At 37.2% G+C, this 69123-nt stretch overlaps 9 protein-coding genes across 13 annotated transcripts in view; 6 read left to right on the top strand and 3 right to left on the bottom strand.

Annotated features, from left to right (window-relative positions):
* LOC108995962 (ABC transporter C family member 5) overlaps positions 1-9262 on the top strand; it is a 10808-nt gene extending 1546 nt beyond the window's left edge. Inside the window, exons 3-13 of one of the 2 annotated variants that reach the window (XM_018971645.2) lie at positions 1-1388; positions 1512-1832; positions 1935-2021; positions 3117-3812; positions 3948-4112; positions 5198-5492; positions 6134-6348; positions 6535-6840; positions 7350-7413; positions 7524-7763; positions 8689-9262. The exon at positions 1-1388 is cut by the window's left edge and continues 874 nt beyond it. In XM_018971645.2, coding sequence (XP_018827190.1) covers positions 1-1388; positions 1512-1832; positions 1935-2021; positions 3117-3812; positions 3948-4112; positions 5198-5492; positions 6134-6348; positions 6535-6840; positions 7350-7413; positions 7524-7763; positions 8689-8801 — 3890 coding nt within the window. In that variant the 3' untranslated portion in view covers positions 8802-9262. Of the gene's footprint in view, positions 1389-1511; positions 1833-1934; positions 2022-3116; positions 3813-3947; positions 4113-5197; positions 5493-6133; positions 6349-6534; positions 6841-7349; positions 7414-7523; positions 7764-8688 lie in introns of those variants that run through there. The other variant, XM_018971646.2, reaches the window with a different exon arrangement.
* A 2752-nt stretch (positions 9263-12014) lies between these two features.
* Positions 12015-26194, top strand: LOC108996031 (NADH dehydrogenase [ubiquinone] 1 alpha subcomplex subunit 9, mitochondrial). Its single transcript, XM_018971758.2, has 12 exons — positions 12015-12303; positions 12399-12495; positions 12867-12931; positions 13142-13227; positions 13426-13510; positions 13619-13689; positions 17484-17615; positions 18245-18360; positions 18501-18624; positions 18752-18820; positions 25483-25603; positions 25783-26194. The coding sequence occupies exons 1-12, from the start codon at positions 12207-12209 to the stop codon at positions 25920-25922; spliced, it is 1203 nt and encodes a 400-aa protein (XP_018827303.1). The 5' UTR covers positions 12015-12206; the 3' UTR covers positions 25923-26194.
* Positions 26195-30980: 4786 nt separating this feature from the next.
* Positions 30981-33680, top strand: LOC108995998 (xyloglucan galactosyltransferase MUR3). 2 transcript variants are annotated; one of them, XM_018971708.2, is made up of 2 exons: positions 30981-31139; positions 31336-33680. In XM_018971708.2, the coding sequence occupies exon 2, from the start codon at positions 31546-31548 to the stop codon at positions 33343-33345; it is 1800 nt and encodes a 599-aa protein (XP_018827253.1). In that variant the 5' UTR covers positions 30981-31139; positions 31336-31545; the 3' UTR covers positions 33346-33680. The 2 variants fall into 2 exon arrangements, with proteins under 2 accessions (XP_018827253.1, XP_018827252.1); XM_018971707.2 differs by having other exon boundaries at positions 31043-31139; positions 31244-33680.
* An 872-nt stretch (positions 33681-34552) lies between these two features.
* Positions 34553-36663, top strand: LOC108995940 (subtilisin-like protease SBT1.2). Its single transcript, XM_035691444.1, is given in 12 exon segments — positions 34553-34885; positions 35085-35117; positions 35119-35181; positions 35183-35507; positions 35510-35689; positions 35691-35827; positions 35829-35922; positions 35924-35990; positions 35993-36126; positions 36128-36289; positions 36291-36502; positions 36504-36663. Coding segments are annotated over 12 exon segments (1740 nt in total). The 5' UTR covers positions 34553-34712.
* Positions 36664-37419: 756 nt separating this feature from the next.
* LOC108996055 (photosystem II reaction center PSB28 protein, chloroplastic) lies at positions 37420-39138 on the bottom strand. The gene is made up of 2 exons (XM_018971806.2): positions 38971-39138; positions 37420-38208 (listed from the first exon to the last, which is right to left on the bottom strand). The coding sequence occupies exons 1-2, from the start codon at positions 39041-39043 to the stop codon at positions 37745-37747; spliced, it is 537 nt and encodes a 178-aa protein (XP_018827351.1). The 5' UTR covers positions 39044-39138; the 3' UTR covers positions 37420-37744.
* A 3645-nt stretch (positions 39139-42783) lies between these two features.
* On the top strand, positions 42784-46969 carry LOC108995904 (bifunctional TH2 protein, mitochondrial-like). 2 transcript variants are annotated; one of them, XM_018971575.2, is made up of 6 exons: positions 42784-43199; positions 43293-43401; positions 44739-45029; positions 45139-45553; positions 45663-45929; positions 46196-46969. In XM_018971575.2, exons 1-6 carry the CDS (start codon positions 42991-42993, stop codon positions 46606-46608), a joined length of 1704 nt encoding a protein of 567 aa, XP_018827120.1. In that variant the 5' UTR covers positions 42784-42990; the 3' UTR covers positions 46609-46969. The 2 variants fall into 2 exon arrangements, with proteins under 2 accessions (XP_018827120.1, XP_018827119.1); XM_018971574.2 differs by having other exon boundaries at positions 46193-46969.
* Positions 46970-49820: 2851 nt separating this feature from the next.
* Positions 49821-53473, top strand: LOC108995985 (MDIS1-interacting receptor like kinase 1). Its single transcript, XM_018971686.2, has 2 exons — positions 49821-52659; positions 52895-53473. Exons 1-2 carry the CDS (start codon positions 49986-49988, stop codon positions 53299-53301), a joined length of 3081 nt encoding a protein of 1026 aa, XP_018827231.1. The 5' UTR covers positions 49821-49985; the 3' UTR covers positions 53302-53473.
* A 120-nt stretch (positions 53474-53593) lies between these two features.
* On the bottom strand, positions 53594-60896 carry LOC108995986 (auxin-responsive protein IAA11-like). 2 transcript variants are annotated; one of them, XM_018971689.2, is made up of 5 exons: positions 60273-60896; positions 55891-56225; positions 55184-55319; positions 54002-54063; positions 53594-53910 (listed from the first exon to the last, which is right to left on the bottom strand). In XM_018971689.2, exons 1-5 carry the CDS (start codon positions 60644-60646, stop codon positions 53861-53863), a joined length of 957 nt encoding a protein of 318 aa, XP_018827234.1. In that variant the 5' UTR covers positions 60647-60896; the 3' UTR covers positions 53594-53860. The 2 variants fall into 2 exon arrangements, with proteins under 2 accessions (XP_018827234.1, XP_018827232.1); XM_018971687.2 differs by having other exon boundaries at positions 53619-53910; positions 55891-56228.
* A 3142-nt stretch (positions 60897-64038) lies between these two features.
* Positions 64039-67922, bottom strand: LOC108995901. The gene is made up of 4 exons (XM_018971569.2): positions 67784-67922; positions 67102-67236; positions 64978-65165; positions 64039-64630 (listed from the first exon to the last, which is right to left on the bottom strand). The coding sequence occupies exons 1-4, from the start codon at positions 67840-67842 to the stop codon at positions 64410-64412; spliced, it is 603 nt and encodes a 200-aa protein (XP_018827114.1). The 5' UTR covers positions 67843-67922; the 3' UTR covers positions 64039-64409.
* Positions 67923-69123: the final 1201 nt, after the last annotated feature.

Genomic DNA, 69123 nt, shown 5'->3' with positions numbered 1-69123 from the left:
TCGAAGAAGAAGCAGGGTGTCTTAAGGTTACCCCTTATAGTGATGCGGGGCTTTTTACCTTGGTCACACTCTCTTGGCTGAACCCACTTCTTTCAATTGGTGCAAAGAGACCCCTTGAGCTTAAGGATATTCCCCTTCTTGCACCAAAAGATAGAGCCAAGACCAATTATAAGGTTTTGAAGTCGAATTGGGAGAAATTGAAGGCTGAAACCCCATCAAAGCAGCCTTCTTTAGCTTGGGCACTTCTCAAGTCATTTTGGAAAGAAGCAGCTTGTAATGGTATATTTGCCGGTTTGAGTACTCTTGTTTCATATGTGGGGCCGTACATGATTAGCTACTTTGTCGATTACTTGGGGGGGAAAAAGACTTTCCCCCATGAGGGGTATATTCTTGCCGGAATATTCTTTTCAGCAAAGCTCGTGGAGACATTAACAACCAGGCAGTGGTATGTTGGGGTAGACATTTTGGGTATGCATGTGAGATCTGCTTTAACAGCAATGGTGTATCAAAAGGGGCTCAAGCTCTCGAGCTTGGCGAAGCAAAGTCACACCAGTGGAGAAATTGTTAACTACATGGCACTTGATGTACAGAGAGTGGGGGACTACTCTTGGTACCTCCACGATATATGGATGCTTCCTCTGCAAATAATTCTTGCCCTTGCAATTTTGTATAAGAATGTTGGAATTGCTTCAGTTGCAACATTGGTTGCCACAATTATCTCCATTGTCGTTACTGTTCCTGTGGCAAAGATACAAGAAGATTTTCAGGACAAGTTAATGGCTGCGAAGGATGAAAGAATGAGGAAAACGTCCGAATGTCTAAGGAACATGAGGATTCTCAAATTGCAAGCTTGGGAAGACAGGTATCGAGTTAAGTTGGAGGATATGCGTGGTGTGGAGTTCAAGTGGCTACAGAAAGCCCTTTATTCTCAAGCTTTTATTACATTCATTTTCTGGAGCTCCCCCATATTTGTTTCAGCTGTCACTTTCGGTACTTCTATTTTGTTGGGAGGTCAGCTCACTGCAGGGAGTGTTCTTTCTGCTCTTGCCACTTTCAGGATCCTCCAAGAACCACTCAGGAATTTTCCTGATTTGGTGTCTATGATGGCTCAGACAAAAGTTTCTCTTGATCGAATTTCCGGATTCCTGCAAGAGGAAGAGTTGCAGGAAGAGGCCACCATTGTCCTGCCGCGAGGCATTACTAATGTGACCATAGAAATTACAGACGGTGGGTTCAGCTGGGACCCTTCCTCTCCAGCACCAACATTATTGGGAATCGAAATGAAAGTTGAGAGAGGTATGCGAGTTGCTGTTTGCGGTATGGTTGGTTCTGGAAAATCAAGCTTGCTTTCTTGCATCCTTGGCGAGATTCCCAAAATCTCTGGTGAAGTAAGTTGATTTATTAAAAGTTTCTGTTTCCTGCCTCAAGTTTTCTTGGCTGTTGGTTTTGTAAATTCTATCAGTAGTAGCAGTTGAAGATTTATAATTCTTGTTTGGTTGATGTTTTCTCAGGTAAAAGTATGTGGTACTGCTGCTTATGTATCTCAGTCAGCATGGATACAGTCCGGAAATATAGAAGAGAACATTCTTTTTGGCAGCCCTATGGATAAAGCAAAGTATAAAAATGTTTTACATGCTTGTTCACTGAAAAAGGATTTGGAACTTTTTTCACATGGAGATCAGACTATTATTGGTGATAGAGGTATAAATTTGAGTGGTGGCCAGAAACAAAGAGTGCAGCTTGCCAGAGCACTGTATCAAGATGCTGATATTTATTTACTGGATGACCCTTTCAGTGCACTTGATGCACACACTAGTTCTGAATTATTTAAGGTTAGGCTTCTAATTTATTCATATGTACTGCAGTTCATATGAATGAACCATGCATTGGGAAAATAAGCAGAATGGATGATAATATGTGATATGAAACTGCAGGAATACATATTGGCAGCACTAGCTAGTAAGACCGTGATTTTTGTGACCCATCAAGTTGAATTACTCCCTGCTGCAGATCTGATTCTGGTATGGAATTTGTCTTCCCACTTCATTTAAATATTTTGCTTATGTAGTCAGAGTTCTATGTTGCCATATAGGCCTTTTGGGGTCTTTTGAACTCAATTTTACATAGTTTTCATTCATGTCAAGCCACACCGGTAGAACATGAATTGGTTGATTTTAATGCATCATGGCCAAGTTGCTTCTTCTGCCAATTGCTATCCTTGTTTCTTTCTTTGATTTACTTTTATGGTGATGACTAGCACTCCTTTCTTTTGAGGTTTATGTGATGTGGTAAGTTTTGAACCCATGGATATTTATCTTTGAAAGAAATCTAAGTAATTCATTACTTCAGGAAGCTGAAGTTTTCTGAACTGATGGTTGTTTTGTCTGTTTAAAACTTTCATTATTCCAATGAATGGTGATGTGAATGGAGTTTATTAGAAATCTTGGCAGGTAATAATAATTCAATTTGAACTAAATGACTAAAGAAAAAAATGAGTCACATTACAATCGGTCACAAACTTGTGAGAAGATTGCTGGCTGGATGTTTGTTATAAAATAGTGTTTCTATATTTATTAGAATAAAATAATACATTCATAAAACAGTGACTATGTCTTCTGGTGTATAGATTCAATGTCAAGTTGGAGTTGATTAATTATACTTATTACAGATACAATTTTATTAGTAATTTTTTCTGCAATAGATGTTTTTTTTTTTTTGATCGGTAAACTTTTTCTGCAATAGATGTTAGTAAAGCATGTAAACTAATTGGGCATTCCAACAGTCATATGATAGAAATTCCAAGTGTTCTCTGCTTATTTGATTCTTTGACTGAAAACTCCAGTGCTCGGTTAAAGTTGAAATTTTAGTATTTTGCTAATAATATCAGACTATGGTCTAGCTCAAAGACTTAAATTATTATCGGCAAGTAGTCTACCTTTGCGAGTCACCTGGTCTTTGGGGTGCTTGACTAATTAGTGAAAGTATTTTTGTTTTTGATGTGTAAATTAACCCATTCGCAATTTCATTTATATTGTAAATTTAGAAAGCCACATCAGCGACTGAGAATGTGGTGCTGTAGTCCTGAAAGGCTAACAAATGTATTTTCATATTTGTAGGTTCTTAAAGCAGGCCGAATAATACAAGCAGGAAAATATGATGATCTTTTACAAGCTGGAACTGATTTTAAAACTTTGGTCTCAGCTCACCATGACGCAATTGAAGCTATGGATATTCCTTGTCACTCATCAGAAGATTCAGATGAAAGTTCGTCCCTTGATGGAACACTTATGCCTAGTAAAACATGCATGGCCACTGGAAGTGGTATTGACAGTTTGGGAAAGGAAGTACAAGAAGTTGTATCGCCTTCATGCCAGAAAGCAATTAAAGAGAAAAAGAAAGCAAAACGCTCAAGGAAAAAGCAGCTTGTTCAGGAAGAGGAAAGGGTAAGAGGAAGGGTCAGCATGAAAGTGTACTTGTCATATATGGCTGCGGCATATAAGGGCTTATTGATTCCACTAATAATTGTTGCCCAAGCACTGTTTCAGTTCCTTCAAATTGCTAGTAATTGGTGGATGGCTTGGGCTAATCCCCAAACAGAAGGAGATCAACCTAAAGTGAGTCCTATGGTCCTTCTGGGTGTTTATATGGCCTTTGCTTTTGGAAGTTCTTGGTTCGTCTTTGTTAGGGCTGCTTTGGTTGCTACATTTGGTCTAGCAGCTGCACAGAAATTGTTTCTGAATATGCTTAGAAGTGTGTTTCGGGCACCGATGTCATTCTTTGATTCTACGCCAGCTGGACGGATCTTGAATCGTGTAGGTTCTTTTATTGCAAGGGAAAAATATATGTGCAACTTCCATTTCTTTTGCTATATACATATATAGTTTTGTTTTGTTTTCCTATTCCTTTTTTTTCATGATCTAATGTCATGGATGACTATGACCTTCCAGGTGTCAGTTGATCAAAGTGTTGTGGATCTTGATATTCCTTTCAGACTTGGTGGGTTTGCTTCAACAACAATTCAACTTATTGGCATTGTTGGTGTAATGACTACAGTTACATGGCAAGTGTTGCTTCTTGTTGTTCCTATGGCCATTGCCTGCTTGTGGATGCAGGTGAATTGTCAATTTTTTGCTCAGATTTTGTAATGTACGGATCTCTAACTTTTTTGTCAAAATGAATCAGAAGGAAACTGCTAAATTTTTGCTGCCTTCTCAAGAACTGACCCCTTCTTAGTATTTTTGGTGAACAGAGTGTAATTGAACTCATTGTTAAACTTTAAACACTCAATTGTTTTACAAAGATATTATAAGCTGATTCATATGGGATTCCTTGTGCCTACATCAATGCCTATCAAATATCATAAGCATGCTATTGCTGCAGTATGTTTTTTCCAACTATATACTTCTCTGATGAATTCGATCACTTTGAACTATGTTTTTGTCCTCGTTTACATGTGTATATTGTTTCTATCGTCCTCAATTACATACAATATTTACCCGGTTCATGCCTTGTTTCTGCTTTAGTTTTCCCCTGCCTGGTTAATAATATTTATCAGTTGAACTTTGAGTCTTGAAGGATGGCTATTAAGCCCTCTGGCAAAAAAATAAAAAATAAAAACCAAAAAAAGCACATTTGGAATAAGGCAAGTTTATACATCACCTATAAAAAAAGAAAAAGATATAGACGTAACCCCTTCAAGCATTTTGTTTCTTTATTTGTACTTTTTATATGAAACACTGTAAGGTTTGACTTCATAGCTATGCTTTTTGCTATTGTACAGAAACTGGAAACAAGTTTTGTCCTATGTGTTGCCTTCTGAACACACTACTTGCATCTTCCCAGCATTTGAAAAAATACTAAATTTCTAGCGATTTTTCAAAACTTTCATTCCTTTTTTGGGTGTGATCCCATGAAAACAAAAAATCAAATATCACTTGCAAAAGAAAGATTTCCACTTCACTGTTAGATAAGAGCATCTACAATTTAAATTTTCTGCCAATATGAACAGTGATTTCTTTTGACTTGAAGTTCTCATTAAAAGATTATATATTTTTAACTGCCATTGCTAGAAGAGTTTGAAGGATATCTCCGTGTACTTAGGCTGTGCCTATTTCTATTAAGAAAATTTATTGTTTACTGATAAAAAGAAAAGAAAGGTTTGAAGGATATCACTTAAATTTATCATACCCTCTTGCAGAAATACTACATGGCTTCATCAAGGGAATTGGTTCGCATTGTCAGCATCCAGAAATCTCCAATTATCAATCTTTTTGGTGAATCTATTGCTGGAGCAGCAACGATAAGAGGCTTTGGACAAGAAAAAAGATTCATCAAGAGGAATCTTTACCTTCTTGATTGTTTTGCTCGCCCATTCTTCTGCAGTCTCGCAGCCATTGAATGGCTGTGTCTACGCATGGAGTTAATCTCAACCTTTGTATTTGCTTTCTGCATGATTTTGCTCGTTAGCTTTCCACATGGGACTATCGATCCAAGTAAGTTCTCCAATTCCTGAATTTCTCCACCTATTCCCAGGAGAAATTGTATATGAGCAATGGGGTGATGTGTTTTGTGAAACGATAAGGCAAACATGTTTTGATGTGCCATTTTCTTAGAAGTGGTTACTGGAGCTGACCCTTTTGAATGAATGAATTGGTGCCCTGACCTGCATTAAGGAATATACTCACAGAAAAATAGAAAAAAGAAATCCTTGATAAATGCTGTAATGGGACTATTAATTTTTGCACTGCGGTATCTGTACCATGTGGAATTTACTCTGTTATCCTCATAGTGGAGCCCTCAATTATTAGCAACTTTATTCATCACATCATATTACACTCATTTAGTTATGCATTCAGTTTATGTCAGCATTCATTCGGCATACCGTTTCAAATGAGTTTTAGAGCATAAATGTTCTTTTGTGCACGTCTATGGTGTCGTAAGAGAACCAATTTGTCTTCACCATGTTCAACTTCAGCCTTTGGATGAGGCTTAAGTGATGAATAACTTCTTTGATATGTAAATAATATTTGAAGAATAACATTCATGAAGTGGAAGTTCCAAGGTAGGCTTCTGATCATTTTTCTTAGTTTTTGATAATATAAGTTGCTAATCGTGGTTGCTTCTTTCTATCTAGGCATGGCAGGCCTAGCTGTGACATATGGCCTTAATTTGAATGCACGCCTATCGCGGTGGATACTTAGCTTTTGCAAGCTTGAAAACAAAATAATTTCCATAGAGAGGATGTACCAGTATAGCCAAATTCCAGGAGAAGCCCCGCCCATTGTTGAGGAATCTCGCCCTCCATCTTCATGGCCTGAGAATGGAACAATTGAAATGATTGATTTAAAGGTATGCAGTTCAGTTTAACAATACCATGTGTGTGTTTTTTTCTGATTGAAGATAAAGAGTTTAATTGGCTTTGGAATTTTGTTTGTATATAGTTTGGTTAATTTATACTTATAAAAAAAAAATAGTTTGGTTAATTTATTGTTGAAGCCATCTTCTAATTTTCATTATCCGTCTCTAACCTTCAAGGTTCGTTACAAAGAGAATCTTCCTACTGTGCTTCATGGGATAACCTGCACATTTCCAGGTGGGAAGAATATTGGAATTGTTGGGCGAACCGGAAGTGGTAAATCCACTTTGATCCAGGCTTTGTTTCGACTAATTGAACCAGCAGGTGGGAGGATCCTGATAGACAATGTTGATATTTCAAAAATTGGCCTTCATGACCTTCGCAGCCGTCTTAGTATCATACCTCAGGATCCTACCCTATTTGAAGGGACCATCAGAGGCAATCTTGATCCCCTTGAAGAGCATTCAGATCATGAAATTTGGCAGGTTTGTATCAGCAAATATAATAATGGTCATATTTTTCGACACTCAAAAGTCAAAATCACCTTTGTTACTTTTTTCAAGTGCTTGATGGATATTGAATGACAATGGAATTGTTTATTGTAGAAACTTTTTTTGGTTCAAAGGGAAGTTTATTCAGTGTACCTCCTCTGTAACTTGTGGGTGTCGTACTAACCATTTTATTTATTAAAAAAAATGTAAATCTACACAACTCAGTAAAATTACTGCAATGATGCATTTTAATAAACTTAGCGATTAATGCCTGGCTTTCCAGCATTTTCAACAACATTTTGCTGATTCATTCGTTAAAAAAGAAATCTTACTGAATCCCTATGGTTTTTGAATGTTGAAATTATTTGTATTTCATATATGTGATGATAGGCCTCTATTCTTTATTGGGTTTTTCCTGTGTACCTGAGCTATGCTTTTTGCATTTTTAATAAAACCTTGACTACTTTTAAAAAAATTAATTATTGGGTTTTAATCTGGTACAGGCACTTGATAAGTCTCAGCTTGGACAGATAATTCGTGAGAAAGAGCTAAAGCTTGATACACCTGGTATGTAGCTAATACATCACCCACTATAATTCGACTACCATTTCTCCCATTTCACTGCACACCTTTGTATTGTGGCTAACTAATTGATTGTACTTCTTATCATATTGCAGTGCTTGAAAATGGAGATAATTGGAGTGTGGGTCAACGGCAACTTGTTTCCTTAGGTCGGGCTTTGCTTAAGCAGGCAAGAATACTAGTGCTTGATGAAGCAACAGCATCAGTTGATTCAACCACTGATAATATCATCCAGAAAATTATTCGAACTGAGTTTAAGGGCTGTACTGTATGCACAATTGCACATCGTATTCCAACTGTTATTGACAGCGACGCGGTTCTGGTCCTCAGTGATGGTATGTAAAGTTACACTCATAATTCATTATTTAATTGCAACCTATAGATCTGGCATAAATTTGGTACGGGCAATCCACACTCAAGAGCTTGTAGTATATCATTTGGGAAATGCCATGATATCTAAAATCCGAGTTTCCATCTTGGGTTATGGACAATTCCCTTTTTTTTAATAGGTAAAACAAATTTTTATTAATGCGGAAAATAGGTATAGCCCGAGTACACACTTGGTAATTTAATTTGTAGAGGTATCCCGTATCTATTAAGGAAGGGTTATGAATGTTACACGGAAAATGAGGCTGGAAACGTGTAATGTAGTCCTGCCAGTTTCAGTCATGAGAACATAATTGGAAATGTTTCAAAATCATGGAAAGTTGAAACCATAACCATTGCATTTGTTTCATTTTACTATGATATTCCCATTTTGGTACGTGTTTTTCTTTTCTTATGAGCTGTCTATACGTACATTCTTTTTTTTATAAGTCTGTCTACACGTACAAATGAAAATGATTTTTAGTCAGATGAGTATGGATTACACCCCAAGAAGTCCCCCTCCCCTGATCGTGTCTGATGGTCGCACTATCCACTATGATCAATTAGGGTCAACTATAGTTCACATAGATCAAGTGACTAAGATTTTATTCAGCTATCTATAAGAATCTAGAATCATCTACATTTGGTAGGAGCTCGATTGTCAGCAAGTTGTTCACGTGTTTATGGTCTTTCGAAGATTTGGCTGTCCTGTGCACTGGACGTAGTTGGTTGCTCCTATTACTCTAGATTAAAAGAGGCATGACTATATTGTTTGTTTGCCAAACTCATACAGGAAAGTGAAAGTAATTTGCACCCCTTGTTACTCCTCAGAATAAAACTGTAGGGAAATGTACATGTGCTGTGCTCATGAGACTTGGTTTGATATTTTTGCAGGTAGAGTTGCAGAGTTTGATACTCCAGCTCGACTATTAGAGGATAAGTCATCCATGTTCCTAAAGTTGGTAATTGAGTATTCATCACGGTCAAGCGGCATACCAGATTTTTGAATTGGATGCCAGGCTTGTGAAACACCTAGTGAAGGCAGCAAGAGCAGAGGACTACCCAAGCTGAACCAGCCAAGGCTGTTTCAGCTTATTGCTGCTGCATCCGGCAAACTGAAAGTCAAACGGGAGGAGCAAAGGTGCGTGTTATGTTATTAAACCAGAACCCATTGAAGGAAATTAGCTAGCGGTTCAAAGTGACCATGAGTTAATTCACTCCCTTAAGCAGGGCTGGGGAATTTATGCACAGTTGGCATATTTTGTAACCGAGAATAAGTTGAGTTGGTAGAGGTAATAATAATTACACACAGGAAAAAATGGGCGGGTAATTTGTATTTAAGGAGGTGCAGCGAAGTAGTGTTTAGACTGAAGCGCGAGTTTCTGATTTTGTTAGGGACTTTTTAGAGCTGAACTAGGCAAAATCTATCCCACAAAATTTCTAGTGGCAAAAAATGCAGCTTAGACTATGGTTTTAGACTCCATATTCAATTTCATTTTTTTTTTAATAATGTAATCGTTTTTTTAGTTTCTTATTTAAGGAGGGGATTCACACGTAATCCTCTCTAGATGGTATCATGTACAAGTGGGGCGATGCTCATTGTGTTGGGAGTTCAACAGAGTGAATCCCCTTATCATATTTGTAATGATTCATATGGTGCACTCTGAGGCACTTTGGCCAACAAACTCCCAGTACCTCCTCCCTCTCCTGCTCGCCACTTTTTATGAGCTTGTAATTTCTGGTTGTGCTTTAGAGGCAACCGTAGAACCTTTTTTTTTTTTCTGTTAAATGGTCAGAGAGATATTGTACTGACCTCTAAGTGTTAACGTGAATCTCATTCTTCTATTTCATGGAAGCTGCAGAAGCTTTCAGGAATCACTTCCAAGGATGACTTCTTGTAAGAGTGATTCATGAAAGCCTATGCAGCTTCCTTTTAATAGAAGATTGGACCTCCAGTGCCTTACTTTTATATATAAATATATATATATATATATAAATATATATTATTATTAATGCATTTTCGTGATTACATTCTTGTATTTTTTTTGTTATTTTCTCAAAAATAATGGAAAGATGGTGAACAATTTTAAATGTGTACGTGGAATATGGAACTCATTGTTGGTTGGTAATCCAGAGCCAATTTTGATAGCTAACATTCTACTAGGATGTTCCTTCTATAAAGTTATAAACTATGGCTTACTATTTTCTGCCTTCCAACAACTTATGAGTACCTATCTCAAATATGAGGTGCCTATACTTTCAGTTTGAGGTTGCGATATGTTTGAGATTATGCTTAAATTAAGTTTCATGCTGGAGCATAACAATTAGAAGTTCTGCTATGACTTGCTTGTATTTCTCACCTTTGTCCGGAGAGCATCACTTAAGTCTCAGAATTATTTAGATTGTTTGAGGAATAGAGAGCTCAAGACCTCCTTTAGAGTATTAGTAGTGGATTCAATCCAAAATTTGGCTAGAGAATTCACTTTTATAAATTTAGCTAGCCATTTTTCAATAACATTATCTAAATCTATCACTATTCTATTAAAATATTAATTTTGACATTTTTATTTATTTTAATTTTAATTGTAATTTGAATATTTATTCGTTATTAAAGAAGTACACATTAATTTTCTAATGTTCATATTATATCCTAACGGATATAATTTTCTAACGGTATTTTTTTTTACAATAGTCATAATCTTTTAACTAATATATTTTTTCAACGGTCATATATTTAGAACGAATATATTTTTTCTACAGTATTTTTTCTCCATTAAAAAAAAACAAATCCCAAACTTTCTAAAATTTTCAAATCATTTATTAAAAAGCATCTCAAATCATATAAGCACATGTTTTTAACATTTGAGAAGCACGACCAGAAAAATGGAGTTCGGTGTGACTTAAGGTGGCGACTGTGGGAGTTGACGACATTCAGCAATTGTAGCTGCTGGAGTTCAACAGCTATCCTTCGGTGGCGCTTGGGTTTTGTTCAACTGAAAGAGAGGAAAGCAGCATGCAATAGGCAGTGTTTGCATAATTTTTCTTCACTTTTTCTTCTTGCGCAGGAGAGTAGTAGGCAGTGAAAAGATGAATTATTTAGTCTGAAAATAATATTTGGCCAATGAAATGATCTTGGACTATAGTTACTGTTTATTTGTTGAGTCTATTATAGTAGATTATTGTACAACCTAGCTAAACATTGGCTAAAATTTGGCTTTGTTGAGTTCACTATTAGTGCAGTTTCAGAATTCTTTTCTGCAACAGTATTTCACATTCCAAGCATTTGAAATTGAATTTAAAAACTACACAATCAATATCAAGCACAAATAGATGTAAAAAAAAAAAAATTTACAAGTTTTAGCATTGAAGTTGAAAGAAAGGACAAATCTTGTGGATACTGATCTTAAAGCATGATCTGCTTGATGTAGTGGCTACAGAAAATCATGCTCTAGTTATTGAAGTTTTCCAAGAAAATATGTCATGACAGAAACTAAAATTCAAGCATACATTGATGGGGGGAAGCATAAACAGCAAAGCTACCATTTTCCAATGACTCAAATGTGGGGGTATTACTCACAGGAACTTTGAGCAGAGAAGTTGGTCCCTTGGCTTCCATCATTGTAGAGTGGCTTGAACTAGAACGCCACCCGTATACTGGGACTGAATATTGCACCCCGACGACAATGATAGCATGTAAACGAAGAAAGAGTAATGCTACTTACTATATTTTCATTCCAAAACTTTTTTTTTTAAAAAGGCTAGAAGTTATTTAGGTCTCGTTTGTTTTTACAATTTTTTTTAATTTATTTTATTTTATCTAATCATTATAATTTTTTTAAATTTTCACATAAAATAAAATAAACAATTCAATATTTTTAAATTTTAAAATAAAAATAATATTAAAAAAAAATATTTTAATAATATTTTATTCGACTTTTAATTTTAATCTTAACTCATCTATAAAAACAAACGAGACAGCTAGAACTTGGGAGATTGAACTTTATTGCAAGAATCCATTTCCTTTTTATTCCATGATCTATCTTCATTTTAAAAAATAAAAATATAATATTCTTAACACAAATTCAATATGGAAAGATGTAGTGCGTGTCCAATTATTTTGTCCTACATTAAAAATCTAAAAATATCCCTCTTTAGAAAAGAAAACCCGAAAAAGTAACAAAGAGCCCATTAAAAGCCGGCCTACTGGGCCGAAAAATTTCGCTCCAGCCCAGCTCAGCCCGTGTTCACCCTCAGGGACTCAAATCAAACTACACACCTTGTGCATGTTAGCACTTTCGACCACCTCCGCTCTCTGCCTCTTCTTCTCCTCCTCCTCCTCCTCCTCCTCCTCCTCTGAGCATCTCTCTCTCTCTCTCGCTCTCGCTGTGGCTTTGTAGCTGAGGACGCAAGCGATGCAGGCTATTTCGAGGCGTTTAGGGCACCAATCCCTCAAGGCCTCTTCGCCTTCAACCTTGTCCCTCAAGCCCATCTACCCTGTCTCCGACCACTGTAAAAATCGCACACCATTTCCTTGAATTTTTCTCTGGATATTTTATGATCGGAAGTTTTGAGATCAAACTTGGGTGTTAATGATTGTTTTGAAGGTTACGGAGCTGATCATCCGCGCTACGGATCTAGTTTGGCCAATAAGGGTGTGGGACACCTCATTCGCAAGGGCACAGGTGGAAGATCATCTGTTAGGTACATAGTTATCGTCGAATTTACTTGGTTGTTCTGAAAATGAGATAAAATCGTGGTTGTGATTCTGAGAAATGTAGAATGTCTGAAATGAGCTCTCTCTCTCTCTCTCTCTCTCTCTCTCTCTCTCTCTCTCTCTCTCGAGAGAGAGAGAGAGAGAGATTTCACCAATGTGTGTTCGTTTTCTTTTTCCTGATATATCTCAGAAACAAATTGTTTTGTAACGACAAATAGAAACAAAAAACTTTCATTTCGTTTTTTGGTATTGGTTTGAAACAATGCTTGATTAGATAACGCAGTGAATAAATTGGTTCATACTTCTCTTAATGCGATTGCTTATATAATTTTGAAAAGAAGAATGCTGCGTTTTGCAGTGGCCTTGTTGCTACGGTCTTTGGAGCTACAGGCTTCCTTGGTCGCTATGTTGTGCAACAACTTGGTGAGTTGAGTGTACTATTGCTTTTAGTATATGGAATGCGTAGAACTTGCTTGTGTGTGTTTTCGCTGTAGAAATTTTCTTATATTTGGGCACATTTCTAATTTGAGTTTTCCTGAAAATGATTATTAAAAAAAGACATGCAAGCACTTGTGTGAGTGAGTGAGAGTGGTGCGTTCAGTGGTTTGTGCTGACACTTCACTTTTCATTCAGCTAAAATGGGATCTCAAGTATTAGTTCCTTTCCGAGGTTCTGAGGATTCCCAACGCCACCTCAAGTTGATGGGTGATTTGGGACAGGTAGAGTAGTTGATAATGTTTTCATATGTCTTAAGTTTTATATTTTATGCTTATAGTATTTTTTTTTCAGAGTTTACTCTTTTATTTTGGGTGATACTTATAAAAAAAAGTATTTTTTCAAAGTTCAAATTATGCTGTTGAGCATTCATATACTCAGTCTACTACATATCTTGTTTATCTTGTTGTTCGCTTACTCAGATTGTACCAATGAAATACAACCCAAGGGACGAAAATTCCATCAAGGCTGTAATGGCGAAGGCTAATGTTGTTCTCAATCTGATTGGTAGAATATTTTCGTGTTTGGTTTTATGTGATGTAGCTTTCTGTTAAAGTTCTCTCAATCTTGGAGGTTGTGAATGAACTTATAAGAGAGTAACTACCTTGTTGACAGGAAGGGAGTACGAGACAAGAAACTTCAGCTTTGAGGAAGTGAACTATTCCATGGCTGAACAACTTGCAACGGTAGGTTCCTGCACATATGCTGTCTTTATTTTATAGCTCCTATGCACTCCTAAAACCATTGCTCTCATTGGCCACACTAGCTTCCATAATTAGTAGAAGGTATTGATATCAGGCCAACAAACCAAGTGAAATGGTCCAGCCAGGTGAAATCCACCGGGTTTTTGTTGGGTCACAGAGGCACTGACCTGTTATCCCTCCACCGTCAGGAGCGAGGGGTTGTCGTTGCTCTGTGAAACCAGCCTGACGCTTTGCCCCCAACCTCTAGGAATCACGTGACCCGAGGGCCTTAGCCCAGATCACATGCCTCAATCTCTTGACTTGGAGCAGCCGGGCCAGTAATAAGCCATCGGTGTAACCTGTCCCGGATGGCATATGCCAGCGTCCCATCACTTTGAAGCCCCACATGGGTAACAGGCTCGCGTTGCCAAGCCCGACTTATTTTTTCAAGGCTCTCCAAGCTTTATTATGGCGAAAAAGTTGAAAGCGCTGAAATAGGACCTGGAGCAGTGGAATGAGCAAGTTTTCGGTAATGTGTTTCAGCAGAAGCGCTCTCTTATTGAGGAATTACAGGGTTTGGAAGGTGAGGAGGAGGCTAGAAGCCTCTCTGAACATGAGAAAATTCATAAAAGCCAGGTAGTTGCTGATCTTGAAATGATTACTTTGATGGAAGAGATTTATTGGAGACAGAAATCAAGGGTACTCTGGATAAGGAAGGGGATAAATGCACGAAATTCTTCCATAGGATGGCTAACTCTCACAGGAGGAACAATGCTATTGATACACTGATGGTAGATGGGGTAGCTTCTTCGGATCATATGGTTATCAAGAACCACATTGAACATTACTATCAACAACTATTATTTGAAGAGCATAATTGGAGACCGAGAGTGGATGGTTTATCTTTTTCCACTTTAGACCAGCAGTGCGCAAGGTGGCTAGAAAGGCCTTTTACAGAAGAGGAATGTAACGCCCCAAATGGAAGGCCCAAACCACATGGCCTATACTCCAAAAGGACTAGTCAATGATATAATTGGAGTCTCATTGGAACTTTATAAAGAGCAAGAACTTCTCATTCCCAAGCAACGTGGGATCCCATACACCACCTACCCTTATCCATATCATATGGGGCATCACAATCTATCCCCCTTAAATTTCCGACGTCCTCGTCAGGCCTGTCCATTGTAGGTGGCACGGCTCAAGTTCCACATTTATGGTTGGGATAGACTCTGATACCAATTGGAACGCCCCAAATGGAAGGCCCAAACCACATGACCTATATTTCAAAAGGACTAGTCAATGTATAATTGGAGTCCCATTGGAACCTTATAAAGAGCAATAACTTCTCATTCCCGAGCAATGTGGGATCCCATACACCACCTACCCTTATCCATATCATATGGGGCATCACAAGTATAGAGCAAACTGTAAAAATCAGTGATAGCCCCCACCTCCCAATCTTGGGCATCTCTAATAAAACTTACTTTACTGACCACTGACTAAGACCAACAGTGTTTCTCATGCAATCAGCTACAGAAGCGCCTTTATCCGAAGCAATTCTAAAGAGGGAAGGGAAAGCAATCTTCAAGGCCACGTCTCCACACCATAAATCATGCTAAAAACTGATCCGATTACCCCTACCCACTTCAAATCTGAAATTTCTAAAGAACTTCCCCCATCCATTGCAAATGAATTTCCACACTCCCACTCCATATGCCCCTCTAACCTCATTTGAGCACCAACCTCCCAAAATACTCCCATATTTGGCACCAATAACAATTCTCCAAAGAGCATCCCCTTCTTGATGATACCGCCACAACCATTTCCCTAAAAGTGCCTTATTGAAAGTTTTCAGCCTTCTAACCCCAAACCTTCTTATCCCACTTGAGCAAGTGGAATTTCTTTTCATCCTCCAATCCACCCCACCCCACAAGAAGTCACAAAATATTCTTTCTATTCTATTAGCCACTCCTGCAGGCAAAGGGAATAAAGATAGGAAATAAGTTGGAATATTTGATAAAGTACTCTTGATTAAGGTGATTCTACCACCTTTGGACAAGTAGATCCTTTTCTAGCCAGCCATCCTACTTTCAATTTTCTCTAAAACCCCATCCCAAATTGCCTTAGATTTAAAAGGTGCCCCCAAGGGAAGACCCAGGTATTTCATAGGCAAAAAAGACACCTTACATCCCAATATATCAGCCAAATCCCCAAGATTATTGACCAAACCTACGGGGACCATTTTAGATTTGGACAAATTGACTTTTAAACCAGATACAGTTTCAAAACATAACAAAAGTACCCTCAAAGAACGGATCTAATCAGAATTTGGCTCACACAGGATCTAGGTATCATCCGCAAAGAGTAAGTGCGTGACATTAATGCTGCCATGGACGGAACTGCCCACCGAGACCCCCGAGATAAAACTCCTATCACCGCCGCCTTCAACATTCTACTTAACACATCCATAACTAAAACAAAGAGAAAAGGGGGACAGAGGATCCCCTTGTCTCAATCCTGGCAAGCTGTTAAAAAAACCAGCTGGAGTGCCCTTAACCAAAATTGAAAATCTAGTTGAAGAAATGCAATACTTCATCCACTTACACCATTTTTCCCCAAAACCATGCCTACCAAGGATATATATAAAAAAATCCCAATTAACATGGTCAAAAGCCTTATCCATATCCAATTTGCAAAGGATGCGTGGAACTCTATCTCTAATTTTACTCTCCAAGCATTCATTAGCAATGAGAACGGAATCAAGGATTTGTCTACCCTTGACAAAGGAATTTTGAGATTTTGTGACGATTTTCCCCATAACCAAACTCAAACGGTTAGCAAGCACCTTCGAGATAATCTTGTACACACTACTAACAAGACTGATGGGTCGAAAGTCCTTCACCTTTATGGACCCAACTTTTTTAGGGATAAGCGCAATGGACGTAACATTAAGGATTTTCTCAAATTTCATAAAAGAGTGAAATTCTAGAAAAACCTTCATGATATCCTCCCTGACGATGTCCCAACATGCTTGAAAAAATGCCATGGAAAAGCCGTTGGGTCCCCGCGCTTTATCTTTGTTTATACCTCTTATTACATTAAGCACCTCCTCCTCTTCTAACATTCTCTCCAACCAAACTGATCTGGGCTGGTCAATTGGATCAAACACAAGCCCATCAACTTTGGGTCTCCAAGAAAACTGCTCCATAAAAAGCTTTTCATAAAAACAGACAATGTGATCCTTAATAGTCGAATGATCCATAAGAACACTACCATCCGAGTGGAGCACCTCAATTGCATTATTTCTTCTATGAGAATTAGCAACTCTATGAAAGAATTTGGTGCACTTGTCTCCTTCCTTCAACCAAAGAGCCCTAGACTTTTGTCGCCATGAAAATTCCTCCATAAGAGTAATTTTTTTCAGATCAGTAGCAACACTGAGTTTCCTTTCCAGATCATAGGGACTAATTATTAGTAATAGGATCTGGATTAGTGCCTATAATATGCTTTAAAAGTGATGCCCTGTTTTCAACGAGTAGAAAGTGGAAATTAAATTCAGAAACTGGGTCGAAGATTGCATTAGCAGTTAAATTATTAGCCAAAAACCCCTCCATTGCTGGGGGCATGCGGCACCCACATTCAGGAAAAAAGAGTAGGCACGATGCTTATTTCGGTGTGTACCTGAATAGTGGATTTGTTAGAGAATTTTTGCAGATTGGGTGTTTGATGATATTTCGTTTTTCTGCAGGACATAGATTTTCTGTCCTTTTCTTTCTCATCCATATTAACTTGTGCAGATTGCCAAAGAACATGGTGGTATCATGAGATTCATTCAAGTTTCTTGCTTAGGGGCATCTCCATCTTCTCCATCTAGATTGCTAAAAGCTAAAGCTGCAGCAGAGGAAGCTGTTTTGAGGGAATTACCAGAGGTAAAACTTATTTTTTATCAAGTTAAACTTTATTAATGATCAAGAGTTTTATGAAAGTTCTTGTAAACCAGAGGAATAGAAACTGATAAACCTACGTGTTGGGCAAGTTAAGCACAGAATGGGCTTCATCTTTATATTGCACTTTTAATTCTCAAGGTGGGTTTGGTGAGGCATAGTAGTATATCAATTGTATTGGGTTCAGAGGAGAAAGGGGCCTGGGAGCAAGCTGCTTACTTCAAATTCAATGTCAGAGCCCAAATATAATATTTGAGCATTCGTTCATGCATCTTTACAAGATTATAACATTTTTCATGTCGTCCATCTTTGTAATATGCTCTCTTTTTCAATGTGCTTATGGGCTTAAAAGTCCTTGCAAAACTTCTTATCTCTCTCTCTCTCTCTCTTCTGATTCTAATAATATTTTATGGTTATCGTATATTTAAGAAATATAATACCTGATGATCATTGCAAAAAAGTTTGTCAACAAAAGTCTATCAAACCCAAGGAATAAATTACATTTTTGCTTGCAGTTGATATAAATTCATCTCAGAAATTACCTTGCCACGTGGATAATAATGGATGTGGCATGCTACATGTCTAAGAATTTCTGACATGCAGTTCCTCTACAGGCCACAATTATGAGACCTGCTGCAATGATTGGTACTGAGGATAGGCTTTTGAATCAGTGGGCATTCTTTGTAAAAAAATATGGCTTCCTTCCACTCATTGGGGATGGATCTACCAAGTATGTCTTGAATCTGTCATTTGCAATCTGGTGATGAATTATTTTAGTTAAAGTTTAAAACTTATCATTACCACTCATGGCGGCTGTGTATTATTTTTAAATTTTTTTATCGACATTTTCCTGGCAATGCTTTTTTGCAGAATCCAACCTGTATATGTTGTTGATGTTGCTGGTGCAATTGTTGCGGCCTTGAAAGATGATGGCACGAGCATGGGAAAAGTTTATGAGCTTGGTGGGCCCGAGGTCTTTACCACACATGAATTGGTAAAATTCTCTTTCTCATTGTTCTGGCTTTTTTTATAGGTAAAATAAAGTTTTATTAATAAAAGAAATTGCTCTGGCTGTTGCATTGGTATGATCTGATTTTTACCAAGATTTTGGCACGCTGTAGGCAGAACTTATGTACGACATGATTCGGGAATGGCCTCACTATGTCAAAGTTCCTTTCCCTCTTGCAAAGGTACATGGATAAATGCCAATATATTAGGGCTATTGGAAATGAATCTTTTGAATGCTGTTGTTCAGTGGCACTGATTAGCTCATTTTTAGTTTCTGTTGCTTTAAATGTGTGGGTTTGTTGGCCTTTAGCAACCCTTATTCAGAGTATCTGTAAGTGATTGATTTATCAACCATCTTGACGTATCATGATGTACAAGTAACCCTTCTTTTGCTTTGTTTTTTGTTTTGTTTTTGTATTCCCTGCGCAAGTAATCCTTCTTGATTATTGGTATCAACTCCTTTTCTAAAATTCAATAATTTCGTTAAATTTTCCTCTGTACTTGGGCATTGCCTATTTACGTGGATTAATAAAACTGCTTGCTTATAAAAAAAAAAATCGTTAAATTTATCTTCTTCTTCTTCTTTTTTTTTTTTTTTTTCCTGTAAGCTAGGAATCTCTTTGATCATCTACTTCCTGGGTAAAGAGTCTAAAGACTGCTTCCATTATGCTGGCAGATGACATTGCCAAAAATCTCCAAGACGTGTACCAAAATTTATTTTCTGCTTGGGATTTCACTTGTAACAAAGAGGCAACACTGTTTTCCTTAGAAGACATATACCTGATATCCAGTGGCAGTCCAGATTTTCCTTTTTGTGACCCTAATTATGAACATATACAAGGCTGAGACTTGTTTGAAAATCAGAGTTAACTAAAATTTTTGTGTAGTTTTTATCTGTGTCTGGCAGTTGTTGCTTAGTAAGACTTTCATTGGTGCTATTTGCCACTCAGCCATGATTAACCTTTTTTGCTGTCATAAATATATATATATATATATATTTTAAGTAAAACAATATTATTAATAAGGATAGGCATAGCCCAAGTACACAAGATGGTATATAAAAGACCTATCTAGGTCACAGTAGTGGAAACAAGAAAATCATGTAAATTTAGGCCATTAAAGTCTATAGCTATGGCTCATAGAAATAAAGTACGGAAAAATAAAGATCAAAGCTCCTCTAGTGTCTGCTCCTTATCTTCAAATGTCCGATCGTTACGCTCTCGCCATATGCACCATATAATACAAATAGGGACCATCTTTTACACGACTTTGATTTGTGGAGCACCTCCTAGAAGTGTCCAGCTAGCCAATAACTCAACCACTGTGGCAAGCATTACTCAATTTAACTCTACTCGGCTGAACAATTCAATCCACAAGGCTCTAGCCGTCTCGCAATGTAGCAAGAGATAATCCACTATCTCGTCAGATTTCTTACACATACAACACCAATTTAAAATAACACGTTCCATTGAACTTGGTCCTCCGATCAAACCATGAGGTCCGCCACTGAAGCTCCTTGATCACATGCCACCCAGAATACGGATGGAAAAGAATCCTTTTGAGCCTCCTCCCCACACCATATGTCTCTCCAAAATTTTATCCGAGTACCCGCACCCAACACAAATTTAGTATGGCGAGTAAAACACCCCCCACCTTCGTCTAATGTGCTTCCAAACCCTCACTCCATAGGCCTCGTTCACCTCTCTAGTACACCAACCCCCCCACAAGCTTTTGTGTTTGCAATCGATCACCAATTTTCATAGGGCTTCTGACTCCATATTATATCTCCATAGCCATTACCCAAGTAGGGCCTGATTGAAAGTTCTCATAATGTTTTATCCCCAACCCACCTGAAGAAATTGGCCTTCACACCTTGTCCAAACTGACTAGATGAAATTTGAATTCATCCCCCATCTCGCTCCATAAGAAATCACGATGGAGTTTTTCAATCTCTACTGCCACACAAGCTGGAATTGGAAATAAAGACAGAAAATAAGTTGGTAAGTTAGAGAGAGTACTCTTGATTAGAGTCGACTGGCCTCCTTTCGACAAGTACAATCTCTTCCACCTTGCTAATCTTCGTTCTATTTTCTCTATAATTGTATCCCAAATTGATAAAACCCGTGAGGCATGCCCCAACGACAATCCCAAATATTTCATGGGAAGAGAAGCGATCTTACACCCAAGTGTGCTGGCCAATTGCCGAGTGTTACTGACGTTCCCAATCAGCACTAGTTGATTCATCAAAGTTTACTCTCAAGCTTCGAAGCATAGTAAAAGTGCTTGCAGTGCCCTTAGTTGGTTTTGATCTATCTCGTAGAAAATTAGTGTCATCTGCAAATAATAAATGAGATATAGTAATAAGGCCCCGGTTAGGATCACCTACCGAAAATCCAGCCACAAAACTGTTTCTAACCACGGCCAATAGCATCCTACTAAGGGCCTTCATGATGATAATAAAGATAAATGTGGACAACGGATCTCCTTATCTTAGGCCCTGAGAACTGCTAAAGAAACCAGCTGAGCTGCCATTAATCAAAACTGAGAACCTTGCTGTTGAGATGCACCATCTGATCCACGTACACCACTGCTCCCCAAAACCACGTCTCTCCAACAAATAAAAAAAGAACTCCCAGTTTACATGATTGTATGTTTTTTCCATATCTAGCTTACTTATAATTCCTGCGATACCAGACTTTAATCTGCTATCCAGGCATTCATTGGCTATAAGGATTGAATCCAGGATTTGTCGACCCCTTACAAATGCATTTTGTGGCTTTGTAATTATCTTACCCAAGGCCTCCCCTAACCTTTTGCGAGCACCTTGGAGATAATTTTGTACACCCAATTAATGAGGCTAATGGGCCTATAATCTTTCACCTCCGATGCTCCGATCCTCTTCAGGATCAATGCAATAAAAGCAGCATTTAGGCAGCCAAGAACAATTCTTGAAACAAGTTCATTATATCCTCTTTCACTACCTCTCAATAAGTTTGGAAAAACCCCATTGAAAAGCCGTCTGGACCTGGTGCTTTGTCTTTAACCATTCTTCTTACTACATCATAAACCTCCACTTTCTCAAAAGATATCTTCAACCAAGACGTTGTCTGTGGCTCAATAGGGTCAAAACCGAGTCCATCAAGCTTTGGCCTCCACCCCTCTCGTTATGTAAATAGCTATTCAAAGAAATCCGCCACATGATCCCGAATCACAGGAGGCTCCATGCAATCTATACCATTGATATTCAGTATCTCAATGGTATTATTTCTCCTATGAGAATTAGTCACTATGTGGAAGAATTTTGTGCTTCGATCCCCTTCTTTCAATTGTAATGCTCTTGACTTCTGACATGAAAAGATCTCTTCTAGAGAAATTCCTCTCTCCAACTCTGAAGCTAGCTCTACCTTTCGCGATAATTCTTCTGGGGAGAGGACAAGACTCTATCCTCAAGTATCCTCTCGAAGTCTTGTAGCTCCTCCACCATGGTTTTCTTTCGCTCCCCTATGTCTCCAAAAGATTGAGAGTTCCAAAGTTTTAAATCATTCTTTAAAGCTTTTAGTTTGCCTGTAAGTATGTAGGAGGGGTACCATGAAACTGATAAGATGACCACCGTTGCCTTACCCTGTCCACAAAATCTTCACTTTTAAGCTACATGTTTTCGAACTTCGGCGTCCGCCTTGGATACCACCACCATCCAATAAGATGGGAAAATGATCCTAGCAAAGGTGAGACAACCTCTTCTGACACACCTCTGGGTAATGCATTTTCCAATTTGGCTAGATTAGGAATTTGTCAAGGCGAGACCATGTTTGATTATTGGACCAAATAAAGGGCCCTCCCTATGAGAGGAAGATCCACCAGATTCAAGTAAAAAATACATTCTAAAAATTCTGTCATGGCTAGGTGCACCTGGCTGTCTCTGGATCTTTCACTAGGAAATCTTATGACAAAATCTCCACCTATGCACCCGGGGAGGTCCCACCAACTATGTATTCCAACAAGTTCTTTCCATAATAGTCTTTTGATACTGTCAACATTCGGCCCATATATACCTGCAAAAGCCCACAAAAAATTATCTTCTACAGTTTTAAAGGAGCAGGCATAGTGTACTCCCCTACAAAATCCTCCATTTTCTCCGCCACTCTTCATTAGTAAAATTCCACCCGAAGCCCCATTCTATGCCAGATAGACCTAATCTGCATAAGGATAGCTCCAAACACTTCACACTATTTTCCTGGACACCAATTTCAGCTTGATATCTTGTAAACATACTATGCCCACCCTCCATTCTCGAAGCTATTTTTTTATGGAAGACGCTTATTTGTCTCATTCAACCCACGGATGTTCCAAGACATGATTTTCGGCTTCATAAAGGAGATACAATCCTCTTCCCTTTGAATCTATCACGGCTTGAGCTGCCCTCATAGTTGAACGACCATTTAAGTCTCTTAAGCTCCTGCTGTTTCTTGGTCCCAGATTTCTTAGACTGAGAGTGACCCACCTCTATAGCAGTGAGAAGAGTCATAAATTGTTCCTCAAAACCCACACACCCCATTCCCACACATTGTTGAATTTCCTTTACCTTTCGGAGCATCCAGTCAGACACATTGAACTCGTTTGGTAACATATAATTCAGGAGAATGGGCTCCCCTTCTCTAGAAACCCATTGCGAATTCGATGGCATCCCCCCTTCTCCTCCCCCCCCAAAAAAAAAAAAAGAAAAAAAAGAAAAGATTTTTGCCCTTCCATTTGACCACAATACCCACATTGAACTCCACATCGTTGCCAGAGATTGGAGTTGTTATTTGTGTTTCAAGATCCATCACCCCTCTACAACATCCTCGATACTATCCTCAGTGAAATCCATCCTCATCTCGCCCTTTCCTTCCGACAGCAACTCGAGATGCTCCTCAGGTTGATGTAGGGCCTCCGCCTGAGAAAGTGGTGCTTCCAGGGTATTTATCGGCGTTTTATGGCCACAATAAACCGGGAATGCGACTGTCAGTGGCGGGATCTCCTCTGTTTCCCCTTTTCGCAACGATGCCAACAATTCCACCACCGTCATCGAGGCTTTCTAGACCACTGTCGATGGTCCCACAACTGGTTGCAGTGCACCAGATGGTTTCTTTGGCAAGGTTGCGGGGTTTCCATTGGTAAAAAAAAAAAGATTTCTGCCCTCCCATTTGACCACAATACCCACATTGAACTCCACATCGTTGCCAGAGATTGGAGTTGTTATTTGTGTTTCTGGATCCATCACCAGATACCCCTCTACAACATCCTCGACACTATCCTTAGTGAAATCCATCCTCATCTCGCCCTCTCCTTTCGACAGCAACTCGAGATGCTCCTCAGGTTGATGTAGGGCCTCCGCCTGAGAAAGTGGTGCTTCCAGGGTATTTATCGGCGTTTTATGGCCACAATAAACCGGGAATGTGACTATCAGTGGCGGGATCTCCTCTATTTCCCCTTTTCGCAACGATGCCAACAATTCCACCACTGTCGTCGAGGCTTTCTAGACCACCGTCAATGGTCCCACAACTGGTTGCAGTGCACCAGATGGTTTCTCTGGCAAGGTTGCGGGGTTTCCATTGGTGATGGGCCGACGGTCACCCCCCTTACGAATCCTCCAAACGGGAAGAGGCCCGACGGGTTGAGGCCTTGTGCTAACGGGCTCAAGCCCAACTAACTGGGCCCTTACAATAGTTGAGGTTTCCCCTTTTTCCCCACTGGATGAGGCCTTGAGCTAACGGGCTCAGGCCCAATTGATTGGGCCCATGAGCTAACGGGCCTAGGCCCTTGTTATGCTGATCTGATCCCACACTCAAACCCACACAAGGCCCACTTCTTTCCAAGCCCACCTCCTCCCTTATAAGCCAATCCACCTTATTCTGTAAAGTGCTCAACTGAGCCTTCACATCCAGGAGTGTACTAAGGACTTCCCCCTCTGCCACGCCACCTGCAGGTCTACCACCGCTACCCTGCCACTGTACTGGACGAAAATCTCTGTCAAAGCCATGTCCGTTACCCTTCTTAGTAGCAGCACCTCTCTGCCCTTCCATGCCGTCGTCCCCTTTCGAAATTCACGGGGTTTCTCCACCATCAACGCCTCCCTATAGGAGTGAGGTTGCAGCTGGACCTTTGCCACTTGTGGTGTCTTCATTGCTCCATCATTGTAAGTGATCCTCCCGTTGTGAATAAACTCCCACAGAGCCTCCTCCATCATTTTCCACCCTCTAGCCTCCTCCTTAGGAACGAATATAAAGTTCCTCCTACCACCGCCACCATATTCCACCACTGCGATATAGCGGCCTCAATCATTCGAATAGTGCTGCACTATAAAACTGCGACTGCCTTCCTTGACTGTGGTGAAGAAATCTCTCTTTTCTTCCTTCATGCAAGCTTCCAAGGCCTTTGCCAACCATTGCACCATTGAGAGTCCCAGAACCAACTTTGACACCACCCTTCAGCTTCTCTCTGTAATAACCAAGGGACCCCCCTCCTTCACAAGTGAATTTTTTTTTTATTCTATTGCAATGTCTTTTGAAAAACCCATTCTAAGCACACCAACACCCAGAATAATGCTGTCACAGACCACCCAAACTCAGTGGAGAGAACAAGTGTTTGTTTTCCATTGTTGAGAGAAAATGTACAGAGAGAAAATCTACACTAGAAAACAAGTTAATTAATACAATAGATGTGCTGTCATATATTTTGAGGCATAGGAAGTGTTTCTGTTTCTGATTGTGTGTGCTTATTATTTGGTCTTAGATGCAGGAGTGGGTTTACCATGTGTTTTATATGCTAACTTTCTAAATTACTTGATGTGAATAAATGTTTTCAGGCTCTTGCAATGCCACGAGAAATACTTCTTAACAAAGTTCCCTTTCCATTACCCAATCCCGAAATTTTTAACCTGGATCAGATCCTTGCATTAACTGCAGATACAGTCGTGTCAGATAATGGTGAGTTCAAATAAATGTCATCTCATGGCCTTTCATTCTTCTTTTCATGCTTGTTGTCTTATGATCTCTCTTTTTTTTGGGTTAAATGGTCTTCCCCCTTTTTTTCTGATAAGTTAAATAGTCTTCCCTTTTGGTTGCCTTATTCTATTATCTCTTGATTTCTATGATTGGATCTACAGCTTTGACTTTCAATGATCTTGGGATTGTGCCTCGTAAGCTGAAAGGATACCCTGTTGAGTACCTTATCCAGTATCGTAAGGGTGGCCCCCAATTTGGCTCTACGGTCAGTGAAAAAGTCTCTCCTGATGCATGGCCATGAGGTTCTATGGGTTTCTATGCTAAATGTTTTTAGTTCGTCTGGTTGAAGACATTGAGACAGGCTTGTAATGCCTTCCAATTTCTTTTAGCAAATTGAAATTGATTTTTGAGTGAATGACTGTTGTATCTTTCATTCAGGATGTAGAAATCACATCCATGTTCGATAAAAATTATGATTAATAAAAGTCAAGATACTCTCTCTACACATGGCATGTACTACAAGAGTTTTCATATAATCAAATTCTAGAACTCCTTCATAAAGAGAAGGTACAATAGACTTTGGCAGTCAGTTTCTTTTTCCCTCGTTTGCTTATAATAAGAAAAAGGGAAATACTCTAGCCACAAAGGGATTACACAAAAACAATCCCACAAATTGATGTAGTTTGATGTGGTTCGTCAAATTGTAAAGTTACTTTTATTATAAAGTAAATCTAACAGATCAGATGAAATCACGTCAATTTGTGTGATTGTTTTGTATAATTTCTTTGTGGATGTAGCAATACTCATATGAAAATGAAAAATCTATGTGAAGAGTGCTTCTTTTGCTTATAAGAAAATGATCTTTGGACTTATTTTCTGTCTATTTGTTGACAATGATAAAGGTGAATTGCCATTTGTTAATTACATATTGTTGTGTTTGCAACATGGATGGAAGCATTATTTCTAGTTCTGTTGATGCATTCTTTTTTTTTTTTCCCCTCAACCAATTGATTAGTTGATCGCATATGCTAGAGTTAAATTTGTGGACTATCTATCATCAATGGAAAATTATTACTATGGAGTATGGATGATGTGGTACTTCCATTCTCATAACTATCATAGGATGGAATGTCATTAAAGTTAATGAGAATTTAGTAACATGTCATTCCATGAGAGGATAAGTATCGCGTGTCCATATTCAAAGACTACTTGACAATAACTTGTTATCGACTAGGATCAGATCAATGAGTAATGGTCAAGGTAGAATACTTTCAATGAGGGGTTTTCTTTTTGTGACAACATTCTGACCTTAATCAACTCACGGTGATGGGAGCCCGGGGGGCGGGGAGACTAAAAAAATGGAAAAAAAGAAAAAAGAAAAGGCAAGAGAGAAACATAAAGAAAATCCTATGTTGGAAAGCTTGTGGCACAAACTGTTAGTGGGAATTGGCTTTCCTTCTAGTTGGAGGAAAGACCTTTGCTCATAATACAAGTAAGGAATCGTAGAGGATAAAAGAGGAAAAATTAGTCCTGCAGAAGTTTCATTTCAAACCCAGAAGAAGGAAATGCAAAACTCAAATTACCAATAGGCCATAGATCGATCAAATTTTATGGCTCCAGAAGCCATGCATGGCTCCTTTGAGCGTGTCAACTTGAAGGGGAGGAACATTGGGGCAGCAATGTTCGTGCCCAGTAGTGACACCAGAGGTGAGTCCCATGATTGTTGCTGCATTAACATCTACATAAACAACAATATTCAAGGCATAAACAACTCCATTTTGCATGGGAGTGAAGTGAAATTGAGAGATCCTGGAGTCAGCTTGTTTTTTGGAGAAGTCAAGTTGGATAGAGGATCTCAAACAAACAAGAAGAGAGTGTGCCAAGAGAACAACATATTGGGTGTCGGACTTGGGTTTTGTTTAAGGTTTTTATTTGTAATTTTCTCGCTGTTTTTGTTGATTTCTTTGCTATAAAACTTGGGGATTCATAACACAATCTAATCGTTTCTTCGATCCTCCTCTTTTTTCCTTTTCCTACGTGTTTCAGCATGTCGGACCTGAAGATTGATGTCATTGAGAACATTCAGGTCCTACGTGCTGAAACACAAATATGCACACGTCCCTTTCCCACATGCAGATGTAATACCAAGTCCAAGAGTTCTCTTATTCCTTGACAAACTATCACCACAAGTTATAAACATCAATACAGCAATCCCACAAATAATGTTTGTATCGACTTAAAACATGTTAGTGGCTGCCCACTCTCACAACCTCTTAAATGTTTGATGCCCAACTCCCAGGCAGAAAAGAGCTTCACATCACAGGGTGGTTGGCAGGTAGCATCTCCAGTACAAAAACTTTTTTTTTTTCTGCTAATTTTATGGCCATCTTTGCGTATAATGTAGCAATAAACTAGAGGACACTTCAATAACCCCCAAAAAAAAAAAAAAACCCTGATTAGGCTCTAAATCTTGCAGCCCACATTAGTGAAAAGATTTGTTTTTTTTTCTTCGGCATGATGAGTTCAAGGTACAGAAATTGAATTGTGAAAGAAGAATAAAGGCCTTTTTTGGTCGTTTATCAATGATACTGTAGCCTAATTTGTCTATCTGTGATGCAAAGTGGCAAACACTCGTGTGTTTTTGTGCTCAAGGAAATAAATAAGTACATAAATCCATGGCATATACAAGAACTGCTTCATCACTAATAGCCAAAATATATGAGTTGTTTAAGTTAAACAATAATATTATTGAAGTTACTCGATCTGAGGCAAAAGACTTCATTTTCAGCCGGACCTGTTGAGCTTGACACGATGGACGGCTAGGGTGCTGGTTCTAATTGGCTGTTCTAAAAGGATTTTTTTTTTTTTTTTTTCTCAATGATTATCAGCATATTCACACTTCCCTAAAGTAACAAAAGTTTGACTAAAATAGTGCTGATTGCGCATATGATTGTGGACAAACCATACCATACAGAGAGCATAATTATGGGGCAAAATCATTCTAAACTAGTGGGTTAGCTTCTTGAGCTTTAGGTGATATAAAAGGTCGAACTTTCCATTCAAAAAACAAAAAAAGTAATCAAAGAGAGGAGAGAAAAAGAAAATATAGGAATTAAGTTAAAGATGCTTTTTGTAATGACACTTCTATACATGCATAAAGGAATGGCATTTGCCTGACCACTTTTAGAACATAGGAAACACTAAGCCTCCAATTAACTCGATCAATGTAGACTTTGCAGTATTGCAATTTTAACCACTATTTGAGACTAAAAAAATGGCTGAAAAAAGATAGTTATTGCAACGATTTTAGACGTTCGTTGCATTAGAGCAAAAGTGAATAAACAATGGCAACTAATGTGCAACGAAGCAATAATCATCGAAAAAGACTTGTTGCGGCGATTTTAGCCACTTTTTGCAACGAAAAGTGGCGCTACAAAAAGGCATTTTTCTTGTAGTGAAAGCTCTATGCATCATCACATTGGATTGCCATCCTTCATTCTTTTCTAGAGATATGATTGACCTGGTTAACCACTAAAACTAGAGGTTTCTTAAATTTTTGGTGAAGTTTTGCTAAGCTCCACATTATTGTGGGTGAAAAAAGTTTCCCTTCTACTTGAATGGAATTTGAAATTGCCATTATAAGTCATCAACATTTACGATTTCTTCTCTAAAATAATACAAATTGAAACCAATACATGTCATTTAGTCAATGATTTGGTTTTAGTCCAAATTTGATGAGAATGATGAAAGTTGAGTCTCATCATACATACATATATTTATCACAAAGACACAAAATGATCTAAAAGGTCGATGATTCCGAATGGTGCTTAAATTTAAGATTTAAGATTCAGCTCAGAGAGGGTGATCAGAGTAAAAAAAAAAATGATGAGATTAGTCTTAGAACAGGCAGTTGGCTTGTACTCCTCACCCAACCCACATTAATTACCACTAACTGACTCTGTCTAAGTGCATAATCAAGAGAGAATGATCTCCAAATAATCCAACTCACGAAGGTCTACTAGTCATTATTCCATATAGAAAGTTATCTGAGATTATTGGACCCCCCACCCACATTTGAGATTAATTTTTTATGAATAGTTCGCTTTTTACTGTGAATGAACAAGACAGAGATCAATCATCAAACACATGATGTAGTTTCATCTCCCACTTGTGGCTCCACCTACTACTACCTATGGAACATATATTAATTCCTGTGTCTGTATGTAGACCTGAAAGGTATGGTGTGGCTAAACTCCTTACTGTAAGGATCCTGCTGCTCTCATGCCAGTTATATACAATAGTCACAAACCTGAAGAATTAAAGATCCTTTACTTTTGCAGGCTTTTGATGCTTTGGTGACTTCATCAGTTTTGAACGCACTGCCACCTTAGTTTTTTTGGATTGTTTGAGAATTAAAGATGCTTTGTAAAGTAAAAGTTGATTCCAATCTGGGATGGGATGTTGTTATCATATTTCAGACTTATGACCAATATTGGATTAGAACTTAAATAGAAGAGGACTTTGATATGTTTTATGTAGTGTTTGAACTTTGAAGAGGTCAGAAAACTCTGGTATTTACCGATTCCTTTCATATTTATTTAAGATATAATGCTACTTTGACGTTTCATTTTGATATATCATATATATATATATATTTATTTATTTAATAGTTAAGGAAATAATTATTAATATATTAATAATTAATTTTTTTTTAAAAAATATTTTATAATAATAAAAATTATTAATAAAAAAATAAATTTAAACTAGACACACTACGACAACCTAGCACTACTCTTATTTAAGAGATGAGAATGCCAGCACATCTCATTTTAGGAGGCGTTTGGATTTACAACTCATCTCAGTTCATCTCAGCTCATCTCAACTCATCTCATTACTATTCATTACTATTCAGCAATTTTAACTCACAAATTTCATTACTATTCACAACTCATCTTATTACTATTCACAATCCATCTCAACTCATCTCAACTCATCTTCAAATCCAAACCTCTCGTCTATCTTGTCATCTACTTCTTGTCATATAATATTATCCTCCTTAGATTTTTTTGATTTTTTTTAAGGAAGGAAGAAAAATTATGATTGGTAAAACTATTCTAGAGTATACATACAAGTTCATTTTGGAAACGGCTGGAATTAACCTTGTGGGTGTCCACTGTCGGATCCCTCACCTCCATGCACTGTCCGTCCTCCACGTGTACTACCTTGAATGGCAACAGCCTATATGTTTTTCCTTTCCAACTCATGCAACGTAATTTCAGGAAGGAAACATCATCAGTTTCTTCACACCGACACGTCAGCTCCTACAAAGTCCACGCGGCGCAATCCAAACGGCCACCGACATCGGACAACACTCCCAGCGCACGTCGCTAGCCTGCGCGTCTGTCGCCTTAATTGTTATAATCCAGCAGCCTTCTACTCTCCTTCCCTCCCGATCTCTCTCTCTCAAAACAAAGGTTACTTCCGAAAGTCATCATCTTTCTCATCAAATCGAGTCTCAGTAAGTCTCTCACTCTTTTTTTCTTTTTGAATTTTTCTCCCTTACTTTTACTTCGTTTCCTTAATTCTGTCCGTTTCGATCTTGTTAAAAATCTTCAATTTTAGCTCCAGAAGAGTCGACCTATCGAACCGACTCGGCCATACCTCGTGATTCGTACTGACTTGTTTGCTAAGATTTTGCTTCGATTCTGTGCTAGATCGGTTCGTGTATTTCCGCTAGTTTCTGTGAGAATTTTCTTGATCCGGTCCTTGCTGGCTTAGCTCCAACAGTTCCACTCTGGAGCTCATTTTTCACCCAAAACTAGGGTTGAGGCTAAGTGCTGAGTTCTTTAATTTGGGAGTTGAATTTGCTTGAAACTTTGATGCAATGTGTAGTTCTTAATCGTTTGATTGGGATTGGGAGATAAATGCGACGCCGTCCGGCGTCGAATGTTCCCTCGGAGCAAATGGAGAAGGGAGCGGGGAAGCATAACAATACCCGGATTTGTTTCTTGGCGTCTTTGTCTGCGATGTTTTGGATTCTGTTGTTGTACTTTCATTTTGTTGTGCTTGGAAGTAGTACTGTGAATGAACCAGTGACATTAGAACTCGATCCTGTTAACGCCGATTCGATCCCTTACCATGTGACCGATGCCCATCAAAGTGAATCCCATTTGAAAACTTCCCCATATCATAAAATTGAGAACCACTGGGAATCGATCCCTGACCATGAAACTAATGGTCCTCAAATGAAGCCCAGTTTGACTTCTACACCCGGTCGCGTGGAGGAGAATTACCCGTTTGTTAGAGCCTTGAGAACCGTGGAAAACAAGAGTGATCCCTGTGGTGGGAGGTATATCTATGTTCACGACCTTCCTTCCCGGTTTAATGAGGATATGCTAAAGGAGTGTAGGAGTTTGAGCCTTTGGACGAATATGTGCAAGTTTACGACTAATTCAGGGCTTGGTCCACCGCTTGAGAATGTTGAAGGGGTATTCTCTAATACTGGCTGGTATGCCACGAATCAGTTTGCCGTTGATGTGATATTCAATAATCGGATGAAGCAGTATGAGTGCTTGACACGTGACTCTTCTATTGCTGCAGCAGTTTTTGTACCCTTTTATGCAGGATTTGATATTGCCCGCTATCTTTGGGGATATAATATCTCGAGGAGGGATGCAGCTTCGCTTGATCTGGTTAATTGGCTTATGAAGAGGCCAGAATGGGGCATCATGGGTGGCAGAGACCATTTTCTTGTTGCGGGGAGGATCACATGGGATTTTAGGAGACTAACGGATGAAGAATCCAATTGGGGTAACAAGCTTCTGTTTTTGCCCGCTGCAAAGAATATGTCCATGCTTGTGGTGGAATCAAGCCCATGGAATGCTAATGATTTCGGTATTCCGTATCCAACATACTTCCATCCGGCAAAGGATGCTGATGTGTTCATTTGGCAGGACCGGATGAGGAAATTGGAAAGGAAGTGGCTTTTCTCTTTTGCTGGTGCCCCACGTCCCGATAATCCCAAGTCAATTAGAGGGCAGATCATTGATCAATGCAAGAAATCCAAGGTGGGCAAGTTGTTAGAATGTGATTTTGGAGAGAGCAAGTGTCATTCTCCAAGCAGTATAATGCAGATGTTCCAAAGCTCCCTTTTCTGCCTGCAACCTCAGGGCGATTCATACACAAGAAGATCTGCTTTTGACTCTATGTTGGCTGGTTGCATACCGGTCTTCTTCCATCCAGGGTCAGCATACACGCAGTATACTTGGCATCTTCCAAAGAACTATACTAAGTATTCTGTATTCATTCCAGAGGATGATATCCGTAAGAGGAATGTTAGCATAGAGGAACGGCTGCTTCAAATTTCTCCTGAGCAGGTGAAGATCATGAGGGAGGAGGTTATAGGTCTCATTCCTAGGTTGGTATATGCTGATCCTCGCTCTAAACTGGAGACTCTTGAAGACGCCTTTGATGTTGCTGTAGGAGCAATTATCGACAAAGTTACGAAGTTGAGGAGGGACACTATTGAAGGTCGAACAGATGAAAATTTTATTGAGGAGAACAGTTGGAAATATGCTTTATTGGATGAGGGGCAGCGTGAGGTGGGAGCTCATGAATGGGATCCTTTCTTCTCAAAACCAAAGGATGGCAGTGGGGATTCTGGTGATCCATCTGCAGAAGCTGCTAAAAATTCCTGGAAGAACGAGCGGAGAGATCGATCATGACAGAGAGGTCAATGATACGTTGATATAATTTCTGGTGATGTCTAGAGTATGGAGACCACAGCTTAGAAGAACACCGCCACCTTGAATCTTGAAGGGTGCTGGTGTGAACCCTGGAAGAGTTTATCATCAAGTGTACCAACCCATATCCTTGTTCAAAGCTAAAAATTAGACATAGTCGATGCTTCTTATATATTTTTATAGAGGTCGTTTTACTTTCTGCATTTTTGAATCAGTTTATTGATTCTTTGTATGGTAGCTGAGGTTTTACCATATCGTCAACTTTATGTTATTTTCCAATCAAATGCATACAGGAAATAAAAATGAATGATCAATAACCATCCTAAAGCTTTAGTTTAGGAAGTAAGGTTTGATTGTAACTTTACTCGTTTGCATGAGTTTTATTTTGCTGGTGTTTGGAGGATCAAAATTGAGAAAAAAAAAATGCTTTTAAGTCCTGCATAATGAAAGTGTTGCTCCAGTTCTTCCACTGTGTAGGCTGTAGTCCGGTTAAAGAAAAATCTTCAAGGCATTTTGTTAGTTCTGCTTTGATGGGAACTTCTTGAACAAAAAAAGTTAACCACTGCAGCTTAAATGGAAATGAATGGAAGGAGCGATTCAATCCAGTGGATTTCCTTGCACATGATCACCATTCAGATCGAAATTTGTTTTGTTTTCTCATCTACTGCAAAGATCAGCTAGCTATTACCTGGCTTATTTGTTCCACAGGAAGGATTGTTTAATTTTCTGTAGTGTTGAGAAAACGATGGGACAACTTTGTTTTGACAAGTAAAACAACGAGGCAATCGACATGTTATGTTAATCTGAGTGCTGAAATGGTCGTTATTTGTGGGTGTAGATAGATGGATTTTCGGCCCCGGTATGGAAATTTTCCTGTTCCATCGATATTTCGTTTTGGTTTTTGATAGGTTTTGTCACTTCTCAATTCGTGCTATGCTTATTCACAGCTTCTTAGTTGCACATCCATGGTGTTCTTAGTCCCAGAAAGTGATTACTTATCCCTCTGCAATACATTCTGTTCATACAATTTGCTTCACCGAGTTTTTTAACAGTTTGTCGTTTGCGTCAAAAATGTCCCATTTGTAATACTAGCAACACCTTGAATCTGAAGAAGGTGTCCAAATTTTTTATCGGGCTCCAAAATTGGACCCAGCAAGCTCCATAGTGTGGGATAAAGCCAGAAATTCCATAACATCGAGTGTGAAACAAAGAAATCTTAAACGGGCTCGAGTATTAAAGCTATAACCAAAACATCTCGGTGAAGCTTAGAACAAGCAGCTGATCTTTAAGCTCCCCTAAGAAACCAGAGCCGCTGTTCGACCCTTGGCCCCCAACAAATGATCCCCGTGATGAAGAGAGCTCTTAAGTTTAACGAGTTTCATTATTCTGACGAGGACCCCAACTGTCACCTTCTCTACTCTTATCATTCTGCCATGGAAGGACTTGCAGCTCAACTATCTGAGTCCGAGGTTGAGTCCTTGAAAAAGTTTCCCGATGTTATTGCAATAAGACTTGAGGGGCGGCTCTAGATTCACTCTAGCGTTTGGATGTTGAACTGAGTTGAGTTGAATTGAGATGATAAAATATTGTTAGAATATTATTTTTTAATATTATTATTATTTTAGGATTTGAAAAAGTTAAATTGTTTATTATATTTTGTGTTGAGATTTGAAAAAGTTATAATATGAGTTGAGATGAGTTTACTTACCAAACACATATTCTTACAAATTCTTGGGACTAAACCCCACGAGTAGGTGCTTGGTATAACTCCGGATTTGGTCGTGGAACGATAATAGTACTGGATATTGGAGTTTTGCCTTGCAAATTGTAACCGTAAACTTGTTGGTGAAAGGTTCTTTACCAAGGATCACCAAGTAGTTTCAAAGTCATCACCAAGATATATAGTTCAGGAATACATTTCCCCAAGGGATTCCCACGGGTATGGAACTCACACATCATCAACAGCTGGGGGAGCTTCAATTCCAATGGTGAGTGTATTTGGTAATAGAGCTGGTGTGGCCCAAGGTATGGCTCCCGGCACCCACATTGCCACTTACAAAGTTTGTTGGTTTAATGGCTGCTATAGATCTAATATCCTGGCTGCAATGGATGCTGCAATAAGAGATGGAGTTGACATCCTCTCCCTCTCTCTCTCTCTCTTGGCGGCTTCCCTCTGCAGATTTGTTAGGATACCATTGCAACTGGCAGTTTTCCAGCAATGGAGCATGGAATTTCAGTTATTTGTGCAGCAGGAAACAGTGGCCCCATACCAAGCTCAGTTGCCAATGAAGACCCTTGGATTGCTACCATTGGTGCAAGCACACTTCGATCGGAGATTTACAGCTATAGTTCGAATGGGTAACGGAGAAGCCATCAATGGGGAATCCATGTACCCTGGCAACCGGTTCATGACAGCTGGAAGAGAGCTTGAACTGGTTTATGTGATTGGTGGGAACAGCGTAGTTACAATTTGGAGGAACTGTTATAGGGAAATCCAGAGCTCCCGCAGTAGCTCAGTTTTCGGCAAGAGGACTAAGTTTTACCAACCGACCGGCTTTAAATGCTCAAACCAGACGTGATTGCTCCTAGGGTCAACATCATTGCTGCTTGGCCTCAAAACTTAGGTCCATGGCTTGTCCCCTTATCAGTGGAACTGCTGCTCTTATCCACTCAGCTCACACCAAACGGACCCCTGCCGCTGTTAAATTTGCAATTATGACAACAGTTGAGGCAACTGACCATTTAGGAAAACCAATTATGGATGGGGGAAAAACCAGCCGGAGTTTTTGCCATTGGAGCTGGATATGTCAATCCTGGAAAGGCAATCAATCTAGGGTTGATATACGATATCAGCCCAGATGAGTATGTCACTCATCTATGCACACTTGGATACACAAGATCGGAAATTTTCACCATCACTCATAGGGAATGTGAGCTGCCACTATCTTCTGCAGATGAACAGAGGTTTTAGCCTTAACTACCCCTCAATTTCTGTCATCTTCAAGAGGAGAACAACGGGTAAGAAGATCAAAAGGCGATTAACTAATGTGGGGAGTCCTAACTCCATTTACTCAATGGAAGTAAGGGCACCTGAGGGAGTCAAGGTGAAAGTCAAACCTAAAAAGTTGATTTTCAAACACAAATCAAAGTTCAAGTTATAGGGTGTGGTTTATATCAAAGAAGATAATGGGAAAAGAGGGCATGGCTTTTGTAGAGGGGGATTTGACATGGGTGCATTGCAGCAATAGTTTTTACAGGGTTAGAAGCCCCATTTCAGTAACTTGGAAGGATAGGCAGTAGGGCTAGTAACAGTACTGGTAGCATTCCTACAGATATCCTATTGTTATTACTCAGAGGATTTATGTTCATGAAGATTTGATATTGGAGTTTCGATTCCAAGTTTTAGTTGGAAATTTTGAAACTGCACCTTTTTTCATCCCACATGACAGATACTTTTCCAAAATTTCAACCCTTTCTTTAAAGGAAAATGCTATGGGTCTTAACAATGAATTTCGATTGTTTTTTTTTTTTTACTTAATGATTAAGGAAGTATTTTTTAATGATGTTGTGAATTTAAAAAAAAAATGTTTAAAGATATTAAAAAAATGCATGAAAAAAAAAAAAGAATTACATGTATCGGGACCCAAAATCGGTTAGACGTAGCACTACCCTTCTTAAAAATAGAAACATTGTTTGGACCTAAGCCCTTTCACTTTTAATAAGTTAGGATCCATCTCTTTAAGGAAGTAAAGAGGTGGGTATGGATAAGCAGGAACCATTATTCCCTTCGAACCCAAGATTTTTCCTTTATTCACTGTGAGGCAAATAGAAACAATGTTTGGGCCCCTCTTAATGCTCTCACTTTGAGAAAAACTAAACCCAAGATAGGTTCTTTGGATTTTATGAAGAGTTATGTTATCACAGTGAAATAGATTCAGCTTCTTCAATTGCCACTGTGTTCGTATTGCCAAGTTTAATTTAATGCTGCTTCAAGAATCTAGAACATTTGACAAAAAGAAAAGGAACAAAATATAAGCAGACATATAAAAGATGACATGTTGTGAATCAGGGCTGCATTGAGAAAAGAAGACCTAAAGATGAATTGTCAATAAATGGATCTTGATACAATACTCTCAATTTCAACGACACAAAAGGCAATAACAGAGTAATTAATTTGAAAATCAGCTTTCTCCAAAAGAAACCAAAAACTTGTTTAACTGAACATTGCAGAAGAAACAGTGCCATTCGTTAAATGAGAAGGAGCATGTAAGCAAGTATTTTGCATCACACGAACCAAGTCTTCTCAAGTTTCACTAGATAAAATTACAAAAACCCAACATCATGATAGGTGAAAGCCGAGCAAGACAAGAGATAAGTGGCCTCATTTCTTGATAAATTGCAGGCCATTCTCGTTGGAGTATCTCTCCATGAATCTCATGAATCTGTCCCACTCTCGAGGAGTCCGCATTATATACTTAGCTTCAATCCCAGCAGGCTTTCCATTCACAAATTTGGCATTCACATCAACTGACTGAAGAACACCTTCCTCATCAATCATGTAAAAACCAGTAATATCACCAACTTCACCGGATGAATCAAAAACTGAGGGTTGTTCAAACCTGAAGATAGCCATACCATTTGTGCCATCTCTTGACTTGGTTAGCCTTACATCTGGTATTGTCTGTTCATCGGTTCCTTGGATGAACTGGATTTTTGGTTTCGCCATCATTGTAACAGGTCGATGGCAGTTTCTTCTTACCGGAACTAGCCTTAGACGAGGCATTCGAAGAGATTGACCACTAAATGAGGACAGTGCACTTCGATGAACAAACCATGATACTATGCCTACAAACAATAAGTTGTCAGCTTCAACATTGACGGATAAACGGTTTCTACTGTTTCATATATGTTAGTGTTACAATATCATGTCTGAATATGAATTTTCCCACTCGAAAGATTCCTGTAAACCAAGCATCAAAAGAGTATTTTGATAAAGGGAAATTACAACAGAGTCCAACATGGGATTTGGGTGCAAACGATGCTTCCATTTTAAGGCTGAAAATTAGAGGGATGTTGTAGGAATTCCTATCCTCCTCAATACTTTTCACGTATTCTGTTGCTTCCTTTTGTAGTTTTCCCCCACAAGAAAGATGCTTTTTTTCTTTTGCATGATATAATTATTTCTTCGCGAAGTTCATTGCCGGTAACATACTCAAATTGGCTTAATTAATCCCCAAAACGTCAAATTCTTGACTTTCAGTTGCATTTTTCTATTCAAAAATACTTCATTGGCTTAATGTATCAGATATTTAATGAGTTTAAAATCGACAGGAAACCATATACTATCAAACCATTACATTTCCATATTTCACTCTCATCCACTTGGACAATACCAAGTTTTTGAACAATTTCAAGCAGACCCATATAACCATTTCACCTATATATATATATATATATATATATATTATCTTCCTTGACCCTTGGCTCACCCAAAAGCATGCCAGATTTAGAGGAGAATTAATGTACAATGCAGCATTAATAAACCCACCTAGCTAGGAATCTGTCAAAAGAAAGTCAATTTAATAGAGAGAGACAAGAATAGTGTACCTGAGGAAGACCGTGGTTGCTGCAAATGGTGGGAGACTGGGGAGGCCAATGCGAGAGAATGCAGGGTTGCCATTGTCTGTAGGAGAGAGAGAGAGAGAGAGAGAGAGAGAGAGTAGATGTGGTTTGTAGGCAGTGTGTTGTGTAAAAAGGACAGCCATTCACTTGGAAACATTCTCAGCTATGCTAATTGGATTAGCAGGAGAGAGACAGCCACAAACACTTGAGACCTTTCTTTTCGGTCTGCACTGCACCATGTATGTAGTTTTTTTCTCACAACTCTATAACTGCACACGTGGCATCTTGCCATTGATTGGACAGAGTGCCATCCAATAGATCTTTCTTTGGATAATATCAACCAAAACCCATCCTAGATTTTCTCTGATTCTGTAATCCAATTCCACATTAGAGATTCTTGGAATTTATTATCTTCTTAAAATTATATAATGAGTGGTTCATTGCTTAGGAAAAACCCTTAGACCTCAATGATAAAAGTGATGAAATATATAAAGTAAGTTTTTTTTTTTTTTATAACATTTATTACTTATTTAGCGTTGCCGAAAGGATAACAATAAATATTATAAAATCTATTTTATCTATCTTTTTTCTCACTCACTTGAAGAAACCTCAATTCGATTAATTTAGTTAAGCGTTAACTTGAGTTTGGCTTGATCAACTTTTCACTGAAACTAGACCCATTAAATGAAGAATTCTTATGTTATAATGGGTAAAAAAAGAAACCATTAATCTATTTTTAAAGTCACATTCAGTTGGTACAATATTAACTATATGATTTAAAATAATGGTTTTGGATTTTAAGAGCTATAAAAGATTTGGTTTTGTTTGGATAGTGCGATAAGATCAGATGATTATAGATAAAAATTAAAAATTAAATTAAAATATTATTAAAATATTATTTTTTAATATTATTATTATTTTGAGATATAAAAAAGTTAAATTGTCTATCATATTTTATGAAATTTTAAAAAATTATAATAATAAGATGAAATGAAACTGTTTTTATATCTAAACCGAACCTTAAATTTGAGTTCCGAGTTGACCAATCAGGCCTAAAAGTATATATCTTTCTAAAATGTGAATGGGTATAAGATTTGGATACTGACGTGAAAAGCTTAATTGATAGACCAATTCAATATGGTTTTGCCCATCCATCTTGAGTCTTGACCTCTCTCTCCATGCAACCGAATATATTGAATTTGAATAGTGCTAGGCTGCCGTTGCTGCCGTGCCGCTTAATATAAATTTATCTTTTTTTTTTTTTTTTTTAGCATATTTAAATATTTTTAAAAAATAAAATAAAATACATCAAAATATTAAAGTCATTTTCTTAATTATTAAATAAAAAAATTATTAAATACATGAGGGGCAAACTCAAACATTTCTCATTGAATTTTCTATTTAGGACAGGAACCCATTCCAAGTAGAGGATCTTGAGAGAGACATTACTAATAAAAAAAATATATAAAAGTTATTCATTATCTTTTTAATTATCGGCGTTCTATAATTTTTTTATGATTTACTTGTCATTTATAAGAAATTATGAAAGTGCGATTATTACACCATGTTGGCAAAGATGATTGATTGGCCTTGTTTGTTTTTCAAAAACATCTCATCTCATCTCATCTTATTTCACCTCATCATTACAACTTTCTCAAATTTCTATATAAAATAAAATAAATAATTCAACTTTTTCAAATCTCAAAACAATAATAATATTAAAAAATATATTTTAACAATATTTTATTCAACTTTTTAACTTTAATCTCAACTCATCTCATCTCATCTCTGAAAACAAACGAGCCCTTAAGTGGCAATTGGGGATGATGTGGTCCTCCCCTCCCCCTTCCTCCTAATACAAGTGATCTTCATTTCTTCATTCATTATTTCTATCTTTTTATCCTAGTTTTCTTCTCCATGTTTAAGGATAAACTATTCAAATTAATTATAGATAGTGACCTTGTCTAAAAAAAATCATAAAAGTTGAGGTATTATGATAGTTACAGTTGTGAGTGCGCAAGCGTCATGCAATCACTTAAAAAATAAATAAATAAATACAAGATTCATATGAAAAAATAATAATTTTTTAATAATAAACTCTATTTTTTTCAAAATGACTGTACAATGTTTATGCACTTTACGACTGCAGGTAGCATTACTTTTTTTCCAAAAACCTTATTCAACAAAATTATTTCAAAAACTATGCCATTAATTCTAAGTTAATAATTTGGCGAAAAATTGAAGAAAAATGGACTGATAAAGACAACTTCAAAGCTTACTAACTTTTGATGGTTCCCTTTCATCTTACATATGAATACGTGCGTTTTCTGCGTGTGCACCATTAAGCACTCATGCATCGAATATTGCACTCTACATTATGATGTGGTAAGATTATCTATACGCCCTTCCAACTACATACGCGGCGGATTCATATCCCCTCGAATGAGCACGGCAAGTAGGCCATCTGCAATTTCTCTTCAGATGGTCTTCTTGACTTGGCACTATCACGTAATGACACATATTTATTAAAAATAAACCAACATAAAAATATATATTTAAATTTAAAAAGCGGCCACAAAAAAAAAAAAAAAAAAATGGAGATTGAAACTCTAAATTTTCTTTATCTATTTTATAAAAAAAACTCACACTTTATGACAAAAATAAAAAATAAAAAGCTGTAGGTGTGGGGTGTAAGAGTGAATAGTAGCTAATGAGTAGAATTTATCTATTCACTAAACCTTTTAACCTAGATCTTTAATTTATGTCAAAATTATTAAAATAAAAAAAGGGAACTCAAGTTTGGACTACTATTTTGCTTAATCTCACAATTGGAAGATGTCTATTTAAAAAATAAAAATAAAGAAAGAAATATTGATTTATCCAAATTGGGGACGACAAGAATAAATTTATTAGTTTATAAATGAATAAATTTGGTTAAATGCTGTTAATTAAGAGAATGATTTATTAAAACTTTGAGAAGGAATTAGAAAAACAACAAATATTTTCTCATTTTAACCCTATGAAGGACTAGATATTAATTACTATATAATTAGGAATTTGGTTTTGGGATTCCATCTAACCCTCGAGTTCCTTTTTTGTATACAGTATTCATCCGTCATAAGTGAGAAATATCAATAAAATTAGGATACCTTTATCTTCTTAAAAAATATATTAAATTTAATATATGTCAATTGATTTAATATATTAAATCCATTCAATTTTTGTGTTGCAATTTAAGTACTAATTTTAGAGAAACGTTTTGACCATAAATGTAAATTTTTAAATTGACGTAATTTAATATGATACATCAGATTGTACAATTATTTTTATTATAAAATAAATATAATATACCGCATTAAGTCATGTTAATTTTCTTTTAGATTATTATTCTTTCTCATTACATCAAATCATTTGAATAAATCCTAAAACCCTTATAAGTAATTATATTTATAGCAAATTGACCTTTGAAAAACTTAGAATAGTTCGCACGTAGTTGTATGATTTCATTGATTTGTATTTGAGCATTAAAGTCAGAAAAAAGCATTCATCATCCCAGAGCCCACGTACGTGGCCCGTTCATGTATACATCGTCCACGCCGTACGCACTTTATCCTAATCAGCAATCCAGTGGGCCCACTGTCCTACGTGTTGGAACCACTCGGACATACATACCCTCCAAATCTTACAAATTACCCAATTTGTCAATCTCTCCCCTCCTTCTCTTCCCACTTTCACGGTCAGCCTTCCTAGTTGACCGCCGGCCCCTCTCTCTCTCTCTCTCTCTCTCTCTATTTTCCCGCAAAATTGGAATCGTATAAAAGCCGAAAACGTGAAAAATCAAATCCATTTCACCAAACTAACGCTCTCTCTCTAAAACCGCGAGTGTGTTAGTTAACGCGTCCATTCTTCTTACGGCCGGTGATTTTCTGAAGCTTTGGAATTTGGAGGATCGTCTTCAGCTCGCTGTCAGTGATCGCGGAAACGGCGTTGTTGAGAGGAACAGGGATGCTAGGGGGGCCAGGGCCGGGGCCGACGTCGGTGGTCGTCGACGAAGGAGCAATTGCGAGGCCGTTCTGGATCAAGTTCCGAAGCGACTCCGTGTTCGCTCTCTACTCGCCCTTCGTCCTTTGCTTGGCCTCCGGTGACCTGAACTCCAACGCTTTCCTCCATTTTGTCTCCCAGGACGTCCACTTTCTCAAAGCCTTCGCTCTGGCGTAAGCCCTTTCACGATCATAATACATATATATATATATATATATATATATATTTAAATGTTGTATTCGGAATCTGATGATTTTGGATTGCAGGTATGAGCTGGCGGAGGATTGCGCGGACGATGATGACGACAAGAGCGGAATACGTGACTTGAGGAAACGCGTCGTGCAGAGGCTTAAATCGCACGATACTCTTGTTCGAGTATGCTTAATTTACTTTACCAAATAAACATCTTTTTCTGTCTCCATTTCTTTTCTTCATTTCTTTCTTTACACCTTATCTTTTTAAGTTAAATTTACTTAGCAAAACATATTTTAAGTTAATTTTATAACTTCGCCGTGTTATCCATTCATGGCACGATCTTAGGTCCTGTTTGCCTGCATAGAAAACTGAGCCAAAAGAAGAAAATTAATTCTCTATAAGACTCCTGCTTCTTCTTCTTTTTTCCTTCTCTGCATGTGCACCTAATCAGAGGGGAAAAAAAAAAGGGAGAAAAGGAAGATTAGATTTTGTCTTGCTCCGAGAAATCTGAGACTAAAGAAGCAAACAAATTATCCTCGACTAAACATCTTCTTCTTCTCCTTTTTGCCTCCCCCACTTGATCAGATAGGGAAAAAAATGGAGTATTAGGGAAGTAATTGGAGATTTATCGATCCCTCTCATACTTGTTTAACTAGGCATAACTTGGAATTGGACTCGGTCGTTATGCATTTCTGACTATTTTATTTTTTCTGTTCATGCTTGTTTCTTGATGCTGAATATTTTGCTGTTTTGCTTTTCCCATACCCAGGGTTTTAATGAACCATCAATTGGATTTTATTAGTTTCCCCATTACGCAAAATTTCCCTTTTAGTATTTTTATACACAGAAAAATACATATGATTCTTCGATGGTCAGTGAAATATATCAATGTGATCTTTTAAGTCACGCTCGATGATGATTTCTATAATAGCTTTGATTATGATTATTATTTTCACTTCCACCACAGCTTTGATTATGATTATTATTTTCACTTCCACTATCATTGTATGTGATTGAGTTACAGCAGTCATCATATTACTTATCTCATAAATAAAAGAATCAGTGGCGGTATGACATATGAAATGAATTGGCATGACATCTATGTCTATATCTAGCTGTCGATTATGAACCAATCAATGAATGCAAGTGTTATTCTTGCGTTGATCTTTGTCAGGTTGACTGTTTCTTGATACACTATGAACTAAATCCTTATCCTTGTATTACATTTTGGTGGTGATGGAATTAGTGGGAGCAAGTTTTCTTCATGTTAGTAGGATGAGGGTTATGTTGATCGGCCAATATCCACAGGCAATCTTTCTACCATTAGCATCTGGGACGCCTTCCCCTCTCCTTTTTTCCCCTTTGTAACGTGGGTATTGCATGGGCTTTGTTTTTCTCTTAGGCCGGTTATCACTAGGGTAGAGAAATGCTGAACGCCAATCTTTCTTTGGAATGCTTTTTTGTTACCTGTATTTCATTTCCTTGCTGGCTATCATTTTCAGTGTACTTATTTGCAGGAATGGGGCTTTGAACTCCCGGATGAGAAAGTTTCCAGCGATGCAACAGTCAAATACACAGATTTCTTAATGGCAGCAGCCTCTGGGAGAGTTCAAGGAGAAAATGTCCCTGGTAGAATTGCAACTCCTTTTGAGAGAACAAAAGTTGCTGCTTATATTCTTGGTGCTATTGCACCATGTATGAGGCTCTATTCCTCTATAAGTAGAGAGATACAAGCAGTTCTAGTTCCAGCTGATAACAGTCACATTTACAAGAAATGGTTGGACAGTTATTCTTCGAAAACTTATGAGGTTTGTGGTCTTATCATCTGCACTTTTTTGTACCTTTTTGCTCTGTATGTGCTGAAACTACAGGGCAAATATATGTCATTAGCTCCTGTAATCTTCTTTCTCGATTCAGGAATTTGCTTTGCAAGTCGAAGACATGGTGGATAAACTTAGCATTTCGTTGACAGGGGAAGAGCTTAAAGTCATAGAGAAGCTTTATTATCAAGCTATTAAACTTGAAGTAGATTTTTTTGCTACTCAACCAATCTCTCAGCAAACTATAGTTCCTTTGGCTCGTGTGCTTGACCCTGCAGAACGTCGTCTTACCATATTTTGTGACTTTGACTTAACATGCACTGCTTTTGATTCCTCTGCTATATTAGCAGAGATTGCAATTATAACAGCACCAAAGGCCAACTCAGATGGATCCGAAACCCAACTTGCTCGTATGTCATCGGCTGACCTGAGGAGCACATGGGGTGTTCTTTCCACCCAATATACTGAGGAGTTTGAACAATGCATAGAGAGTATCATGGATAGCAGAAAAGGTTTGATAACTGATTACTTCTTGATATCTGGCTTCTAGTTTGAGTGCAATATGCCGAAGACTTTTCAAAAGTTATCAAATAATAACTTTACTGTTGTGTGTCTTTCTAGTGGAAAAATTCAACTATGAAGGTTTGAATAAAGCCCTTGAACAAGTTGCGGAGTTTGAGAAAAGAGCAAATACAAGGGTGGTTAATTCAGGAGTACTGAAAGGTTTACATCTAGAGGACATAAAACGGGCTGGGCAGCGTCTCATTCTTCAGGAAGGTTGTAGAGGATTCTTTCAGAAGATTGTGAAAAATGATACTCTGAAAACTGTAGTTCATGTGCTTTCATACAGTTGGTGTGGTGATCTCATTAGGTCAGCTTTTTCATCAGGTATAATTTTTGAAGTTTCACTGTGTATGAAGTTTCACTGTGTAGAGATAGTCCCATGTATAAGATGTGAAGAAATGTTATTATGTCAAAAGAACCTCAAAAGAAAAAACGAAATATATATTGATCTGCTCAATCCCCCCTCAGATTCATTTGGTAAAGTAGGCTTATTGATATGAACGTCCTCTTTCTCCTTTTTCTGTGTCTTTCCTTTTCTTCTTTTGTGTTGGCATAGATGATTTTTATTCCTTTTCTATTTCACCCAGCAGGGGATCTAGACGAATTAAAAGTACATGCAAACGAGCTTACTTATGAAGAATCTGTGACTACGGGTGACATTGTTATGAAGGTGGAGTCTCCCATGGAAAAGCTTCAAGACTTCAATGACATCCTAAATGAGTGCAACAGCGAAGGCAAGCACTTGACAGTTTACATCGGAGGTTCAGTGGGGGACTTGCTTTGCCTGCTTCAAGCAGATATAGGTATTGTAATTGGTTCAAGTTCAAGCTTAAGGAGGCTGGGAGATCATTTTGGTGTCTCTTTTGTTCCATTGTTCACTGGTTTGGTGAAGAAGCAGAGAGAACTTGTCAAAGATGGCTCGTGCAATTGGAAAGGGCTATCTGGCATTCTTTACACCGTCTCGAGTTGGGCTGAGATACATGCGTTCATTTTGGGATCGTAAGTACCTCGTGTCTTCTCATTTGTTAAAAAAAAAAAAAAAAAAAAAACTCCAAAATGGAATTCTTTACACATTAGGACATATGTAGAGTACAAGTGGTGGCTACTTTTATTCAAGGACCACGGGTCGGCCCTTATTCTTTTTTTCTTCAGGGTCTGCCACCCAGAAATATACAGAAGTGTGACTATAGTTGAAAAAAAAAAAAATATTGCAGTAATGCTAGGTATAGTCAAGTTACGCAAAACAGCCAGTCTCTATTCAATTCATTAATCAAATGTATCCATGTTCAGCTTTTCTTGAATTTTTTTTTTTTTTTTTTGTCATTGTTGTATATGACTTTGAAGTTTCAAACTTGTCCATCAATCATGTTAAAGTTTTCAGTGGCAACTTTGTTGGAAGCCAGAGTAAGAGATCTGTCAATATTTGTGCTAATATTTCTGAAGAGTAATGATATACACACAACACATTTCACAATAATATTATAAGATGAGAGTATTTTTTGTAAAATGATATTACTTTTATAAGATGTTTTATAAAAATACTCATCATTTAAAACATTGTTGTGTAAAATATTGTGAAAAATATTGTGCGTAAATCATTTTCCATTTCGATTTCTGAGTGGGTCTAAATTATATTTATTTGAGATGTGTAAACTTGCTGGTATGTATCAAGATTCAAGATTACTGGTACTGCTGTCTGTAACTTGGGTGATGTTAAATGGCAATTTCAGATTCAACTCTTTATTTGGGATGCCTCGAAAAAAGATTGCCTAATCAACAGTCTTTCCGAGATTAGGATGAGCTCTCTGTTTTCTTAGCCCATAACATACAGATCCATTGCCCAGAAAATGTTCAATTGCTTTGGGCCGTAAGCCCACCAAAACCAAAATAAATGAGATTTTATTATTATCTATTTATTTATTTATTTTGAAAAAAGAAGTATTGGTCAGATTTGTCGTCTCTTTTAAGGTAGGTCCCAGATGTATGAGTGGGGTCCAAAATTGGAAATACATAGTACATGCATTGCATGTGGGTGTTCACGATGTGGAAAGAGTGGGCATAAAGCCATGTGGAGGCACGTAAATAAGCTTTGCCCTTGCCATCACCTTTTCTCCAATAAGAGGGAGAGAAGTCGGGAGAGAAGGATGTTCTTCCCAACCCAACCCGAGGAAGCTGCCTGGCGCTGTTTCCACATGGCTGCCTTTTCCAATATCTTCTAATTTTCTAATACCCATATCGCTACCACTATAGTGGATAAATAATATATTAATTAAAAGTGCACAATTTCACCCGATTTAGTTTTTTATTTTTATTTTTTATTTTTATGTTTTCAATCCAGCAGGTCCACATGTGTGCATGTGAAAATAGAAGACAAGATAAAAATTAAATATTAGTCTTTTTTTTCTGAGACGAATAGCAGTTGGTGGGCTCATCAGATCCATGATTGATATGCATTACTTTCTTCTATTTCCTTCTCTTTTCTATTTTTTTTTCTTTTAATTTATATTTTTATATGTGAACATGACTCCCTTTTGAGTTTTGATGTTTTAAGTACTTATGGGTAGATTTCATGATCTCCCTCTAACACTGCTTTGTTTTTCTTTGATGGTTTATTCCTATTTGGAGAAAAGAAACCATGGGGAAAGAGAATTTGTTCTTTTCAAAGGGAAATTGTGAGCTTTTTTAGGATGCTTCAATTCATTAATAAACATTTGGTGTGGCCCACCCATTTCAATGTATCATTTCAAAATATAAGAGTTTTGTCTTTGTTTTTTTTCTTTTATGGTCACCTTAATAACATGGAAAGATTCCTTCCTGATCTCAATCATATAGCTGATAACTAACCTGCCCACTAAGCTATTAAGGCCAATTAACCATTAAGTGGATGATTAGTGTCCCCAACTTGGGTTTCTCTTAAAATATTTTACAGGTCGATGTGTACTTTTCCATCCTAGATCGATGTTGTCTACGCAATTTTTTTTTTGTTTTTCCTTTCTTTCTTGTGGAATTAATATACAAGTTTTAAGAGAATTATTTATGGTTTCTTTTGTATAATCTAATGAACTAATTCCCCTTATCACATGGGTCTGATTTTGATTTTAGGTTTATGATCACATGAACATGATCAATGTTCTGGCTGTGTTGAAATCCCACACCTCTTAATCTTTACGCTTCATGATTAGGTGATTGTGGGTCCACCTTAAGCATCATTTCTGAATCTTTGTCATACTTAGAAGTTACCCTTTACCAGTTTCCAAGTCTTAAATCATTTTGAGCATGCAGGGTTTGAGTTCCACTTTCACACTCGTGTAAGCTGCAGCTTAAAGAAATCCTTTTTTTTTTTTTTTTTTTCTAAAATAATAATATCAGAGATTTTAACTGTAATTTATTCGGTGAATGCCCCAAGTCTGTCCCTTTTTTTCCTTTTCAATCTGCTGAAAAGCAAAATCTGGCTATTATTAACCCTTGAACTACATGGTGATTCTTAATTAATAACCAAGTAATGATAGATTTGACATGTCATGAGTTATCCCTTCCTAAAATCAAATCTTATCTTTCTTTTTTTCTTTTCTTTGGACCCACAAAAGCTGAGTGATAAGGCATGGCACATGAAGCTCAATTACACCATGGAACAGTATCATATATATATACACAGTACATACTCATAATACAGATACCCTCAATAGTGAGATAAGATGAGAAGAATTAAAAAAAATATTAAAATTAAATAAAATATTATTAAAATATTATTTTTAATATTATTATTGTTTTAAATTTTTAAAAAAATTGTAACGATAATATGAGATGATATGCAACACTTTCACCAACCAAACGGATGCTTAACTTTATTTCATCATAGCTTTTTTGTTTTTCCAGGCTAATAATAGAGCAAAAGAGAAATAAATATATTAGTGGTGGAATAAATAATAAAATGAACCAGAAGCTAGCACATTGTGCAGACTCACTCAAGTTGACTATTATGAAAGAAAGAAAGAAATAGAAGAAGAAACAATGCCACCATTTGTAAGAATACATTCCATCCCCATGTTTAATGTCGGAAGAACTTCCAATAACTCCAAACTTTCTCGTCATTACTCGCTGATTAACAGCTGTTGTAGTACCCAAGACCTCACGAGCCCTCAAAGATAAAAATAGGAACTAATCATTTAGTTTTATTAATATTTATATACCAACCCATCTGCATTAATCAGTCTTCTTACCATTACTACTGTTGTCTATTTCTTCACAGAATGAACACTTATACTGAGTGATCTCGCACATATAAATAAAACTCGCTCAACTCGGCCATCTTTCATTCTAGCTAGCTAGCTTTCTTAGCCAATGAAAATGGTGGCAAACTGATAAACTAAACAAGAAAAAATGAAGAAGAACGAGATGCAACTGAAACCCCAGTTGTGGTTCTTGTTCTTGTTCTTTTATTGTTTTTACATTGTTTGCTGCTGTTTCGGTATTGCTGCTGCAGCTGATGAGGATGAAGTGAGTGTTCTACTCTCGATAAAAGCGGGTCTTGTTGATCCTTTAGATAGCCTTCGAGATTGGAAATTGTCAGACCATGCAGCCCACTGTAACTGGACTGGAGTGTGGTGCAACTCCAATGGCAATGTTGAGAAGCTAGATCTTTCCCACATGAATATCAGCGGCCTTGTATCGGATGACATCCAACGGCTGAAAAGTCTCACTTCTCTCAACTTGTGCTGCAATGGGTTTTCGTCGTCATTGCCCAAATCCCTTTCCAATCTCACAGCATTAAGGAGCCTTGATCTAAGCCAGAATTCCTTTGTTGGAGGCTTCCCAGGAGGCCTAGGAAGTGCGGCTCGTCTTATAACCTTGAATGCTTCAAGCAACGATTTCTCGGGTTTTCTTCCTGAGGATCTTGGAAATGCTACTTCCCTGGAGAGCCTGGATCTTAGAGGGAATTTCTTCGAAGGGTCAATTCCAAAGTCCTTAAAGAATTTGCAGAAGTTAAAGTTTCTTGGCCTCTCTGGGAATAACCTCACAGGCAAAATCCCTGGAGAACTTGGGCAACTTTCATCACTGGAGAAGATTATTTCTGGGTATAATGAGTTTGAAGGCGAAATCCCGGTGGAGTTTGGAAATCTGACCAATCTCAAGTATCTTGATTTGGCATCTGGCAATATTGGTGGCAAGATTCCAGCTGAATTGGGGAGGTTAAAGCTACTAGAGACAGTATACTTGTATGGGAACAATCTTCAAGGCAGCATTCCACAAGCTATAGGCAACATCACTGCATTAACTTTATTGGATTTCTCTGATAACTTGTTATCAGGGGAAATTCCAGCTGAGATAGGTGAGCTGAAGAATTTGCAGCTCTTGGATCTAAAGTGCAATCGATTGTCGGGTTCAGTTCCTACTGGTCTGGGAGGGCTGACTCAATTACGGGTTCTTGAGCTGTGGAATAATTCTTTTTCGGGGCCATTGCCAAGTGATCTTGGCAATAATTCGCCATTGCAGTTGCTGGACGTCTCCTCCAATGCACTCTCTGGGGAGATTCCAGCAACCTTGTGCAGTGGGGGCAATCTCACAAAGCTCATTCTTTTCAACAATGCCTTCTCGGGGCCAATTCCTGCTGCCTTATCAGCATGTCTGTCACTTGTCCGGGTTCGAGCGCAGAATAATCTTCTGTCTGGGACAATTCCAGGAGGTCTTGGAAAACTCGGAAAGCTTGACAGGTTAGAATTAGCAAATAATAGTCTCACTGGTCAGATCCCAGATGATATTGGTTCTTCTACATCGCTTTCTTTCATTGACTTCTCTAGAAACCGCCTCTATTCTTTGCTTCCTCCCACTATTCTTTCGATTCCAAAACTGCAAACCTTCATAGCTTCAAACAATAACTTGGAAGGTAAAATCCCTGACCAATTCCAGGATGGGCCTTCACTTTCTGTGCTTGATCTCTCATTGAACCATTTCTCTGGAATCATTCCAGCAAGCATTGCTTCATGTCAGAAATTGGTAGTTTTGAATCTCAGGAACAACCAACTGACAGGACAAATCCCAAAAGAAATTGCCATGATGCCGACTTTGGCCACTCTCGATCTATCCAACAACTCTCTTACTGGTGGAATACCAGAAGATTTTGGGATAACTCCGGCCTTAGAAATGCTCAACGTTTCATACAACAAGCTACAAGGTGCTGTTCCAACAAATGGTTTACTAAGAACTATAAACCCAGATGATCTTGTGGGAAATGCTGGTCTCTGTGGTGGCGTACTCCCTCCATGCGATGGAAACTCTGCATTCGCATCAAGACATGGGAGTTTGCACGCAAAGCACATTATTGCTGGATGGATCATTGGAATTTCATCATTTTTAGCAATTTTATGTGCTCTCTTTGGTGCTCGAACTCTGTACAAAAGGTTGTATTCAAACGGAAGTTGCTTCGAAGAAAGATATGAAACAAGAAATGGGGAGTGGCCATGGAGATTAATGGCATTCCAGAGGCTCGGTTTCACAACTGCTGACATTCTGGCTTGCATCAAGGAATCAAATGTAATTGGTATGGGAGCAGCTGGGACTGTCTATAAGGCTGAGCTGCCTCGACTAAATACCGTTGTGGCAGTCAAAAAGTTGTGGAGATCTGAAGCTGATAAAGCTGATATTGAAACTGGAAGCAGAAATGATCTTGTTGGAGAGGTGAATCTCCTGGGAAGGCTAAGGCATCGAAATATTGTTCGATTATTAGGATTTCTCCATAACGACACTAATGTAATGATAATATATGAGTTTATGCAAAGTGGCAACCTTGGGGAAGCCTTGCATGGCAAACAAGCAGGAAGGTTGCTTGTAGATTGGGTTTCTAGGTATAACATAGCACTTGGAGTTGCACAAGGGCTTGCTTATCTCCACCACGATTGTCACCCACCGGTCATCCATCGAGACATCAAGTCAAATAACATTCTGCTTGATGCAAATCTTGAGGCAAGGATTGCCGACTTTGGGTTGGCAAGGATGATGATCCGGAAGAATGAGACAGTTTCAGTGGTGGCTGGATCATACGGATACATAGCTCCAGGTCAGTTACTATATCTTTTAGCCAAATTGATTCTGATTTTGTTTTCCTCTCTTTAACCAATCAAGGTGCACTATTGATCTGTGAATTTCTAAGCACTTCAAGATGAGAAAGCAGATTAAATGGTTTGGATAACAAGATAGTCATCATTACGAGTTCATTCTATAAAAGATTACAAAAAGAAACTTGAATATGTCTGATCTCTAGCGATTCTGTAATTTTTATGCTTCCATTGCAGAGTACGGATACACCTTGAAGGTCGATGAAAAGATCGACATATACAGCTTTGGAGTGGTTCTACTGGAGCTTCTCACCGGAAAGCGACCATTAGATCCCGAGTTTGGAGAGTCTGTGGACATTGTTGAGTGGATAAGAAGGAAAGTTAGAGACAACAAATCATTAGAAGCAGCACTAGACCCCAATGTAGGAAACTGCAAGCATGTTCAAGAAGAGATGCTCTTAGTCCTTCGAATAGCTCTTCTTTGCACAGCCAAACTCCCAAGGGACAGACCCTCCATGAGGGATGTGCTGACAATGCTAGGAGAGGCAAAGCCACGGAGAAAAAGCAGTAGCAACAATGATGGATGTACAACTAACAAAGAGAAGCCAGTCTTTAGCACATCGCCTGTAAACGGCCTGCTCTAAGAACAAAATTGAGTTCCTCCCCCTCAGCTGTCATTTTGTTAAAAGTTGTTCTTTTGTATGTAGATTCTTCTCTTGTTAATGTTTGTAATCACAGTTTCACATCGGTGTCCAGAAGACTGAAAGGCTATATCAAATCACGATTTTCTTGCAAATAAAGCATCACTTTCGAGAATTCAACTTTGTCATTATTGAGTTGTTTTTGTCCACCTTCGAGTATGTTTGTATAAAATATCTCCAGTAGAAGAAACGAAAAGGAAATTAAAACAAGCCCATTCAAGCGTGCAGAAAAGCAGAACAAAAGCATTGAAACACTCACATTGACAGCACAAACAAGCAATATTTTACTGAACTGTGCATGCGTATATATAATGGTAAAATATTGAATAAAAAAATTATGTATATACATATTTGATAAAGAGAAAACCAAAACAAACAGGAGCCGTGGATCAACCATTACTTTTCAAAACGCTTTTACTACGCAGTATCCTCTCTCTTTTGTTATATCACTTTCGAGTTTCAAGCCAAATCTCGCTTGTTGCTGAAGTTTCCAAAACCAGGTCTAGATGGGCTTGGTTCTTTGCCTCCCATTCGTTTCCTCTGACCTTGGAGCTGCGTTAAGAGTTTATTTTAACAGGATGGTATCAAGTGAAAGTGCAGCTTCCAAATGTCAACCTTATTGTTGATTGCAGTCTCTACTTACCAAGTCCATTAGCTTCAGATGTCCTCATAATTCTTAGCCTCCTCACGGAGGTAATGAACATCCTGAAAGCAATTTAAGAATCAAAGAAAAATTATTACAACCAGAACAGATAATGACTTGTAACAAGGACCAAATAGTAGAGAATAAAGACTCATTCGCCGGTAGTGCATTCTCTGCCTCGCTTTATTCATGTATTTGTTTTTTCATTTTTCCCCTAGTCCTTTTTTTTAGGAAAATACTTTAGATAATAAGAGATTACACAAAACTAAACTCATAAATTGATGTGGTACATCTGATTGTAAAGTTACTTTTATTGTAAAGTAGATCTAATGGATCTCATGAAATCACATCAGTTTGTGAGTTTAATTCGTGTAATCTCTTTATGTATGTAGTAGTTCTTTTTTTTTAATGGCACTGGGTATCCGACAACAAAGTCCAGTGGTGCTCAGGCCCTCGGCAAAAAGTTTCTTGCAAGTGCACCTTGTAATTCGAGGGGAAATTCCCCCAATCCGATGGACCTAGAAATTGTTTTTTTTTTTTTTATAAGAAATTTCATTGATCAAAACTAAGCAAAGCCCATGTACACAGAAAGTATGCAAAAGAGACACCTAGTTACATCATAGAAAGCTGAACCTAGAAATTGTTTGCACCCAAAGGTTCGAACCTTAGCCATTGAGGAAGCATACCACCTAGAACAAGGTACTTACCACTTGAGCCAACCCCTAGATTTCCCCTATCTATGTCTCTACATTCTCTATTCCTTCATTTGTCATGGAACATAAATCCTTGGATGAAACCTAGAATATCCGCACATGAAGCCTAGAAGATAGATTATCAATAGCAACTTTCAATCAAGATATATACAAATTGAACATGCCCTTTGCCAAATAATTCAATGAGATCAATACCTTCAAGTAATTTGCATCCCAATCTTGCATGTTACTATTAAACAACTCCAGTTCACGAGTTAAAATTATGTACAGTTATTGTCATATTACTAAAGCAGCCACTAGCTGCATTATGGCTGTGGTAAATAGGCAATGCCAAGGCAACACCTACTTACAACTTAAGTGGTAGTGGAACATAACAAAATCACATTAGCCAGAAACCTATCCCCCTGAAGGCAATTTCTTAGGCCAAATAAATAAAGTGATCAGTTTATAACGAACATATTAGACATACCCCCAAGGAACATCTCCAACAAGCATCCAGTCACCCTCTCTGTCTTCGTATGTGAGCACAAATTCAGAAGATCCATCCAGCAATCTTGATGGTCTTGTTGCTTCTACCATCATGTCATGTTCCTCTCCTCTTGATCCTAGTCACAGATTGGAGCCACCACCACTCATTAAAATAAAATAAGCACGCTTCTGCTTCATGCCTATAAACACAAACTTGATCATCTAGATAACAATGATGAAGGCTTTCATGCATTGGAATTTCTTATATTTCAAAATTTTCTTTAATCCTAAATTATCCTAAGTTTTCATTGTTTCAAAATTTAGAACACTTTTGATTGTTCCTACATGAAATCCAAAATTTATTGCCATACTTTTGGCAAAAGGCTGCAAAATTTAGGAATCCTTTGTTATTTTCTCTTAATTTATTTTTTGAGAAGTAGGAATCCGTTTTTAATTTGGACAGAAGCTCCTGCCAAAGTTTTAACTACAGCCCAAAACCTTTGCTCATTAAACAAGTAAATTAATACACAATAACTCTCATTAATGATCAAAGATTTAACAACCCATGCAATACTTTCTTTTTTCAGTCTCATCTTAGATCAATTAGAGATTCATTTTGCCGAGAGACCTGTCTTTTGAAACCATAAAATGAAAAGGGTTCTTTACTCTTCATCTGAAACTCAAAATACAAGGTATAAAAACACTCACGTATTGAATTCATCATTGTAGATGATGTCTGAAACATATCCTCCAGTTTTTGTGTCAAGGTTCCATAGCAACTGTGTGCGCTCAGATCAACCTTCCTTCCAATAGGAGTTCCATCCATATTCACCTTCACAAACAGAGAGCTTCTTGAGTGTCCCTTCACTTTAGCATTAACATTGCTCTTGTTACAGCCATTTTTAGCTTCTTTTCCAACTGTAGTATTACTGTTTCTACTTTTCCCAACAAGTGAGTTGAATACTTCAGTGACTGGTAATTTTGTTTGGCTGACCATGCTATTCATTCTATATGCTCTTACAGGAGGCCATCCCACAACCTGACTGCTTTAAGAATTTAAAAAGAAGAATCCATCAGTGAAGAAAATGAAACTAATATAAATAGGTTGTTGAAATGCAATCACCAAAATCAATAAGTTGTAGCACAATCAGAAAGATCCAAAGTCAACAAAATATCGATACCAGAACAATTATGAAGAATGAACTGTTCGCACATGGTGAGATTTTTATGATTCTTAAAGATATGATTAGATCCCAAAAATGATGGCAGACACCAACCAGCTATGGCACCAACAAGCAATAGGCTCCTATGCAGTGGCGGAACCAGCAATTGTGTTGAGGGGGGGCCAACTCTACTGTGTGACACATTTATGTGAAGAGTAATAATAGATACAGTTATAGGCGAGCAAGCACTATGCACTTCCTTTGAAAAAAGAGTGACGTCCACCGTTAAAAAATAATTTTTTCATGTGAGTTATAGATTTACCTACTTTTTTCAAAGGTAGTGGGCGGGACTTGCACATCCTAGGACTGCCAACATCATTTCTCTTATGTAAATTAAAAGAGATTGAAAAATCATAAAATCATAACTACATATAAAAGTATATCTCGGTAATTTCCTACGTACATGTAGAAATAAAATTATAAAAACACAACTTAATATATGTACATATATTATGTAAAGAGTAACATGTTTCAGATTTTGACGATAATGTTTCATGGAATAATATTCATCCATTGTTAATTTTGTAATGAAATATTTAGAATTTATTTTCTTCATATAAACTATCAAGAGATCTTTTAGAATGTCATCTTTTATTCTAGTATGTAAGCTACTTTATTAGATTTCATGCAAAATCTAAATATTTTCGTATCACATTAAATATATAATGCTATAAATGAAAGTTTAAATAAATTCTTTTCTTACTCAATGAAGTCTAGAGGATAAAATCTCGCAACTATTTTTCATATAGATCATCAACCTTAAATAATTTTTCTTATATTTTCACTTTGGATTTCATATTAAGAAGCCTAATATTGTATAACAACAAATTTTGGGATCCATATTAATAAGCTTATTATTTCTCCTAAACTTAGTTTTAAGTTTAATTTTGAAGAGGCCACATCCTTGAAAATAAATAATATATAGAAATTAAATAGAATTTTGGGAATATAAGAAAAAAAACTAGAGAGAGGCATTTTTAGGTATATTAAAATCTTGGAAAGTTTTAGAGAGCATATGGAGATTATAATTTTTTGGGGGGAGTCCATTTTCTATATTTATAGAATTATGTATAAAATCTAGGGGTATATTGTGTTTTCAAAAAGTTTTGGGGGGGCCATGGCCCCCCTCAAGTCTAACGTGGGTCCGCCACTGCTCCTATGGAATAGGCATGATACTGCCTAAAACCTACCATAGATAAGTAGGAAAACATCTCAAACAACAACAAAAAACCACCTACTCCCAACTTGTCAAACAGGGTGGACCAATCCTGACACTGTCAAAACCACAAACTTTACAAAACCTTTCCAGCAAACCGTTAGTTCTGCTAACAAATTGATTCAAGTCAAATACATGCATGCAACAACTGCAGCCAGGACAACGGTGCTGTGAAATTATACACTATTGGTCTAAAGGAGAACTTTTGTACATCCTAACAGTATAAGTTAACCAAGAAATAGAAAGTCAATTGTGTGCTATTTTGGCAATAAACCAACAATAAAATAAGTCAATGACACCAGATCGCTCAAAGTACAGCAATAACTGCCTATTAAGGAAGCTTTGGACAAGGTTGCATTTGAAAGCAAGTTCGTGTAAGATCAAATTGCAGTCATATTTGGTGGGGCAGTGAGGGCAACTTCACCCTGAGATTGTCGATATTTGTAGGCATGATTAAATGTTCCCATTCCAACGTGAAAGAGAAGAAGACTGGGCTTGTGTTTGACTCTTTGATGGTTGTTTTGGGTGACAATTGGGGAATAAATTTTTGAGGAATGATACACTTAAAACTTTTTTTTTTTTTTATAAGTAAGAAATAATATTATTGATATGAATGAAATAGGCATAGCCCATGTACACAAGAAGCATACAGAAGAACACCTAAAAACATTCTAAGAGCGATAAATTAAAAACAAGAAATCATGGACATTGTCCCCATTTAATACAATAGCAGAAAACCAAAGCATTAAGGTGTCAAGAAAGAAATTTTTCAGCAAAATTATTGTGCGTTCCTTATCTTCAAAGCAGCATGCATTCCTTTCCGTCCAAATACAACACATGATGCACAACGGGATCATCTTCCACACTGCTGCCACTTGCTGACAGCCTTGCATCTTCCTCCAACAACCCAACAATTCCACCACCCTCAAAGGCATAACCCAAGCAACAACAACCCTTTGAAATATCTCATCCCACAACGCACTTGTTACCTCACAATTTAGTAAGAGATGGTCCACAGATTCTCTATTCTTTTTACACATGCAACACCAATACATCACTACACATCCTCTGTTCCTCAGATTGTCCGTGGTCAAGGTCTTCCCAAGAACGGCATTTCATACAAAAAATGCTACTTTAGAAGGCACACGAGACCTCCAAACATTATTCCAGGGGAACGGATTATGATCCTGTGTTAACAAAATGTTATAATACGCCTTAACTATACATTTCTTGTGATTATTCGACCTCCACTTCAATCTATCACGTTGTGCCGTAGGAGTCCCCATGACATATAGTAGACTAAAAAAATCTGAGACAATAGATAGTTCCCAATCATGAAAATCCCTATTAAAATGAATATTCCACCGATGAGAACCATGAGCAAATAACCGCATATCCGCCACTGATGCCTCCCTATTAGTTGCAACACGATAGAGTCGGAAAAGCCCTTTCCAATGCGTGATCACCACACCACACGTCCCGCCAAAAATTGATTCGACTGCCCTCTCCAACTACAAAGCGAATCTGTTTTTCGAAGCAAGGCCATCCCTTCCTTATAAACTTCCATAAACCCACACCATACCCCCATCTTGTTTCATTGGAACACCAACCACCCCAAGCAGCACCATATCTAGCGTCGATAATTTCCTTCCACAATGATCCTCCCTCCAAGTGATATCTCCAAAGCCATTTTCCCATTAAAGCTTTATTAAAAGTTTTCAAATTACACACTCCCAACCCCCATACACACACTTACAACTTTCTTACAACTCTTTTATAGTTCATTTCAAATTAATCATTGCAAGCATGCCACTTCGTTAAAAATAAATTTCAATTTTACAAAATTACCCTTTGTTTAATATAGAGTTGTAAGCGAGTCGTAAGAGAGATATAAGTTAATCACTTTCCTATATGTTTTACTAGATTACTCAATTTTTTAGCCCAATCAAGAGAAATCATGGGTCTTCCAATGGATAAGGGAAAAGCAGGGTACAAACCCCATGGTTGCCATAACGTATACTTTAGGATCTATGCAGGCAAAGACTCTCCAGTGACCCAATGTTATACAAAGCCTTAATCTTGGGCCAATTGACCCATTTCTCTTTCTGAGAATTAAGGCCTACTAAGCAGATGCAAAGATAATTAGAAAACAAGGGAGCAGGGAATCGGAACCTTCAGAGCTTCCAGTGTGATACAAAGATGCCCAACGTAGGGGGTAATTAGAATTGTATATTTAATCTCAGATATGCGAATTGGATTAGGTATGGGAATAAAAACACAAAATAAAAGCAAGCAAAAAGCCTCGTAAGCTTATCAGCATCAGATCCATCAAATCCAAACACTCGAAATCACAATCACAAAATTAATCTGTGATAGATATACCAAAGTCAGAAAAGAAGATTGGAGAATAACATCCTAGTCATGAAATGAGAAGCCGAGTAAAGTATATTGATTGATAGCAAATAAGTTAGATAGCTTGCAACTATAGAATAACAGAACAAGGCATTAAAGCAAACAAACTTAGACTCGATTTAGAAGAAAGCACATAGCCTAAGGAAACAATAAAAATACTAAACCTAAACAGTATGGGTTAAAAAAAAAAACTCCAACAAAGGAAAGAAAAGGCATATCCAATAATCCAAAGATCTTACAACGTGGCACCATTAGCAGCAGCAACAGAATCAGCACTTCTCTTGGTCCCAGATGAAACATTAGCTCTGCTCAAAGAAGAGGATGACGATGAGGATGAAGCTGAAGAAGCTGAAGACGAAGAAACCACGTAAGGAAAATCCTTGGCCGTCAAAAACCGAGCATATTGACCACCCCTTGGACCTTGTTGGGCCTTACAAGAACCACCACCAAGACTCAACCCAAGACCCAGCTCAAGCTCAGACTCTTCCAGGCAAGAAGAAGAATCCTCAGACGACAAGACCAGGTTGTCATCCTTTGACACCGTGGACATCGACACACCACTAGTAATAGACCCTCCTCCTCCTCCAGACACCACTCCACCAACACCCTGCATTGAAATCTTTGTAGCCTGTAGAAGCTCCTAGACCCAGAAAAGATTTTCAAAGAAAAAGAATTAAGAGGAAGGCAGCAGATTATAGAGAAGAGGACAAGGGGGTTTAAGAGGAGCAGGGCCGATAAAGGAAGGAAAAGGGAAATAGAGAGGGAAACGAAGGGAGAAGAAGAGAAACGTGTGGGCTCTGTTTGATGGTGAGTATTTGGGAAAGGAAGGAAGCAAGCAAATGAAGAAAAGGCCAGGTGGGTGTGGTGGAGGTGGTGATGAGGACGGAGGAAATGGATGTGGTTGGGGGCACTAATGCTGCATGGCCCCCACCCTCTTTGTCTAGTTTATGCGCCACCATCAACATATCCTTTTAGTGCATCTTTTCCCCTTCCCCTACCAAATAAATGTGTTTTCTGTTTTAGAAATGCTCGCTCTTAAGAGATTTTATAAATAAGAAAATTATAAATTATATATCATATTACAAAATATTTTTATTATAAAATAAATCTATTGTATTCTATCAAATTACATAATTATTTATATTTATTTTTTAAAATATTTGAAATTTGTGTAGATTTAGGGGACGTTTGGATTCGAAAGAGATCTCAGCTCATCTCAACTCATCTCAACTCATCACTCTACTATTCATTACTATTCAGCAACTTTAACTCACAAATCTCACTACTATTCACAACTCATCTCATTACTATTCACAATCCATCTCAACTCATCTCAAGTCATTTCAATTCATCTCAACTCATCTTCGAATCCAAACGTCTCCTTAGTACTTCATTTTCATTTTCATTTTTATTTTGTTTGAAAACATTGAGCCTAATTTTGCCTACCATAGCCTAATCAAGGCACCGACTTGGATTGGTTTGGGATGACTTTTAGTGATTGGTTTACAAATTCTCAAACTTGAATTCGCTTTATATATATGTAAGATTTAGAATTATTATATTTTCATGTAGGATACATCATTTTAAATATTTAAATTTGATTTATAATATTTAAATTTTAAATTGTATCTTTTAAGTCAAATTATAAGTACCGATTTAATGTGATATTAGATGATAAATTTAAAAATAAAATATAATAAATAATTTTTAATCATTTAATATTACATTATAAAATACTGCATTACTCTAAAAAAATTTTGTAAATTTATTATTCTTTCTTTTTATTTATTATTTTTTATTTTTTACTACTTCTCATCTTTCTTTCCTTTTTTTCCACGTGAGTGTAGTTATTATGCTGCCTCACTCTGATTGTTAGGCGTACTATCTAGTGTTTTTTTTTTTCTTTTTATATTTTTTTAATATATTTAAATATTTTTAAAAATAAAAAATATATATTAATATATTTAAAATTATTTTCTTAATAAATAAATAAATTAGACCAACAGTCAACTTGAACGGTCAAACGGGAGAAATAAAGTAGCTTTTCTCTTATATTATATGATTTGTGTCCTACATTTATTTGTTGGCGTAGTATCCAAGTGCGAGCCATTGCATTGATATTCAAAAAAATGGATCCTTTTTCATTTCTCAAGTGCTGGCTGCTCTCATTGTGTCGAAAGAAAGAGATAAAATCGTTCGAAGTAAGATGGGTCCCACAACCCAACGACAACCCGACAAGATGGCCCCCAATTCATCAAATGTCTCGACACTTTTGGAGTCAAGGCCCACCTGGGCCCCGCTTCTTTAATTACTAATTTCTCAACACGTGGGACTTCATTGCCCATAGGATATAACGTAAGACGGCCCAACGGAAGGCTATGAAACCCTCCCTTGGGCGGCCTTTTTTGGAGCGAGTCTCCGCAATTTAATTTGAGCGTCCTGCTGGGCAACTAATGAAATGGTTTGTAAATAATAAAATAAAAATTAAATTATTTATTATAAATATATCTTTAATTTAAAATATAAATATAAAAATAATTGTAAATATATCATTATTCATTTCAGATACAAAAAACTTAAATAAAATAAAATAAGTGAGTTACAATATTGATGGTTGGTTTATAATAAATGATACAAAAAACTCTTAAGAAATTGTATAATAATAATAATAATAATATATTGGTTGTGGCATATTTTAAATATTTTTATGAGCATGAGCATGTCTCCTCCGGTCCCAATGGTGATGCTGATTTGTAAACCAATCTTGAATGAGTCAGGTCTAAGCAATAAAACAAGTCATTCAGCAGGAGGGACTTTTAATCCTAATTTGCTTCTCTTCCACGCCACATGCACGTACAGACACATTCAGTTTTGATGCATTAGGTTACAAAAAATATAGTTTTGTCCCAAACAGCTCCAAATGGATGCCTTAAATTGTCCATAGCTGATTTTGTCTCTCACTCCAAATGTCAAAATGGTCCCATATTATTATTTTTTCAACATTTCAAAGCTTTTGTTTGTTATACTTTTCTGGGTTGGGTTGTGTTGTTCTTGTCTTATGCACTTGTTTTTAATGTTTTCCAGAAGGTTTTGTCTTTACTCAGAGCATTCTCATTAGCTTGGTCAAAATTGAAAAATGTCTAAAATTTAAATAACTTGCGTCAAAAAGACCCCATATTGGATTGGGCATCTCCAAAATAATTTAGATTTCTGTTACAGTGATTGGCCAAATATGAAGAACCAAAATTGATTCACCAAACATTAAAATACTAATTTCTCACTCCAAGCAAACAAATTAAATTAATTAAAATATAATTAACATTTAACATTTAGAATATAATTATTATTAACATTTAATAATACTTTTTTAATATTAATTTAATTAAAATATAATTAGTATTAACATTTAATAAAACTTTTTTGATATTAATTTAATTAAAATATAATTATTATTAACATTTAATAAAAAAAAATTTAATAATAATTTAATTAGAATATAATTATTATTAACATTTAATAATACTTTTTTTAATATTAATTTAACTAGAAAATAATTATTATTAACATTTAATAATACTTTTTTTAATATTAATTTAACCAGAAAATAATTATTATTAACATTTAATAAAACTTTTTTTAATATTAATTTAACCAGAAAATAATTATTATTAACATTTAATAATAATTTTTTTTAATATTAATTTAACTAGAATATAATTATTATTAACATTTAATAATAATTTTTTTAATATTAATTTAACTAGAATATAATTATTATTAACATTTAATTGGTAGAACTATAAAATGTGATAAAAATAAATTTAATTAATTAATTATTAAAATAATAATATTTTAGTATTATATAGAATGTGAATGGCTAATTCAATATGGAGATTGAATTTAAATGGAATATGCAAATGTAAAAAAGTGTGATATTGGCTAAATTTTAAAGATGCATTTGTCCAAGCCAATGAGAATGCTCTCAAAGAATATCACAAACTAGGCTAAACTCCTCAATCAAAATACCAACTAAATTGCTCATCTGGGCTTTAAACCCAAGCAAGTGTTCAGCCAATCCCAATGACAACAGCCCATGCTGGTCATTACCTTACAATGCTAACTAAATATACTGCATTATAGTGTGGAGAGGAAAAAAACTTGGATTTCCCCCTTCTTTTTAGGTTGCACTACATGCCAACTGATCTCATCATATTTCTCAACAAAAGAATACAACTGTTTCACATAACTTATTTCATGAACATATCAAGTATGGAGGTCCCCTCGGTTTGGTTTACCAATAATGGAATGGAAGAAACTTGGGTGAGCAGAAGAATCAAACAAGGAAAAGGGTTGCGGTAATCAATGGTATACGACTCTCATTTCCGCTCAACGGAAGGATTCTCCGACTCCTTCTCCGACTCCTTCTCCGACTCTTGAGGCTTGCATTCGGTGCATGTTGTGCAAGCTGGAGGAGGGAAGTCAGACAGACTAATCCGCAATGCCTGATGCTTCTCATCATTTCCAGGAACATGAAGGAGAGCATCCATGATTAGAATGTCCCAATCACGAGGCCGGAGAAATGATAACCAAGAGTCATCTGTTAAGGAAACAAATTGATTCTGTCAACTAAGTAAAAAAATTAATGTTTCAAGTGAACTAAGTAACTGAAATCATGCACCGAATAGAAGAGCCAGAATACCAAGAGAGTATTATTACTATCAATATTTTATAATCATAAGACTTTCCAAACAGAAGCGTTTTGTTGTACCAACTTTTCCTAACCAGTGCATAAAATGTCAGAAGGATGATAGGGACCATCTTGACTAGAGGTGCTTACTAAGATTATGGTTTTGGATGCAAAAACACAAAGCATACATTAAATAACTTGAATATGACGAAAACAGAACTGACAATCTAAACAGCATCTTGAAGTCGAGTGCAAACCTCCATTACGGACTGCCTTCAACTGGAAGGTTCCCGAGCCTTGCGGTCCAGACACAGGAAATGTACAAGATACAGAGTGCCTCTTATGAGTTACTGCAAGTGATGCATTGTACCATGGACCCTTCAAAATAGGTTCCCCAATGGCATCTATGACTGCCCGGTTCTTGCTTGCTTTCTCCAAGGCTTTGCTGCAAGGTTTTTAGGCAAATGATTAGCAACCTCATTGTCAATCTTTGTTTTTTTTTTTTTTCCGAGTACAGAAAATATTGACGATGGAGACAGGATTAAGGATGATGAAATAAAATCATGTCTAGTGGAAAGTTTTAATATTATGGAATGTTCATCATTTTAAGTAACGTTGTTTGCCATAACACAAAATATATAAGAAACAAAACATTATCAACCAAGCCCAAAAAGTGGCATACATACATATCATTCAACTCAGCTAAACCTTAATACCAACTAAATCGGGGTCAACTTCATGCTCCCTTTTTCAATAAATTTGGGTTCAGATGTTTTTTCATGATTCTACCATACATAAGATCATACTCTCCCTCACCTCCTCTTTTATCGTATCCTCTTTTCCTAATTCTACCCATGTCATTTTATGCATCCCTCCACTACACACGATGGATTCAATAACAAAAATATTTCGATTTCAGTAAGAGGGTCGTTAATAAAAACTAATCTCACTTACCAAAAATACCAAGCCCTAGTTCTAGTTATCTGAACCTAAAATTTAAAGATGAATATGCCACCATCGGTAAAAGTGTTTTTGCGTTTCAAAGTTCTCAAGACTAAGGATGAATGGATTGTAATTATAATATTCTCTTACTGACATGTAAATTTTCATCATTTTTTTTATAAGTAAATTTTCATCATGACATCAACTAAATCAATTGGTACACCTTGCAGTGGAGAATGATTGGTAAGTCTCAAGTATTTTCTTTATTTTCCAAGTCCCTCGTTACCGTAATAGGCTATATCCAAAATCAATTGCCTTGTCTCTCTCTATTTGGAAAGTAAGGGGAAGAAAAGGATGAGGTAGTAATGGCAGCAATGTTGAAATAAATATGACCTTTTAAGATACATTTGAACTTTGGTTTCAACAAAGAATAAAAACCTCGAGGATTATATATATTCACTATTTGATGCCACATGAAGTTAATTCTGATTGTACGCCTTTTAAAAGAAATAGAGGTCGATACCCAAAATTTTATTTAACGAACCCTCACTTCCAGCAGAGGAAAATCATGTACAAAGATAATGACTACTGAAAGGGACGAGACAAAGTATCTATTACAAGATATTGTTATGTCCACCTAGTGTTCCATGTGACAAACCAATCAACTGATTGCAAGCTCTTTATAGACAACATAAGCCTCTGTAGTTTGTATATGCCAACCTCATAGTTCTCACTCCTCTGTTTGGATAAACCCCAAAATCATCGAAAGTTTTCGCAAGGAACTGGGTGATTTTTACAAGAATGATCATTACTTTACCACTACCAACTGATCCATCAAAAGTAAACAACAAGTTTTTTTTTTTTTTTTGCCAAGGTAAATCAGTGACCAAGTAAGTTCAGTTGGCATAGTTTTTTTTTTTTTCCGAAATATACTTTTTTATTAAAAAGACCCTCCCTAAGGTGGAGGAAAGCCAAGAATACAACGACAAAGTGATCTACTTTTGCCTAATATAAGGAATACTCCATCTATCAGTACGTACAAGACCACGAAACCATCCCTGCCCATAACCATCCCCCTGAAAATCACTAGAACGTCTCTTTGCTCCCTCTTTAGCCATATAGTCCGCAACCATATTTGCTTCGCTATAGACATGACGAACCTGAACATTGAGTGACGGGATGATGAACAGATCTACCACAAATTTAGTGTACTGACTCCCCAGTTTTTTCTAACAATTTAGAGCTTAAAGATGCCGTGGAAGATGATAGGGAGAAAAATAAATACCAAACTCATAAAGAGATATACACAAACAAACCATTCAAATTAGAAATATTTTCTCTAAATATCTAATTGCTACCATGACAATATTGATGTTAACCGCTTCATCTAAAAAAATTTATAGAGAGGAAAAAAAACTCCTCAATGCAATGCCACGTACCTGCTACAGCTATGATAAATAACAAGGTCATCAAGAGCACTTAGAGCAACACCACCCGTTACAGTAAACAAAACAAAAGATACCGCCTTTCGAGCCAATGACTTGCTGTTATCTTCATAGGCAGGCTTCGCGGAGCTGCAGCACAAAGTCTTAATAGTTATATATCATCGAGTTTCAACTTCCGTAAACCAAATCGATTGATGTGAAATCTGGAATCAATCGCACTTATAAATCATCTTTAGATAATTCCAAACACAATACAAATAGATCAAATCAGAAGTCACAAAACTCGCCTCCCAAAATCTCTGTAGGATTGTTCTCTTCTACACTTAACATTTCTCCTAAGTTAAATTCTACTTTTGTTTACTGAGAGAAAGCAAAAGCACCAATTAAATTAGCATTATTTCCTTGTCTTTTTATTTATTCTCCTCATTTAGAAAAAGATAATATAACACCATCCACTCAACTGAGTCTGCCCGAGTGAAAGAAGGAAATATTAAATAACGAAGGACCCAGATCAAGATAATTCCCAAGAAAACGGTTTTTATACGGTAAACATCATAACTTGACTGATTTGTTGAGATCTTCGAAAGTGATCAACACCATAGGGGAGGGGAGAGAGGGAGAGAGAGAGAAAGAGAAAGAGAAAGAGAGAGAGAGAGAGATGGCAAGTATCGTGTACCCTGAAAGCTGTGACTTTGGGGAGCTCTTGAACAGGTTAATCAATCTTCTCCCTACCATTTTCAGCCGTGTGTTGCTCTAAAGTCTAAAACCCTTCTTCTGGCCAAGAGGGTTTTTTGTTTTTTGTTTTGTTTTTGCTAGGTTATACATTTGTTTCTTGGGGCTTATATACTACGAGTAATCGTAGGGGAAGAACTTTTTTATAATTTTTTTTAATCACATTTTAAATGGAGAATATTTCTACAAAAGGATGGTATTTAAAAAAGTTATTTTATAAAAATATTTTTTATTTAAAAAGTTATTAAAAAAAATTGTATGTAATACCACTGTTTTTCAGCAAAACGTGGCAAAAATCCGATTCAGTTATCGTTGTTCGAGTACGAGGTTGTCTTCCCTCTGGTTATATTGCTAAAGTATTCTGATCAATGATCATAACGAAAGATTTCTTTCTGTAGATTTATTTTTGTTATTGAGTTATTTATAAATACACCAAGCACGTCATTAATATAAAAGCATGTTATATAATTAACTAAGGCCTCGTTTGTTTTCCAAAAACATCTCATCTCATCTCATCTCATCTCATCTCACCTCATCATTACAACTTTCTCAAATTCCCACACAAAATAAAATAAACAATTCAACTTTTTCAAATCCCAAAACAACAATAATATTAAAAAATATATTTTAACAATATTTTATTCAACTTTTTAACTTTAATCTCAATTCATCTCATCTTATCTCTGAAAACCCCCTAAAGACCAATAGGAGTTTTTTTTTTCTTGCTCTCTCTCTCTACCAAAGACCCAGCCTCTCCACCTAAAGAGGTTTGGAGTTCCGACTCCTCCCTCCCTTCTCGTTTGGCCAATGTAAGAAATGTACATCGATTTTTTTAAAAAAAATTTTGCCTTAGTTTTCGGTCTATAGTACTAAGATGCGCCAATTTGTGGCTTATCAGCCTCCTACGATCACCACACGCCCCATCACCTAATTCTTCAGTCGCCAATTTATTGGATAACAGAAGAAAATTGACCAAATGAGCGGTGCATGCGTCTCACAGTGCGCATGAGCCTCACGAGTCGCCGCGCCATGGGAAGTATGTTGCCTCCACGCACAGCGCCATCAGGGTTAGCTACTTCGAGTCTCTTAGATCCGACTTTTACCTTCATTCCAAGAGTGGCGTGTGTGCTATAGGCGCCTCCCCTGCCAGTCTTTTACCTTCATTTCAAGAGTGGTGTGTGTGCTACAGGCACCTCCATTGCCAATGACGGCCCCATACCGACGTATCGACCCATATTCCGGTTGTTACTTCCATATGTTCTCGCTTTCCATAACCAATGATCA

Source organism: Juglans regia, chromosome 1 (genome assembly GCF_001411555.2).
Source record: "Juglans regia cultivar Chandler chromosome 1, Walnut 2.0, whole genome shotgun sequence".
Lineage (NCBI taxonomy): Eukaryota > Viridiplantae > Streptophyta > Magnoliopsida > Fagales > Juglandaceae > Juglans > Juglans regia.
This window is presented reverse-complemented; position numbering and strand designations above follow the sequence as displayed.

What these genes read in the sequence shown, in the direction of transcription:
- LOC108995998 (XM_018971708.2), top strand. Translation starts at nt 31,546, where the DNA reads ATGCGACGCCGTCCGGCGTCGAATGTTCCCTCGGAGCAAATGGAGAAG.
- LOC108995901 (XM_018971569.2), bottom strand. Translation starts at nt 67,842, where the DNA reads ATGGTAGGGAGAAGATTGATTAACCTGTTCAAGAGCTCCCCAAAGTCA. An exon ending in CCAAAGTCACAGCTTTCAGG is followed by an intron (nt 67,237 to 67,783) that starts GTACACGATACT and finishes TTTGTGCTGCAG; the next exon opens with CTCCGCGAAGCCTGCCTATG. An exon ending in GAAGGCAGTCCGTAATGGAG is followed by an intron (nt 64,631 to 64,977) that starts GTTTGCACTCGA and finishes TTTCCTTAACAG; the next exon opens with ATGACTCTTGGTTATCATTT.
- LOC108996031 (XM_018971758.2), top strand. Translation starts at nt 12,207, where the DNA reads ATGCAGGCTATTTCGAGGCGTTTAGGGCACCAATCCCTCAAGGCCTCT. An exon ending in TGTTGTTCTCAATCTGATTG is followed by an intron (nt 13,511 to 13,618) that starts GTAGAATATTTT and finishes CCTTGTTGACAG; the next exon opens with GAAGGGAGTACGAGACAAGA. An exon ending in TACAGTCGTGTCAGATAATG is followed by an intron (nt 25,604 to 25,782) that starts GTGAGTTCAAAT and finishes TTGGATCTACAG; the next exon opens with CTTTGACTTTCAATGATCTT.
- LOC108995904 (XM_018971574.2), top strand. Translation starts at nt 42,991, where the DNA reads ATGCTAGGGGGGCCAGGGCCGGGGCCGACGTCGGTGGTCGTCGACGAA. An exon ending in ATTCTTCGAAAACTTATGAG is followed by an intron (nt 45,030 to 45,138) that starts GTTTGTGGTCTT and finishes TTCTCGATTCAG; the next exon opens with GAATTTGCTTTGCAAGTCGA. An exon ending in TAGGTCAGCTTTTTCATCAG is followed by an intron (nt 45,930 to 46,192) that starts GTATAATTTTTG and finishes TATTTCACCCAG; the next exon opens with CAGGGGATCTAGACGAATTA.
- LOC108995985 (XM_018971686.2), top strand. Translation starts at nt 49,986, where the DNA reads ATGAAGAAGAACGAGATGCAACTGAAACCCCAGTTGTGGTTCTTGTTC. An exon ending in ATACGGATACATAGCTCCAG is followed by an intron (nt 52,660 to 52,894) that starts GTCAGTTACTAT and finishes CTTCCATTGCAG; the next exon opens with AGTACGGATACACCTTGAAG.
- LOC108996055 (XM_018971806.2), bottom strand. Translation starts at nt 39,043, where the DNA reads ATGGCAACCCTGCATTCTCTCGCATTGGCCTCCCCAGTCTCCCACCAT. An exon ending in GCAACCACGGTCTTCCTCAG is followed by an intron (nt 38,209 to 38,970) that starts GTACACTATTCT and finishes TATTGTTTGTAG; the next exon opens with GCATAGTATCATGGTTTGTT.
- LOC108995986 (XM_018971687.2), bottom strand. Translation starts at nt 60,646, where the DNA reads ATGCAGGGTGTTGGTGGAGTGGTGTCTGGAGGAGGAGGAGGGTCTATT. An exon ending in GCTGCTAATGGTGCCACGTT is followed by an intron (nt 56,229 to 60,272) that starts GTAAGATCTTTG and finishes AAATTCTTAAAG; the next exon opens with CAGTCAGGTTGTGGGATGGC. An exon ending in ATCTGAAGCTAATGGACTTG is followed by an intron (nt 53,911 to 54,001) that starts GTAAGTAGAGAC and finishes CTCTTAACGCAG; the next exon opens with CTCCAAGGTCAGAGGAAACG.